Source organism: Phascolarctos cinereus, unplaced genomic scaffold (assembly GCF_003287225.1).
Source record: "Phascolarctos cinereus isolate Bilbo 61053 unplaced genomic scaffold, phaCin_HiC Scaffold_4;HRSCAF=312, whole genome shotgun sequence".
Classification (NCBI taxonomy): Eukaryota; Metazoa; Chordata; class Mammalia; order Diprotodontia; family Phascolarctidae; genus Phascolarctos; species Phascolarctos cinereus.
Window position 1 is genome coordinate 217,739,408 of NW_027555847.1, and position 72,089 is coordinate 217,811,496.

The window sequence follows — 72,089 nt, forward strand, 5'->3', positions numbered from 1 at the left end:
TTATTATTACTATTATTAATTATTATTATTATTATTATTATTATTATTATTGACATTTATAAAGCAATTTAATATTCATAAAGCACTTTCCTCACGGAAGAAATAAAATTTATTTTGTATAAACTTAGTATGAAAAGGCAGCTTAACAGGGTGGCTTGAGTGGAGCTCAGAGCTAATAAGACATGATTCACATCTCACCTCTGAAACATACTAACTGCATGACCCTGATCAAGTCATTTGATGTCTCAATGCTCACTCTCTGACTATAAGTTGCAGAAAAGGAACAATCTTAATTGGTGGGAGTTTTCTCATCTGAAAGTCCCCATACAAATAAAATAATAAAGTGCTGGACTTGGAGTCAGGAAGACCTGAGTTCAAAGCCTACATCAGACACTTAATTAGCTGTGTGATCCTGGGTAAATCACTTTACCTTTGTCTATCTCAGTTTCTTCATCTGTAAAATGGGGATAATCTAGCATCTACCTCCATGGGTTGTCGTGAGGAATAAATGAGATAAAGCATTTTGCAAACCTTAAGGCTCTCTATACATTGCTCAGTCGTTTTAGTCAGGTCTGACTCTTTGTGTTTTTGTGTTTTTTTGTTTTTTGCTTTTTGGTGAGGGCAATTGGGGTTAAGTGACTTGCCCAGGGTCACACAGCTAGTAAGGGTTAAGGGTCTGAGGCTGGATTTGAACTCAGGTCCTCCTGACTCCAAGGCCAGAGCGCTATTCACTGTGCCAAGTAGCTGCCCCAGGTCTGACTCTTTGTGACCTCATTTGGGGTTTTCTTGGCAAAGATACTAGAGTGGTTTGCCATTTCCTTTTTACACGTGAGGAACTGAGGCAAACAGTGTAAAGTGACTTGCCCAGCTAGTAAGTGACTGAGGTAAGATTTGAACTCAGGAAGATGAGGCTTTCTGACTCCAGGCCTGGTCTTCTATCCACTGGGCCACCTAGCAGCCCTGTAAAGCACTATATAAATGCTAGCTGTTATTGTTATTGTTATTATCTCTATTTTGCATAAGAGGCAGTACAAAAAAAGGAGATAGCGAATTGGGAATTCAGATTCAGGGAAGACCTGAATTCAAGTCCCATTTCTGACACATGCTGGCTGTGTGACCTTGGGCAATTCACTTTTCCTCTCTGTGCCTGAGCAACTCTCTAATTCTATGAAGTTCAGAGAAGACAATGATTGCATTATCAGAGGCCTAGAAAAAAAAAAAAGGAAATGTTGTGTGTATACTTACATAACAGTCCTCATTTATCAAGCACTTCGAAGTTTGTAAAGCATTATACATGTTATCTTATTTGATCTTCACAATAACCCAGTGAGATCAGCAGTGCTATTATTAACCCCATTTTACAAATGAGAAAAATTAGTCTGGGGGCAGCTAGGTGGCACGGTGGATAGAGCACTGGCCCTGGAGTCAGGAGGACCCGAGTTCAAATGCAGCCTCAGACACTTGACACTTACTATCTGTGTGACCCTGGGCAAGTCACTTAACCCCATTGCCTAGCCAAAAAAAAAAAAAAAAAAAGAAAAGAAAAGAAAAGAAAAGAAAAGAAAAGAAAAGAAAAGAAAAGAAAAGAAAAGAAAAGAAAAGAAAATTAGTCTGGGAGAGGTTAAATGACTTGCCCAGTATCAAACAGCTAGTAATGTCTAAGGCAGGATCTGAACTCAGGTCTTCCTCCCTTTGAGTCTAGCACCCCACCCACAATATCATTTTCTATGTATGCATACTGTCTCTCTCTATAGAATGTAAGCCCCTGGAGGGCTGGGACCACTTCATTTTTGTCCTGATATTCCCATTGTCTAGTACAGTGACTGACACATAGTAAGTACTTAATAAATGCTGTAAAAGGAGTGATTGATTGACCTAGGAAAACTGGAAGGCAACACAATACATGTCCTATTAAGAATTTAGAGAATGGGGAAGGAAATAAGCATTTATGCAACACCTACTATGTGTTGGGCACTGTGCTAATTGCTTTATAAATATCACCTCATTTCATCTTCACAACAATCTTTGAGGTAGGTGTTGTTATTATCTCTATCTTACAGTTGAAGAAACTGAGACAGACAAAGATTAAGTGACTTGCACAGGGACATGAAGCTAGTAAGTGTCTGAGACTGGATTTGAACTCAGCTCTTGCTGACTCTATTACTTAGCAGGCATAGTGGTTTGAACTCACAATAAGCTTATGAAAAGAATAGTTACTGAGCTCTCCTTTCTATTTTGGTGGGCAAGTAGGCAGTTAGTGTTTAGTCCATGAACTTAGGGGTCCATTCTTTGTGGATGCCCACACTGTCCACTCAGCCCTCTCTCTTGACTAAAGCTCAGTTTCTCAGAGGCTTCATTCACCCACATACCACATTTGTAACTTTAAACCTTTTTACTCCTGGTTATATCTTGCAAACTGCTTATTCCACATTCTCCAAGGTGAGCAAAGAGGGTGGAGTGCTTCTGGCACTCCCAGAGAAGGCATATAAGTAAGCCACGCACTCTGGGACAGACCGTGGTGGGACAGGCATCCTAGGGGCACCTCCCCTGCCTGCTCAACAGGCTCTGACTATCATGTTGTTCTTTACTTTTCTCCTGGCAGACCCCATTGGGATTGCTCTTCTGGGGGCTCTGCTCTTCTGGGGGCTGTTCTGCTTCACCCGACCCAAAGAGCCAGCTGGGAAGTGGCCCCCTGGGCCAACTCCTCTCCCTTTCATTGGGAACCTTCACTTGCTGGATCTCAGGAGACAGGACAAGTCATTGATGAAGGTAGGACTGACTGCTGTCCCCTTGCAAGGACCAGCTTCTCTCTCAGTAAGACGCTTAGCTCTGGGGTTGGCGGGACTGGCCAAAGTGGTCTTGGGACCTCGTTGTCTGCAGCTTCCTCCAGCCTGATGTGGGTGAGTGTGCTACTGAGAGGGTTTTGTGGGGGAAACAGGCAATAATTTCCCACTATCCTCTTCAACAAGTGTTTATCAAGGGTGTAGGGAACAACACTGGTATAAGACCCTGAGTGCAGAAGAGTGAGAGAATATTGTTGGTTGGAGTAGCTGGGGGGAATCTTCAGAATGGAAGGCAACTTTACTTGAGCCCTGAAGGATATGGTTATCCAAAGAAAAAAGGAAGTGGGGTGCTGGTGTAGGGCTCCCCATCTTTTGTTGTTGGGTCTGATTCTTCATGACCCCATTTGGGGTTTTCGTGGCAAGGATACTGGAGTGGTTTGCCATTTCCTTCTCCAGCTCATTTTATAGATGAGGAAACAGGCAAACAGGGTTAGTGACTTGCCCAGGGTCACATAGGTAGGAAGTGTCTGAGGCCAGATTTGAACTCAGGTCTTCCTAACTGCAGGGCTAGCATTCTATCCACTGCACCACCTAGCTGCCCACCCATTACCTCTAGGATCAAATACAAAATCCTCTGTCTGGCATTTAAAGCCTTTCACAAGCTAGCCCCTTCCTAACTCTGGGTTTTCTTACACTATATTCCCCTCTACACACTCTACAATACAGCAACACTGGCCTTCTTGTTGTTGCTCTATCTCCTGTCTCTGTGCCTTTGTATCCTCAGCCCTTAGCACACTGCATGGCACATAGTAAATATTAAATAAATAGTTGTTGACTGACATCACAGTTCAGGAGGGATGTAGTACAGGATGCTGTGGAAAGCATGTGAGATCTGCAGTCAGAAGACCTGGGTCCAAATCCTGCCTGGGACACTTCATACCTTTGTGACCTTGGCCAAGTCACTGGACTTCTCAGGATATCAGTTTCTTCACCTGTAAAATGGGAAGCTCAGACTGGATTGCTTCTAAGGTCCTTTCCAGCTCTGTCTATGAGCTTATTATGAGCAAGGCTTCTAAGGCAAAAATGAGCATGATGCCCACCTGGACCAGTGTGGGGAATGAGCTTTTAGGGGAGGCAGGGAAATAAGCATTTATTAACTACCTGCTATGTTTCAGATATAGTGCTAAGTAGTTTTCCAAATTTTGCCTCATTTGATCTGTTGAGTAGTGTTGGATAAGTGATCTTATTTCTAAAATTTTGACTTAGGTCTCTTAAGCTGCTTGGTGAGTTGCCTCTGAAACCATACCAATGGAGCCATCATTGGTAGAGCATGTCCTTCAAACTGGTTTCTGATGGAGTTGCATTGAACTCTCCCCATCCTTTCACCTGTTTCCTTTGGTGATCTGTGGCAATGAGGAACTAGATGCCCATTTAACAGGTCACAACCTCTCTGTGCCCCAGTTTCCCCATCTATAAAAGGAGGGGGCTGTACTCAATGACTTCTATGGTCCCTTCTGGCTCTAAATCTATAATCCTCTGATCCTATAATCCCTGGCCATGCATGAGACCAGCCCATTTGGCATACACTCAAACTGGTGACTCATGATATGCTTAGACAAAACCATTAAAATCTCTTGTGACTTCTTTCCTTTCTTTGTTTAATAACGTACATTTACAAAGCACTTTTCTCACAACAACCTTGTGAAAGAAATGTCACATGTATTGTTATCTCCATTTGACAGATGAGGAAACTGAGGCATCAGTCAAAGTGTCTTGCTTAAGGTCACAAAGCTAGTTAGGGTTAGATCTGTGTCTCAAAATCAGGTGTTCAATTTCCAAGACTGGTACTCCTCCCACAACACTACACCAATGATTAAGCATTTGGTGCAGTAAGGCTCCCAGGAATTAGAACCCTCAGGCAATGAACCTTTTGGTTAACTTATATTTCTTGTCAGTTGAGCGTTTAATAGATAATTACTTCAACCTTTGCTGAAAGTGAAGATACTTTAGCCTACTTTCCTGCCTTAGCGAATATAGTGGAGTGGATAGGGCTGAATCTTGCTGTGTTGAGTGGAGGGTCTGAGCAAGCAGTTCAGGATTATTCATTCTCATTGATTATGGACTAACTGTAGCTGTAGAAAGTAGGAAATAGATACTACATGGTAAATGTTGCAAAAATTGTTCAGTCATTTCAGTTGTGACCAATTCTTTGTGACCCCATTTGGAATTTTCTTGGCAAAGATTCCAGATCATTTTACAGATGAGGAAACTGAGGCAAATAGGGTTAAGTGACTTGCCCAGGGTCACACAGCTAGTAAGTGTCTGAGGCCAGATTTGAACTCAGGAAGATGTCTTCCTTGACTCCAGCTCCAGAACTCTATTCACTGTACCACCTAGCTGCCCCTTTGAAAAAATTATCTAAGTCTTTAATTTAATGATCTTACTGTTGGGAATATGCTGTGGAAGTGTGTCATAAACAAATAAATGAAGAGAGCTATCTGTTCAAAGATATTCATAGCAGTATTATAAATGATTGAAAAAACAAACTATCATGGAAACAAGTTCAGTGTCAGGTAGAGGAATAGTTAAATAGTTTTTGGCACATTCATGTAATGGGATACTATAAAGCAATCAGTTAAGCAATGCACACTTATTAGCCTCTAATAATTAGCACTTAGTATGTCAGCTTTGTAGTATGTGATGTCGTGGAAAGTGTGTGAGATTTGGAATCAGAGGACCTAGGTTCAAGACCTACCTTTGTGACCTTGGGCAAGTCATTGGACTTCTCAGGATATCAGTTTCTTCACCTGGAAAGCCCAGAATAAAACTGGTATCTCAGTATACCAATGAAAAAGAAAGATCAACAAGTATGTAAAATAAAATGAAATCCTGAAAAGCTTTTATGAAAGAATTTGAAGTAGGGAAGAAAACAGAACCAGAAGAGAGGACCACATACTAAGTCCACCTAAGTACATACTAAGTACTAAGAGGAAAACTGAATGAGAATAAGTGGACCAAAAAATCCTAATGCAGGCTTAGAGGAAGAAGTTGTTATGAAATTGTTATGTTACTTTACCCACTGAAAAGAATTCAAATGTAAATAGTTACACAGCAAATTTAGTTGGCTTCATTGACGTTTGACATTAAGCTTTTAATAAGGCATTAAAAAAACAAAAACAAAAACGATAGGATCTGTGAGTGTACATAGAAGGAAATGGTATTCACCAAAACAGATCAGCAACTGTTCTGGGCAAGTTATAATCTTAGACTTGTCCAAGGTCCTGCAGTCAGCATGTATCAAAGGTGGGATTCGAACCCAGGTTTTCCTGACTCAGAGCTTGACATTCCATCCATAAAGCCACATTACCTTTTAAAGAAACACCTAAACTTTTAAAAAAGGGATGGGAAGCTTCAGGTACTTGACGGAGTAGATACTGAGTGCAGGGGAGCCCTGTAATGAATCGTTTAGACTAAATCTTTTCTACGAGTCTATTTTCTTCTCATCTATTTCTCCTTCAAAGCATGGCTCCATACTTATCAATCATTTTAGCCTCTAGAGGTGGAAGAAAATAAAAACATACTAGTCTTTACTCTCCTTGTAACTCCTTATTCCAGTTACCTGGGGTCCAGTCTTTCAAATTTCTACTGGTTTTTTTTTTTAAATAGAAGATAGTGTACAAATTAGAGGCAGCAAGAGAGGCATGGTGGCTTCCAGGTCTAGAAGAGCTGGGTTCAAGACCTGCCTCTGACTCATACTGCTTGTGTGACTCTGACACCCCCTAGTAACTCTCTGAAAACAACAATTGCCAGTTTGCATTATTATATAACAGCAATTGCCAGCTAATAGTGGTGCAGTGGATGTAGTGCCTGGACTGGAGTCAGGAAGACCTGAGTTCAAATGTAGCCTCACAACACTTACTAGCTGTGTGAACCTGGGCAAGTCACTTAATCCTATTTGCCTCAATTTCCTCATCTATAAAATGAGCTGGAGAAGGAAATAGCAAATCACTCCAACATCTTTGCCAAGAAAATCCCAAATAGGGTCATGAAGAGAGTAAGACAAGGGTCGTGACTGAACAACAAAAACAAAAACTTAACAATTTGCATTGGCTGGAGGGATTTCTACCTGAAGTTCCCTAAGTCAATGCAATTGCAGATCTGACCATAATTAATAAATCAATAATGAAAAGAGGTTTGTCATTGGGTCACATCATCTGAGTTCATATCCTGTCCCAAACATATAGTTGCTAGGTGACCATAGGCAAACTACTTGATTACTTGGTCCCCTTAGGCAACCCACACCTCAGTTCTCCACACAGATGAACTCACAGGTCCAGTCCCTTCCCCCTGTCTACCCCTCTTCCCCACAAATTATATGTGGCAATAGAAGAGGTACTCACATATGTAGTGAAGGGGTCTATATATTGCAAGGGGGGGCTTGTTTCCCCCCCACTTAGCAATATTTTATTATTTCCAATTACATGTAAAAATAGTTTTTAACATCCACTTTTATAAGATATTGAGTTCCAAACTTTTTTGTTCTTTTTTCCCTGCTCTCCTCCCCACCTCCCACAAGATAGCAAGCCATCTGTTATAGGCTACACATGTACAATCATATTAAACATATTTCCACATAAGTTATATTGTGAAAGAAGAATCAGAACAAAAGGGAAAAACCATGAGAAAGAAAAAAATTTTAAATAAGAGAGAAAATAATATGTTTCGATCCACATTCAGACTCCATAGTTCTTTCTCTGGATGTGGATAGTATTTTCCATCATGAGTCTTTTGGAATTGTCTTAGAACATTGTATTGCTGAGAAGATGCTGTTACTGTGTACAATGTTCTCCTGGTTCTGCTTACTTCACTCACTTAACTCAGCATCAGTTCATGTAAGTCTTTCCATGTTTTTCCTGAAATCTGCCTGCTCATCAATTCTTATAGCACAATAGTATTCCATTACATTCACACACCACAACTTATTCAGCCATTCCCCAACTGATGGGCATCCCCTCAATTTCTAATTCTTTGCCACCACAAAAAGAGCTGCTATAAATAGTTTTGTACATGTGGGTCCTTTTCCCTTTTTTATGATCTCTTTGGGATATAGGCCTAATAGTGGTGTTGCTGGATCAAAAGGTAAGCACAGTTTTATAGCCCTTTGGGCATAGTTCCAAATTGCTCTCCAGAATTATTGGATCATTTCTCAGCTCTACCAACAATGTATTGGTGTTCCAGTTTTCCCGCATCTTCTCCAACATTTATCATTTTTCCTTTTTTGACATATTAGGCCATCTGATAGGTATGAGGTGGTACCTCAGAGTTGTTTTAATTTGCATCTCTAATCAATAGTGATTTAGAGCATTTTTTCACATGACTATAGACAGCTTTAATTTCTTCATCTGAAAACTGCCTGTTTATATCCTTTGACCATTTATTTGGGGAATCATTTGTATTCTTTTAAATTTGACTCATTTCTCTCTTTATTTTAGAAATAAGGCCTTTATCAGACATACTGACTACAGAAATTGTTTCCCAGCTTTCTGATTTCCTTCTAATCTTGGTTGCACTGGTTTCATTTGTGCAAAACCTTTTTAATTTAATGTAATCAAAATTATCCATTTTGCATTTCATAATATTCTCTATCTCTTGTTTGGTCATAAATTCTTCCCATCTCCATAGATCTGACAGGTAAATCATTCCTTGCTCTCCTAATTTGCTTATGGTATTACCCTTTATGTCTAAATCATGTATCTGTTTTGACTTAATCTTGGTGTGCAGTGTAAGATGTTGGTCTATGCCTAGTTTCTGCCATATTATTTTCCAATTTTCCCAGCAGTTTTTATCAAATAGTGTGTTCTTATCCCAGAAGCTGGGGTCTTTGGGTTTATCAAACAGTAGATTACTATAGTCATTGACTAATGTGTCTTGTGTACCTAACTTATTCCACTGATCTACCACTCTATTTCTTAGCCAGGACCAAGTAGTTTTGATGATTGCTGCTTTATAATATGGTTTTAGATCTGGTACAGCTAGGGCAAGTGGGGGCTTGTTGTGTATGGCTCAGAGGGAGGCAGAATAAATATTTCTAGTCTCTTCTCCCCTGACCCTTCTCCAAGAGAGACTTTCATTTCTGCCAGGAGGGGAAACAGGAAGTTGGTGCTGGTGGCCACCACTTTACTCTGCTCAGAGAAAGGGGGTACTGGGTTAGAAGTATATCTATCTGTTCCCTTAATAGTTGTTCATTTAAGGGATATGATTGAATTCAAGTTAACTTCTGATCACTTTGTCGCTTCCTGGGGAAGGAAGGCTCTATATTCAAGCCTTGATCCCTTTCCCAACTACTACCAGTTCCACAATGAACACAGATAGCAAATGTCAAAGAAAACTATCCAAATCAAAGCAAAATAGAAATCAGAGAAGATGTACCAGATGATACAGAGTGAAGGAGCTTTCTCATAGGGATTGAGATAGCTCAGCTCATCCAAAAAAGCCTGTCTTTGATCTCACTCAAGGGGGAAACTCCCCCAAATCTCTAGAGTTGCAACCTGGGGCTAGAGGCATGATGGAGACTTCCCATTCCTCTCAAGACTTCCCAGAGTCTTTTCCTTCAGCACCTGGCCTCTTTGTCTTCTCTGGAAGCTGGAAGCCCATGTGATGCTAAGTTTCAAGACTCTCACTTGGAGAGACCCCAAAACTGTGATTGGTTGAGAATCGAAGCTCTCGCCTTTTTCCAATTCTGCCTGCCCCTCATGCAGGTTAGGGCCTTCATTTCTGCCAATAAGGAAAGAGTCCCATACCAGTGGGTCTTGGGATAGAGTTTACATACATAAATAGTAATTATTTTGTGTTCTATACATTAGGCCATTTCACATACTCCACAATCCAGTGACAATGACCTCTTTGCTGTTTCATGCACAAGACAGCCCACCCCCCAACTTCTGGCATTTTCACTGGCTGTCCCTCATGCCTAGAATTCTGTCTCTCCTTATGTTCTAACTCCTGGCTTCTCTGGCTTCCTTGTCTTCCTTTAATTGTCAGCTAAGGTCCTACCTTCCATAAGTATCCTTTGCTGGTCCTCTTTAATCTTAGTGCCTTCCCTCTGAGATTCTCTCCAATTTACTTTGTATATATCTCGTTTGAATAAGGTTGTTTGTGGGATGTCTCCCCCATTGGACTGTGAACTCCTTGAAAGTGGAACCCCCACCTTCTTTGTATCCCAGTCCTTAGCACAATGCCTGGTACATAGTAGGTGCTTAATAAATGCTTCTTGAGGGGAAGCTAGGTGGTGCAATGGATAGAGCACTGGCCGTAAAATCAGGAGGACCTGAGTTCAAATCTGGACTCAGACCAAACACTTGATACTTACTAGCTATGTGACCCTGGACAAGTCACTTAACCACAATCGCCTAAAAAAAAATCAAATGTGGAATAAATGCTTGTTGACTTGAGAGTGGGAGCTCTTGGACAACAGTAGCAACAACATAGTATGATGCCCTGTTTAATAACATATGCTTTTCTTTTTTTAAACAATAGTCATCCATAAGACAATTCAGTCATTCACACCACTGGAGGGTAAGAAGTGGCATTCATAAGTCAAATAATTGCAACTTGGCTTTGAATGAATTTTATGGTCTAGATATTTTTTGGGGGGGCCAACAGATTTACCCTTCTAATCATGTGTTAAAATCCAGTTAGCCAATATAAAAAGGAGTCTTCTTCACTGAGCTCATGTACACTGATGATGGAGACAGTGACCCAGAAATCTGCTGGGTGGCAACAGGGTCTAATGACCTAATTGCTGTTACTCTAGATGAGATCAGTATTTCTCAGGAGTTGACCCCAACATAGCAGATATCTCAGAAATCCTCTTTCCCCACTGATGATGGTAGAATAGTGAAAAGTAGTAGTAATATCTTCTGCCAAGCCTTCTGCCTCTATCCCTGGGAGGATGACCCCAAAGGAGATGACAAGAGATTTGGGAAGACATACTTGTTACTTCTCTCTCATTTCCTATGACGATCCTCTTGGGACTAAGATTGAAAGGAGGAATGGAAGAGGGAGAATTAGAAAAAGTACCAGATGGACAAGATTGACTCCCACTTTAATCTTTTTCAGTCTTATCAGTCTCATCATTCCTCAATATGTCTCTCGTCACACCCACACTCACACCTATATCCCCCCCACACACACATATCCCTGTTGCCAGAGTAATCTTTCATCAACTTTCTTCTTGTTGCAAGAGAGAGATAGGCACTAGACCTGTGACTTAATTGGCATAAGAAACACCCAGGTGAGAATACTTCCTCTAACAAGGCAGGTCAATACCTTCTCTGTGACTTAATCTTAGAGAGTTGCTAGTGTGCTAAGAAAGTAAGTGACTTAGATGAAAAAATGCTCCAAATAACTATTGATTAGAGAAATGTAAATTAAAGCAACTCTGAGGTACTACCCCACACTTATCAGATTGGCAGAAATGGAAAAATGAGGAATGTTAGAAGGGATGTCAAGTCTTCCTGGCTTTAACCCCAGCTTTCTATTTACCATGAACCACTCTAATTTCAACCACCTCTTCATCCCTGAACATGTAATTCATTCATAGCTGATTTGTAAACAGACGTTCTGAAATTGATCCCATTTAAAATGGAACAAGAAGATCACTTGTGATGTGGTGGAAAGAGCAATGTTGTGGGGGCTGGGGAACCAGATTTTTAGATGTGACTCTGACATTGATAAGCAGGCCACTAAGTGTAGCCCAAGCTTCAGTATTCTCATCTGTGAAATGGGAATAGATAAACTAGAAACTAAGGTCTCATCTAGCTACAGCGTTCTATAAAGCAGGTGATGTGTCACCCTGTAGGAACAGCTGCTTTACATGAGCACCAAGAGGAGAGAGGTGGCTGGCATAGTGGAAAGAATATTAGGTTTGAAGCTAGATGGCCTAAGTTCAAGTCACAGCTCTGCCATTTAACACTTGTGTGACCTCAGGAAAGTCTCTTAACCTCTCTGTGCCTCAGTCTCCTCATCTGTAAAAATAAGTGGATTTCAGAGGTGTCAAACTTGCTATCAGAGGACCCTAAACTTCTGCAAAACTCTGGAGTGTCACTGGAGCTAGAATAAAATGTAATTGGGAAATGCTTGACAAAATAGAGTGGCTAGCTGATGCAGTGCAAAGAGCACTGGGCTTGGAATCAGGAAGACTCATCTTCATGAGTTCAAATCTGGCCCCCAGACATTTACTAGCTGTGTGACCCTGGGCAAGTCACTTAATCCTATTTGTCTCAGTTTCCTCATCTGTAAAACAAACTGGGGAAGGAAGTGTCAAACTATTTCAGTATCCCTGCCAAGAAAACCCCCCAAAAAAGGGGTCATGAAGAGTTGGACATGACTGAAACGACTAAACAACAACTTAACAAAATAAATAAAAATACAATACAACATAGATAATGTTAATTTGTGGTTTTCTAAGTCAATGTACCCCTGGATTATACGACTTTTTAGTTCCCTTCTAGCTCTCAATCTGTGATCCAGTATATGGAGCTCTGATAGTAGCTGTAGCAGGTTCTTGTCCTGAGTTCTCCTTTCAGTCCCTTTGTCCATGCATAAGTGGGACCTTCCTGGGTCTCTCATGTCCTAGATTTTCCTGTTAGGACCCAAGCCTAAGTATGAATAGGCATAGAGACCAGACCTGTGATTTCATTCACATAGGAAATTTACATGTGAGGAAATTAACAACAGTAATAACAATAATTAATCATTATAATAGCTAGCATTTCTATAGATCTTTAAGGTTTGCAAAGCACTTTACAAATATTATCTCATTTGATCCTCACAACAAATCTAGGAGGCATGTGCTCTTTTTATTCCCATTTTTACAGATAAGGAAACTGAGGTTAAGTGACTTACCCAGAGTCATACAGCTAGTAAGTGTCTAAGGCAGGAATTGAAATTAGATCCTCTTGACTCCAAATCTGAAGCTCTCTCCAATTGCCTCACCTCTACCAATATGGCAATACCTTTCCTAAAACTTATAGTCTTAAAAAGTTTCCTAAAACATTGAAAGGTTGAGTGACTTTCCTAGTGCCACACAGCCCATATGTGTCAGAGTCAAGACCTGAACCCAAGTTTTCCTGGCTATGAGGCTGGCTTTCTAGACACTAAGCTGAAGTACTTCTCTATGAGTTACCTAATGATAATAATTCACAGTTTATTTGGTCCATGTTCACTGTCGTCCTATGAAGATCCTAATCTCAATTTCTTATGTCTATAATGTATTGTTCACTTCATATAAAGACTAGAAGACATTTGACTAAAGCTGAATCACAACCATTTTTTCAAATCTGCTCCTCACTGTTCGTAGTAAGAATTGGAAACAAAGTAGATGCCCATCAATTGGGAAATAGATGTAGCAATCGTGGTACATGAATGTAATAGAATATTTCTATGCAGTAAGTAAGAAATGATGTTTGTGAAGACTACAAAGAGTCATGGAGAGACTTATATGGAGTGAAGTAAATAGAACCAGGAAAAATATCCACAATGACTACCAAAATGTCAACCAAAAAAAAAAAAACGTAAAGAACAAAACAAAACAGAACACCATGTGATTAGAATCACCAAGTATGGCCCTGAAGGAGAGCTGAGGAAATGCCCCTCCTTTCCTTCTTCGTGGAAGTAGGGGCTCTGGGTATGAAATATATTGTTACATTGTCAGATTGTGTTAAAGCTTTGGTCAGTCTTGTTGAACTGTTTGTTTTTTCCTTTTCTTTTTAATTCTTTGCTATAAGGGATGACTTCTGGTGAATGATAGAGGACAGATATACTTGGAAATGAAGGTGTTATTAAAAAAAAACAACAACCCCACCAAGCCTCCAAATCAATAAAAATGAGAAAAAAGAGAAATTCATTCCTTGCTCTCAAGGAGAGCAGGAAAGTTGGATCCTTTACTGTAGTGAAAGTGAAATGAACAATGTTAGTTTTAAAATTTTAAACTAAAAAATTTTTAAATCTTATGCTGAAGCACTCACTCCTGGGAAGGTCTGAAATCTCGGCTTCCCAGCTCCTAATCTCAACCTGCTGGTCCTGTTTCCCCTCACCTTCTTTCTGTATCAAACCTCATTCTCAGAAATGGGGGACAGACACCCATCTCCTTGGGGATGCAAAAACTGGAGGAGAATATTGACCCAGATCTGGCCAAAAAAAAAAAAGCAGGGATTCAACAAAAGTAATTGAATGGTTAGAGGTCTCCTAGAAAGTCTGCAGGGTGGAGGGACAACTGATGGACTTGAATATTTGGCTGAAAATTTTAAATTGTCACAAATTCTCCAAATAATTGAAGCATATGTAATCATAATATGTATCATAAGATAACAGATCTAGAAGAAATCTCAGAGGCCATCTAGTCCGAATTCTTCATTTTATAGATGAGGAAACTGAGGCCCGGGAGTTTAAATCATTTGCCTCACCTCATGTCAGAAGTACGTAGCAGAGTCAAGATTTGAACTGTGGCCTTTTGATTACAAAGTGAGCATTCTTTCTACTATACCATCCTGGTGTGGAGACTCTTTCCCCCAGTACCAATACAACCTGTATGTGACTTGGTAGATAAATCCTAGATGTTGCCTGAGGCACATACAGGTTAAGTGACTTCCCCTGGGGTCAGGGGCACCCTTGTTCCCCCTGCCCAGATTTCAGAGAGACATGGCGCCATCTTCATCATTCACTTTGGTCTCCAGAAGATGGTGGTGCTAATTGGCTATGAGGCTGTGAAAGAAGCATTGGTCAACTCTGGCAGGATTTGAATCCAAGCCTTTCTTGACCACAGGTTCAGCCTTTTCTGGCCATACTGCTGTCTTATTGCACCCCCAGGGCATTGTTTGGACATTTTTCCACTGGTCGTACATTTGTTAAGTGGTTTGTAAGAGGCAATACCATGTTATGGAAGGGATTCTGGCCTGAGAATCCAGAGATGCAAGTTTACTTAACACGAGGGAGTTGGACAGTTGGTAATTTCCAATTCTAATCTTTTGTGATGTTCTTCTCAATTTGCAATTTAGTCCATAAGAATCCTACAGTTTAATCAGAGAAGGCATTTATAAACCCATGTATTATATGACAACCATCTTTTTCTTTCCACTGATGACCACTGATGGTATGACCCTTGTGCCCCCTCCCCAGATTTCAGAAGAGTATGGCCCCATCTTCACCATTCACTTTGGTCTCCAGAAAATGGTGGTGCTGACTGGCTACGAGGCTGTAAGAGAGGCGCTGGTCAACTCTGCCGAGGAGTTTGCTGACCGACCACCCATTCCCATATTCCAGCACATCCAGGAAGGCCAGGGTATGTGGTTAAGACAATATTGACCCTCACTGGGCATGATGGGGGTGGGAGGAAGAGGAGAACCTCCCAGATGTGTCTCCCCTCCCCCCCAAGTGCCCAAGTAAGCCAAGGCAACTGTCTCTCAGAGCAGCCATTTGCTCCTATTTTGCTTTCATAATTTTGCTAGTATGGCCATGCAATTGAGCATGTGCCCCCAGGCCTAGGGATACATACACACATACACACATGTATATATATACACACACGTATGTGTATATTGTATATATGTGTGTATATGTATGTGCGTATACATACATATACATATAAACATACATACATACGTGTGTGTGTGTGTATGTGTGTGTGTTGAGTCTCAAATTAATGAAGGACTGGGTTGAAAATAAATGGAAGGAGGCAGCTAGGTGGTGCAGTGGATAGAGCACTGACCCTGGAGTCAGGAGGACCTGCGTTCAAATCTGGCCTCAGACAACATAACACTCACTAGCTGTGTGACTCTGGGTAAGTCACTTAACTCCAATTGCCTCACCAAAAAATAAAATAAAATAAATAAGTGGAAGAAAGTGATTTCATGTTTTTTCACAATACTATTTTGTGTTGCAACAGAGCTTTATCCCTTTCAAAGAGCTTTGGACATGTGTCATCTCATGCAATCTTTATCAAACCCTGTGAAGCAGCCAGTGCAATAGTAATAATAGCAACAATAATAATAACAACAATGCACTTTAAAATTTGTAAGTGAAGCAGGAACAGGAAAAAATATACTGACTACAACAGTCTAAGTGGAAAGAATAATCCAAAACCCTTCAAACTTAACCCTGTAATTACGATGACCAAATAATAATGACCTAAAGAAAAGATACGAGAAAGTGCCTTGTAGTAGGAGCAATACTGTAAACCTAAACTACCAGCAGACTGGCCAGAGTCAGGGCCTGCCTATAATATAGCCGCTTTCCTTTTCGGTAGAGCAGACCTGGACAACTTGGCAGTAGGCAGGGGCCAAAATTAAAATAGGCTAAACTTCTTCAGGCCATAAGTAGATTTTTAGTGATTCGCTTTCCAAGTAAAGGTATAATTAGTGATTAAACTATTTTGCTAATAAACCATATTAAAAGAGGGAAATTTCAATTATTATCACTTATTACACTTATTAAGATTTTTATTTATCACGCAATCACATTAATATTAAAAAATTACTTTCCTAACTGGTACAATTTTTAATACATTTTTCAGATTTTCTCACTGTTTACCTTTAGTTAATGGAACGCATTACACTTTTTGTCAGCAATCAGTTTATCATACTCCGGAATCATGTTTGAAATTAATTTCTTTAGAAATCTGAAAAACTAACCTTAGTAGCTGCCTCATTTTCTGAATTTACTTTTGTGAAAAACGGTTGTTCTCCTCTGAGATTTTTCAACAATTTGGACGCTTTCAATTTGTTTTTCATTGGTGTCCAATTTGCTTAAGTCAGGATGTTTTGACTTGAAATGGTGACAAAGATTGTGTTCCTTCAAAATGACTATTACTTCTCGGCAAACAAGGCACAATATTTTGTCTCTCATGTAAGAAAACAAGGATCTATTTGTCCACTCCTCTATGTTCTGATTCAGTCTGCCATTTCTTTTTGTCATCCATTTTACAAAGTCACCCCAAAAACTTTAATGATAGAACTGAAAAATCTCCACGGCAACTGCTCATATACAAAGAAATACTGAACTGAGTGTCTGACCCTGGAGAGCGCTCCAGACACTCACGTAACTTGGAGGGCGGCTGCGCAGCGAAGGAGGAGAAGAAACTCTCACCTTGTTGCTGCTCATTGAATAGTGGATGTCAGCTGTGTTGGCATGCAGCACTCAGTCCCTTCAATGCCAGTAATGACCAAAAACACAACAAAAAGATACAACTCTTGCTCCTCTCAGACTAGAGACAGACTGATGGTGGTTGGTTGCCATGGCTCACGTGACAAACAGGAGCGAGTATGCCGTGGCAACCCACCCTCCACGGCGGGTTAAGCAGGGCACAGACAAAGCACTCACTACAACTTCACTTTCTTTTACAACCTCTACATTTTTCGTGGGCTGCCCAAAATCCTTTGGTGGGTCACAAGCAGCCTGTGAGCTGTAGAGGAAGGGGATCATGGATGCAGAGCATCAAATGAACTGCCAGACTAGGGTGATGTGTCAGTTTTCCAGAACTTCTCTCCTTTACACTTTGCTAAAGGGGATGGATTTCTGGGCAGGGGAGAGGGGTATGTTCAGAAATAAAGGTAATGTGAAAACCAAAGATATCAATCAAAATTTTTTGTTAAGGTCTGTGAAGTGATTTATTGAAATCATGAAGCTTCAAAGGAATTTACACTCCCTCTGTTGTCCTTCATTCTTGAAGAAGACTAAAATGACATCATTTTATTGGAGTCAAGATACGTACAGCATGTCTGACTGTGGCTGATCAAACCAATACAAGCTTGGAAGGCTCTATCACAGGTCAGGCAGAAATAGTTCATGTGAACATCTGGAGTGTATACACTCCCTAGAGGCAGCTAGGTGGTGGTGTGGGTGGATAGAGTGCTGGACCTGGAGTCAGGAAGACCCGAGTTCAAATCTTGGATCTGATACTTATTAACTGTGTGACCCAGGATAAGTCACTTAATCTCTTTCCACTTGTTTCCTCATCTGTAAATTGAGGATTTATCTCAAAGTAAGGATCAAATGAGAGATAACATATCTAGATTGGTTTGCAATTCTTCAAGTGCCATATAATGCTAATAACATTATTTATAGATGAAGAAATAGACACTCAGAAGTGATTGGCACAGTGTCATATAGTAAGTCATAGCATCATAGAATGAAAGTTGGAAGGGGCTTTAGCAGTCAGCTAGTCTCCTAGCTGATGAGGAACTCAGACCCAGAGAGGTAAACAGACTTGCTTAAATAGGTGGTAAGCATCCAAGGTTACATTCAAACTCAATCTTCCTGGATCCAATTTTAGCACTCTGTCTACTATGCCATACTGCTTAGTATTATGATGATGATGAAGATGAAGAAACTGAGGCTAGTTGAAATTAAGTGACTTTTTATTTCTTCCAAACTCTTACAGTAACTTGCATACAATTGGCACTTAATAAATGTTTGCTGATGTTGACAGCAGCGATAAAGATGATTTGTACTGGGTCATACAACCCATTAGTAAAACACAGGACATTTGAACACAGCTCTCTTGTGGGAAGGAGTTACTCAGTGGCAGGTGCTGTCTGTGGTTCTCTAAGGCTACAGAAAACAGAGGAGGAAGAACAGGCGGGGAGGCTGTTTGGCTGGGAGTAGAAAACAGCAGATGAAAGCCAACCTGGGTCAGATAAAATGGGAGAGTAATGGGGCTGAGGGTGCAGAAGAAGTGATGGGGAGCCAAAGTCGGAGTCAGAGAACCATAGATAAGGGTCGACAGAATTCAAAGCCTTTCAAGTCAGATAGCAGAGTAGCAATAAGGTAGTGCTATGCTAGGGTTGGTTGTCATAGATTAGCTCTTTAAGAGTGAATGAATGGAAGTTACTGTAGACATTATAAAATATTTAGGAATCTACCTACCAAAACAAACCCAAGAACTATATGAACACAATTACAAATCACTTTTCACACAAATAAAGTCAGATCTAAATAACATTAGTTGCTCATGGGTAGGCCGAGCTAATATGATAAAAGTGACAGTTCTACCTAAGCTAATTTACTTATTCAGTGCTATACCAATCAAACTACCAAAAAACTATTTTATAGAGTTAGAAAAAATAATAACAAGATTGATTTGGAATAACAAAAGGTCCAGAATATCAAGGGAACTAATGAAAAGACTAAATGAATGGATAGATGAATGGATGGATGGATGGATGAGAGGATGGTTGTTCCAATAACATCTGCTGAGACTGCATTGATATTTAATAAGATAAGAGAGTATAGGGCTTTTATGAGCTGCTGCTCCCTAGTTATAAATTTCTCCTAAAGAGCCTCTAGCTACTAGGAGAGTATCAACATTAGGCCTCTTCCCAAATCATCTTCTGGGTCAGGAGATGGATGGAAGTCTTCAAAGAAGTGTGTCTCCAGGCCATGGAACTTTGTCTTTGAAACCCTATTTCAGCAATGATAGCTTCCTGACTCCTGCTTCAATATGCATGTGTGTGTGTGTGTGGTGTGTGTGTGTGTGTGTGTGTGTGTGTGTGTGTGTGTGTTGTATTTGGCTGTCTTGGGGACTTTGGCAGGGGATGAATGAAAGGGAATGAGGTGGTGGGACATTTCTAGTAAAGGAATAACTTGCAATGCATTCACCCCACAGGTATATTTTTCTCATCTGGGGAACTATGGAAAACCACTCGCAAATTTACCATGTCTAGCATGCACAACCTTGGGATGGGGAAAAAGCTGATGGTGAAGAAGATTCTGGAAGAATTTAGCTTTCTGGCAGGATTGATAGATTCTTTCAAAGGTGAAATCTTTGATGCCAATCTTTTTTTTTTTTTTTGGCTATAGACAAGTTTGTTTGGGAACATGAATTTGGTATCTCCTAATGTATTGGGGTTGTTGGTTTGGGTTATTTTTGGTTTTTTGTTTTTTTGCCCTTGCAGGTAAACCTTTCAAGTTGAAATTATTCAACATGGCACCAACCAATGTCACTTTTCTTCTGCTCTTTGGAGACCGGTTTGATTACCAAGACCCAACATTTGTTACTTTATTGAGATTAATAGATGAAGTTATGGTTCTTCTGGGCTCTCCCTTCCTCCATGTGAGTAGCTTTCTACCTCTTTGGCACTAATGGTAAACACCGCTAACAAAGCTTTAACTAGCAGTTAATGTACATGGGGCAAGATAGGGGTAAGGGATAGCTTCATCTGGGAGTTAGTGCCTGAGATATCACCATAGGTTAGGAGAAGAAGTATCTTTGGTTATTGCTTTCTCAGGGGGTGGGCAGGAAGAGAATAAAGCACTGAAAGGGTGAGCCATCCATCTCCTGCCTCCCACTATGTTTGTAGGGTCAACAATTAGGACAGTGTTGTCAGTACCCTTTAATATTTCTACCCTGTGTCAAAGCCCCAGTCACTCACCCTGGTTACCACTCTAATTTGATTTAGTCTGTCATCAGGCACTAAGTGTTGGACAACTCAATTGACTTTTCATTTGAGTCTCAAGGTTAAGACCGGCAAAATTGAAAAGTCATGAGAGACTATGTTCAATGTCCCTCCTCTTCCAGAATATTTGTCTGCTTCCTTTCCCCTTGTGAGTCTGATCTTCCTTCTCTTCTGCTTCTGTGCATCCTTCTGCAGTCTTTTCTTCCTCTTCGAAAAAGTTACCCTTAGAAACATATTTGATATCCTAAGAGCATCAGTTTAGAACTGAAAGGGTATTTGGAATCATAAAATCAGAGTGGGAAGGGACCTGATATGGCTTCTCGTCCAGTTCACATCTGAACAACAAAGTCTTCTTCAACAACCCTGGAGAGTCAGTATTCAACCTTTGCTTAAAGACCCTAAACAAGGAGGAACCTACTACCTCCTGAGTCTGGGCAACCCACTCCACTTTGAAGTAATTCTAATTGTCAGGAACATTTCTCTAAGAACAAACCTAAACATGCTTCTTTGCCACTACCGTCCTTGGCTCTTACTCCTCACATTAGAGGCCAAGCAGAATGAGTCTAATCTCTCTTTCATGTGACAGTCCTTGCATGCTTCAATCAATCAACTGACAAGCATTTATTGAGCACCTGCTCTGTGCCAAGCAATGTGTTACCCATTGGGGATACAATGACAAAAACAAAACAATCTTTGCCTCCAAGGAACTCACATTATATCAGAAGAAACATGTCCTGCCATCATGTTCCCCTTAAGGCTTCAGATTAAATATTCCCATTTCTTCCAACTGTTTGGCTCTATTCAAGGTCTAATATAGGGGTCAGCAAATTATTTTGAACTCAAAGACCAGATATAGGACATCCTTGCTTATTACCAAGTTTGAACACTATTTTGTGTGTATGTGTGTGTATGTGTGTGCATATGGCCGGGGTGGGGAGTTATGTATGTAGGGATAGGGATTAGGAAGTCCTAATAGAGAAAGCCAATGGTGTCTAGTCCACCTTGTACTGTGAATCATAGTTAGATAGTACACCACAAGGGCAGGTGTGGAGCAGGTGAACCTACTCCCCTTAACTACTCCCCCCAGTACAGGGTGGGTATATTCACTGGTTATTCACTCAGTCACTGGCTTTTCCCTCACTCCTTTTTTCCTTTCAATTTCAGAAAAAGAAAAAAGGAAACATTTGGATTTTATATCAGCTTCTTTCCTAATATTCCCTCCTCTCTCCCTCACTCAGAGAGCCAACCCTAATAACAAATAAAAAAGAAAGAAAAAAACCCCAGCCAACCCTAATAACAAACAAAAAAGAAAGAAAAAAACCCAGCCAACCCTAATAACAAATAAAAAAGAAAGAAAAAACACAATTCCACAAAATTAATCAACACAAGTCCAACATGTCAATGCAGTGTATGTAATGTTCCTCAGTTATACTCCCCCATCTCTGCAAACTAGATCCACCTCCTTTCTCATTCAAGCAATACTTTTTAAAATATAATTTATTTTAAACTTAAATACTTAAACTTGAATGCACAATAAGAAAAGCAAAAGAAGCATTGCCATGTGCACAGAAGAACATGAGAGGATTCAAAATATACAGCAATAAATTTCCATTTCAAGAAAGCCTATATAGTAAATACTACACATTATGTTCCGATCTGTCCATCCTTTCTTTGCTTCCTTATAAGTTTTCATTTGTTCTCTGCTGTGCATTTTTTACTTTGTTCTTTTTACCCCCATCTTCTTCCTTCCACAAGAAGGCTGCAATTGAGCACTGATATAATTATATTTATATATGTGTGTGGATGTGTGTATATATATATATATATATATATATATATATATATATATATATGTATATATACACACCCACACACATATACCCACAAATGTATATTACATACATAGACACATACATACCTGCACTTACATATATGTACGTATACTTAGATATCTATAATCATACTAATATATAGATATGTACATTCATATGTACTATACTTGTCCTTTGTTTCTCTGAAGGTGGATAACACCTTCCTTCATAGGTCCAAGTCTTTCCATTTTTTTCTAAGTTCACCAACTTATAGCTTCCTGTACCACAGTGATATTCCAACCTTATACTGTGTAGTTATTTTAAATAGTCTAAAACAATACTGAGTAATATGACTGACAAATGACTTTTCTCTTTTGATTAAATCTATTTTAGCTTTGATTTTGTCGGAGATCATGATTACTCCCCTAATAAAATTCTACTCCTGATCTTTATTTTATGTTTTTGTGTATCTCTTATTTCCTATCTTTCCTGACTTGATTTCTACCTGCTACCTTGCCCTCCTTTTACTTAACCTATCCCCCCACCAAAAATCCCTCCCTTATCTTCTCCCCCTCCTTATCCCCTTAGCCTTTTATTTCTTTCTGAATTTAGAAGATTTCTGTGTCCTTCTAGATATATATGTATTGTTCCGTCTTTCACCTATTCTCATTGAGTTCCAGAACTACCAGCCCTCCTTCCCCATCGAATTCCTCTGTGTCAGTACTTCCTCTCACACTTCATTTGTGTAAGATAATTGCTCTTTTTACCTTTTCCTAGATGGTTTACTTATTAGTTTTGCATCACACTTAGCTCTACCTGAATCTTTCTTTTAAACTACCTAATTACTAATAACAATCTTTGACATACAATTTATATTTCCTTGTATAAAAAGTAAACAGTCTGTCCTTATTTAGCACCTTATAATTTAGTCTTTGATGTTTACCTTACATTTTTCTTGGATCTTGTTATGTCAAATTTTCTGTTGATTACAGGTCTTTTTGCAACAAAATCCTAAAAGTCTGACAATTCATTGAATATCCACTTTTTTTTTTCATTCAGGATTATGCTTAACATTGCTGGGTATGATATTTTTGGCCACAACTCCAGTTCTTTTGCTCTTTGACATATAGTGTTTCAAGACCTGAAGTCTTTTAGTATAGCCACTGCTAGGTCTTATGTGATTCTAATTGTGGCTCTGCCATATTTAAATTGTTTTTTTTTTCCCCTTGAGCTGGGGGTTTCAGAATCCAGCTATGATATTCCTTGTAGGTTTTCCTCTTAGGATCTCTTTAAGGTGGTGATTGGTGGGTTTTTCTATTTCTACTTTGCCCTCTTGTTCTAACACTTCAGGACAATTTTCTTTAATTATTTCTTGCATTATCATAACAAGATTCTTTTTTTGATTGTAGCTTTCAGGTAGTCCAATTATTCTAATGTTTTCTCTTCTTGATCTGTTCTCCAGATCAATTATTTTTCATGAGATGTTTCACTTTCTCTTCTACTTTTTCATTCTTTATATTTTGTTTTGTTACCTTGCCCAATTCTAATTTTCAAGGAGTCATTTTCTTCCTTAAGATTCTGGATGTTCTTTTCTAGTTGGTTGACTTTCTTTCATAATCTTGTGTTTCATGGATTATTCTCGTTTGTTTTTTTAATTTTCCTCAATCTCTCTCATTTGATTTATTTATCTAAAGTCTTTTAAAACTTCTTCTATGAATTCTTTCGGGGCAGGTGAGCATTTGACATTACTCTTTGGGGTAGGAGATGCTTTTTTTTTTATTATTTTTTGCTTCAATATCCTCCTCTGAAGATGAACACTGGTCTTCTCTAGTCCCATAGCAACTTTCTATGGTTGGGTTCTTTCTCCTTTGCTTGCTCACTTAAAAAATAAAATTATAGCAGCTTGTTATTGTAATCCCTTCTAGTACTGGGGTATGAGGGATGGTGTTTCTGGCCTCAGATGCTCCTTCAGTTCTCCCCTCTGGCCTAAAACTGAAACCAAGAACTCCACCCTCCTGAAAGTGCCCACAGCCAGCAGCATCCCTGTCCCACTGCATCTGTACTCACTGGGTATATGTTGGTTCCTTCTCACTCAGGGCCACTTCCCAGCAGCGCAGCTGGGCCTGGCATCCCTTATCAGCAGAGGTTCCCTCAGTCCCCTGCCCACACTGTCCAGGAGGTAAAAATTCCTGTGGCTGGAGCTGAGGCTACCCCTTAACTTAGGTTTGTTCTTTCAGTGGAAATAGCCCAGAGGTGTTTACACTTCACAGGGACCAAACCTCAGGATCTTCTCTGGTTGTCCTGGGACTGTTCTGCCCCAACTCTTCTTTATTTTTACCACTCTATGTTCACCCCGAGCTGCTATTTTGTCTTATTTGTGGAGGAAATCTGGAGAGTTTGGAATTTTCTGTCCTACTCCACCATCTTCCCAGGATCCTCTCTCCAAGCAATACTTTTTTTTTTTTTGCTTTTTGGCGAGGCAATCATGATTAAGTGACTTGCCTGGGGTCACACAGCTAGTAAGTGTCAATTGTCTGAGGTCAGATTTGAACTCAGGTCCTCCTGACTCCAAGGCCAGAGCTCTATCCACTGCACCACCTAGCTGCCCTTCAAGTAATACTTTCTGAGCAGTTCTATGGAAGGTATTATAGTTACTCAGTTTATATTAATATTAAGTATTTATTGTGTTCTAGGCACTGTGTTAAGTGCTAGGGATACAAAGAGAGGCAAAAATAATCACTGCCCTTAAGTAGGTCACAACTAATGGGGGAGGTAACATATAAATAACTAGGTACATAGATGATACAGTATAAATGGAAGGGAATCTCAGACAAGAAGATATTAGCAGGTGCGGTGACTGGGAAATTCAGGGTCACTGTCTGCCTCCTCCATTGCCCCCAAAGGCACCTTGCCACCCAAATGCCTATGGGTGCCATCTTGTAAATTGGCTACTCTCTCTTTAAGCTCCATATTTTTCTTTGTTCTTTCATTTCTTCTGTTTACACCAAAGTACATGTTAATTAGATGCTAATGATCTTTAGGCATTAACCAGAGAGCTCAGGTCCCTCCCTAGACAGCCTCATTTGTAAAAGCCACCCAGAGATTTGGAGTAGAGAGGTAGAAGGAGAGGGTTAGAGTAGCACTAAGGAAAAGGAGGTAGCTACTGCTCCAGCCCCTGAATCCCAGCATAAACAGAATTTCCCATGGATTGTTAGTGGCTTTATGCCTTAGCATCCTGGGCTCCATGTATTGGTTCTTCCTCATGGATTTATTCATGTTTTTCTTCTCCTTTAAAACTAGTTGTTTAACTTCTACCCCTTCCTCGGATGGTTCCTCAAACCCCACAAAACAATCTTAGTAAAAATAGAAGAGGTGAGAGTCATACTAAGGAACTACATGGTGGCCAGTAGACAGCACATCCCAGGAGGATACGTCACAAGCTACATTGATGCACTGATGCAGAAGCAGAGTGAGGTATTCTTAATGCTATTGTGCCCTTCACCAGAGCTGACCTTCAAGATCGCCTAGTCCGACCCTCATTTTACAGGCTAGAAAACCAAAGACCAAGGGGTGAAATGACTTGCTTAGGGTTACATGGTGGCAGAACCAGGAGTTGAACCCAGGTTTCCTTAGTCCATTTTTCCTTCCATTATATTCCCACTGGCTTTTCTAGTAATTTGTACTTTTTTTTTTTTGCTTTTTTTTGTGAGGTAATCGGGGTTAAGTGACTTGCCCAGGGTCACACAGCTAGTAAGTGTCAAGCATCTGAGGCTGGGTTTGAACTCAGGTCCTCCTGACTCCAAGGCCAGAGGTCTATCCATTGCACCACCTAGCCACCCCATAATTTATACTTTTTAAAGGGGTATGATCTCATACTTAACTAATAGGTCTCCCCTAGGATCTTCTCAAGGGTCACATCCAGGTATATGAGACTGTGTGTTTTTATGACATTTACATATAGTTTGCTTTTGTGATCTATTTGCACACAAAATGGCACAGACGGAAAAGTACTAACATTGTAGCGAGAGGACCTCAGTTCAAATCCCATCTTCTCTGATGCTTACTACTTCTGTGACTATAAACAAGTCACAACCTTCCTGGGCCTCAATTTCTTCATTAACACCAACAACAATAAGTACTAGCATTTATGGTATATAATAACTAGCCATTGTAATATACAATAATATAATGTATAATATAATAATTACTAGCATATATAAATAGCACATTACATATATTATCTCAGTTGATCCTTGCAACAACACTGGAAGGTAGATGCTATTGTGATTTGACAGATGAGGAAACTGAGGCAAGCATAAGTTAAGTGACTTGCCCAGCTAGTGTCAAAGGCAGGATTTGAAGTTGATTCTTCTTGATTCTAAGTCTAGTGCTCTATGCACATTTAGCTGCCTGTAAAATGAGAGGGGTTGGACTAGGTAGCTTTGGGGTTATCTTCCAGCTCTATACTATGATCCTATAAAATGTCTAATTATTTTGTTCATACTCCTGTTCTGAAGCTTTGTGATGTTTTCCTTCCTTTCACCTTCTTACCCTCCTGGTACAGATCCAAATCTCCAACACTTGCCAAGTGCAAGGCCATGCTCACTTGTGGGGGCAGTATGGGCAGAAGCTGGGGAAGCTTCAACACTGGGCTGAACACCTGCCACCCCAGGGCAATGGCCTGGAGAAGTAGCTTGTGATGCTAACCAAGGTCACTTGTTTTTGAAGGAACCAAAGGCAGAGACCTATTTCTCGGATGCAAACATTGTTGCCTCCATCCTTGACCTGGTGATGGCTGGTACTGAGACTACATCTACCTCCTTGCAGTGGGCTGTGCTGCTCATGGCTAAATACCCAGAGGTCCAGGGTGAGTCTCTGTTTCAAGTAGCGCTGGCCGTGTCTTCTCTTTCTAGCTAAGCTGGCTGGAGGGAAAGCTTTGCTGTGTGGCCTGTTGGAGGACCTCAGGTTACTGCCAAGTTGCTTGTTAGCCCAAAGCTCAAAGGAACTAATTTATAAGTTAATTTGTGCTACTATAGCTGGGTTTCCCTAGATGCTCCTCTTGGTGTCCCTACTAAGACCTAGTAGTCAACCAAATGGCATTGTTTATTTAGTGAATTATCAGTGTTTACAAAAATCCTGAGAGCCAGGGCCCTTTTTTTGGGGGGGGGGCTGGGCAATGGGGTTAAGTAACTTGCCCAGAGTCACACAGCTAATAAGTGTTATGTGTCTGAGGCCGGATTTGAACTCAGGTCCTCCTGGCTCCAGGGCTAGCACTCTATCCTAGAAAACATTCTTTAGGACCATTTCCCCCACTGTATAACAGTCAATCAACAATCTTTTATTAAGTGCTTATTATGTGCCAGGCATTGTATAAGCCTTGAAGATGAAAATAAAGAGAAAAAACCTTCCCTGCCCTCAAGGATCTCATCATCTAATGGGGAGTATAAGGTGCAAACAACAAACATAAAAACATATATACAGTGTAAATGGGATCTAATCTCAGAAGGAAGGCACTAGCTCTGTGTGTGCATTTGTGTGTGCACGTGTGTGTGTGTGCGCACGTGTGTTTGCATAGAAATGGGAAGAGAAGAAGGAAAGACCACTTGAAGAAGGTGAAATTTGAGCTGAGTCTTGAAGGAAGCCAGGAAAGCCAGGAAGGAGAGGCCAAAGGGAGGGAGAGAATTCCAGGCTTGGGGGATACCCAGTGAAAATGTACAGATTTAGGAGCTGGAGAGTCCTGCACAAGAAGGAGCAAAAAGTCCAATGCACCTGGATTGTATAGGAAGGGGCCAGGTTATGAAGGACTTCAAAAGCTGAACAGAGCTTTGTATATTTGTTGCTGGAGCTAATCAGGACTCTTTGGAGTTTATTGAGTAGGGGAGTGACAATGTCAGTCCTGCACTTCAGAAAGATCACTTTGAAAGCCGAGAGGACAGAGACTAGCTGGAAAGCTATACCAAGATTCCCGGCATGAGAAGATGACTGTCCCATAGCCTGTCCCAAAACGCTAAGGGGGTGAGTAGGGGAAGGGGACATAGACAAAAGGAAAAGATTTGGCAACAGATTGAATATGTGGGGTGAATGTGAGGAGCTGAAGACGACTTGGAGGTTGGGTTTGACTCTGAGTGACTGGGGGGATGGATGGAGCCAATAGGAAAGCTGAGAAGGAAAGGAAAGGGTTGGGGAAAGGATAATGAGCTCTGCACCAAGTGTTGTAACATGAAATTGGCAGACAGCTTTTCCTTCTAGCTAAGCTGAATCCTCAAGATAATAATTATGAACTTATTATTGTGAAGAACTCCCAATGCAGAAACCCTTCACTAATATAGATCAGCAATTCATAGGTGACATAATAATAGCTAGCACTTTAAGGTTTGCAAAGCACCATACCTACCTGAGAGGTAGGTGCCATTACTACCCCCACTTTATCAGAAAAGAAACTGAGGCCAAGAGATATAAAGTGAATTGCCTGCGGTCATAGAGCAGGTGTCCAAGGCCAGAATTCAGATCTTCCAGATTCCAGGCCCTGTATGCTATCAACTGGGTCATCTAGCTCTTAAGTGTTGCCTGGAGTCTTAAGAGATTCCAGGCTGCCTAACAGCTGGCACTGAGATACCTTTGCGGTTTGCAAAGATAAATACATCTTATCTCATTTTTGAGACATTTATGTTATCTCATTTGATCCTCAAAACAAGCCTGTAGAAATGCATTGATGGATGGAGCCCTGGCTTCCTCTAACTGATGCACTGGGTGTAAAACAGCATCTAGTGCTAGGGATTTTCCCCCTAGAAGACTGAATTTCCATTACCCATGGGCAGCGAGAAATCACCTAACCTTGGTGCCCTAAGACTCTAAGTTATCTAGCAATTGCTGATCTACTTAGGTAGAGGGAGTTTCCTTGATGGAGATTCTCCAAACTAATTAAATCACACTTCTGCACCCCAAAACAAAACCAAACAAAACAAAGCCTCCCACGTGACCCAACCCCATGAAGCAGTTACTACAGGCACTATTACTTTCATTTAAAATGCCGAGGTTAAATTTTGTTGTTCAGTCATGTCCCACTCTTTGTGATCCCTTTTGGGGTTTTCTTGGCAAAGATCCTGGAGTAGTTTGCCTTTTCCTTCTGTGGCTTATTTTCCAGATGAGGAAACTGAAGCAAATAGGGTCAAGTGACTTGTCCAGGGTCACACAGATAGTAAGTATCTGAGGTCAAATTTGAACTCAGGTCTTCTTGACTACAGGCCTGGTGCTCTACCTACAATGCCACCTAGCTGCCCAGAAGGTTAAATAATATGCCTGTAATCACATGACTAGCAGCTATTGGAGGTGGGATTTGAACCCAAGTCTTCCTAATTTTAAATCTTGCATTCTTTCCACTATGTCACACTTCAAACACCTAGCATCCTGCCTGATACATCTAGATACCTCATAAATGCCTGTTGTTTGATTGCCTTTCCTATATATTTTAATCCTGTTTCTTCTAATTCTAGTCCCACAGGACATGGGGGAGGGGAAAATTGGTCATTGGTCTCAATATTGGATGAAAGAGTGACTTTAAAAAGATCTGTTTTCTTCTTATCAAGTAATTAATCAATAAACATTTATTAAGTAACTAGAACATAGTAGGCACTTAATAAATGCTGATTGATTGATTGAGCCTAGAGTCAGGAAGACTCATCTTCATGAGTTCAAATCCACCCTCAGACACTAACTGTATGACCCTGGGCAAGTCACTTAACCCTGTTTACCTCAGTTTCCCCATGTGTAAAATGAGCTGGAGAAAGAAATAGCAAGCCATTCCAGTATCTCTATCAAGAAAACTCCAAATGAGGTTGTAAAGAGTTGGACACAACTGAAAACTCAACATGTTCAAGGTCTGGGCTAAGCACATGGGATACAAAAGGAGGCAAAAGACAGTGCCTGGCCTCAAGAAGCTTACAATCTAACGAGGGAAACAACATGCAAGCAAATATATACAAAGCAAACTACATTCAGGATAACTAGGCAATAATTAACAGAGGGAAGGCACTAGAATTAAGAGGGAATATAAACTTCCAATAAAAGATGGACTTTTTGTTGGGACTTAAAAGAATCCAGGGCAGTCAGTAGTCAGAGCAGAGAAGGGAGAGAATTCTAGGGGGAGGGGACAGCTAGGGAAAATTCTCTGAACTGAGAAAGATGGAGCATCTTGGCACTGGCCAGGAAGCCAGCATCACTGGATAGAAGAGTATGTTAGGGAATAAGGCATAAGAACACTGGAAAAGTAGGAGGAGGCTAGGTTATGAAGGGCTTTGAATGCCAAACAGAGCATTTTGCATTTGATTCTGGAGGTGATAGGGTATCGGGGAGTTTATTGAGTAGGGAAGTGACATGATCACTTACCTAAATTTCTGGCTTACGGCAAGTGCTGTGGAGCGCAGACACACTCTCCTAAGGGGAGTTCTCTGCCTCCATCTCCCATGTTTTTATACGGATGGAGATTTGACCAGAAGAGTCACTCTTAGCAGAAGCATAAAATGGACCAGGTCAGACTAAACCCTTTGTATCTTTTCGTTTAGCCAAAGTAAAAGACGAGCTGGACCGAGTACTAGGAGCAAGCAGGCTGCCAGAGTATGAAGACCGAAAGGCATTGCCTTACACCAATGCAGTTATTCATGAAATTCAGAGATTCATTGCTCTTCTTCCCCACGTCCCTCATTCCACATCGGTGGACACCCATTTCAGAGGGTACTTTCTCCCCAAGGTAAACTTTTCCTGAAAACATGACTTTAATCTGTGTTTTGATCAAAGAATTTACATCTTGTAAATTACCATTATTAGATTATCTATTAGATTAGATTATTGTAAATTAACATCATTGAATACTGGCTCTGGAGTCAGGAAGACCTGAGTTCAAATCCAGCCTCAGACACTCATTAGCTGTGTGACCCCTAGGCAAGTCACTTCACCCCATTTGCCTCAGTTTCTTCATCTGTAAAATGAGCTGGAGAAGGAAATGGCAAACCACTCCAGTAATTTTGCCAAGGAAACTCCAAATGGGGTCACAGAAAATAGGACATGACTGAAGCAACTCAATAGCAACAATATGAGGAAGATAATAGCTCTTACCTCCCAGAGTTGTGAGGATAAAATGAGATGAGAATTGTAAAGAGCATTTTCAGTTTCAAAGGGCTACATAAATGCTAACCGTCTTATCTTGCCAGTCAGTCAGTCAGTCAACAACAGTTAAATGCTTACAGTGGGTCAGACACCATACTAAGCAATGGGGATCCAAAAAAGACCAGAATACTCCCTCTGCCCAAGAAGCTCATATTTTAATGGGGGACACAACATGTAAATAACCAGATACATACCAGATAAGGAAGTGGCTGGAAGGCAGTCTCAAAGGAGAAATCACTATGAGCTGGGGAACATTGAAAAAAGACCTGAGTTCAAATTCAGCCTCAGACCTTTAGTAGCTGTGTAACTCTGGTCAAGTCACTTAACTGTTATTTACCTCAGTTTCCTTATCTGTAAAATGGGGATGACAATAGCCCCCCCTCCCGTGGTTGTTGTGAGGATCAAATGAGATAATGCTTGTAAAGTGCTTAGCACTTTACATATAAATATATATAATATATATAACATATATATGTATATATATATATGTGTATATATGTATATAAAGTGCTTATACACAGTAAGCATGTATAAATATTGGCTACTATTGCAATGGTCCAGAGGAGAGGTGATGAGTGCCTGTTCCAGCGTGGTAGCTCTGTGAGTAGAGAGAGGAGAGATGCTAGGAGGGGAGAAATTACAAGATTTGCAGTGGATTGGCTAGGTGAGATGAGTGAGAACGAGTCAAGAATCATGCCAGGCTAAGTGAGCCTGATCACTTTGGGGGATGCTTGTGTTCTCAAGAGGGATAGGGAAGTTTGGAAGAGTGGATAATTTGGGGACAAAAGACAATGAGTTCTGTCTGGGACATGTTGGATTTGAGATGTCCCAGAAGCAGTCGGTTATGGGGGACTGGAGCTCAGAAGTAGGGCTGGGTATAGTTATGGGAACTGAGAAGAAGGCAGTGCGTAAAGTATGAGGAGAGGTCCTTAGTAGAAGGGGGAAGTCAGGGGTTATGGGAGATTTGAGGGGAGAAGAAAAGGTGTGTAACAGCTCTGTCCCTTCACATAGGTGAGTTCCCCAACAGACTTTATCTATTACTTCCCATTTTTTTTCCCTGCATGGTACAGCCTGCCCCCAGAATACTGCTCACTGTTACAGCATCTCCTTCTATTTCTTATACCAGAGTATCAGGGGCAGCTAGGTGGTGCAGTGGATAGAGTCAGGAGGACCTGAGTTCAAATGTGGCCTCAGACACTTGACACTTACTAGCTGTGTGACCCTGGTCAAGTCACTTAACCCTGACTGCCTCACTAAAACAACAACATCATCATCAAGAACAACAATAACAACACACACACATAGTAGACTAGTATTGGATACAAGGTATCAGTTCAATTCCCCATGCTAAAAGAAACACATTGTAGGATTTAGGAGTAGGGTGTGGTCAGGAGCAGGGTATAAATTAGGATCAGACAGAGTGTTGCTTTGCCTGGTCTCATCCTCTTTATCAAGTTCATCCCAATCAACCTCCAGACATACAGAGCAGAGTCCAGATAAGAAAACCTCATGAGCTGGAACAAATACCCACAGTTAAATTTTGTGTGTGTGTCCCTACATCCTTCTAGAATTAGGCTGAGATTGATCATAGAACCATAGCTCTGGAGCTGGAAGGGATCCAGAGGCCATCTGGCCCAATTAACGGTCTCATCTTGCAAATGAGGAAATTGAGACCCAGAGAAATTAAATGAGTTGACCAATGTCATCTAATTCCAGAGCCCTTCTTTCTACTGTATCTCACTGCCTCAAATGACCTGGGTTTTTGTGAAATTCCGAGACATTCTGAAAGAGTTTTTGAAATTATTCAAATATTTGCAGATCATAGGCTTAGACTATTTGGTAAGGACTTTATCTGCTTCATGAGACAGGAAGACCCTGACTCGTTGCAAGTGCCTAATACATGCTTGTGACTCACTGACAGACTGAATGATTGACTAGATGATTGGCTGACATTGGGCCCCAGATTAGCTCTATGTAGATTAGCTTTTAAACATTTTAACTACCAAGATGCTAGGAAGCAGACTTGAAGAATTCCTTTCTACCCTTTTCTGAACTTTCCAGCCGTGTATGTGGGTTTAGAGAGAATGTGAATGAATTTTAATGTCAGCAAAATAATTTTGATGTTGGTCTGACCAGAATTTGGAAAGTCAATCAACTAGGGGATAAAAAAACAAACACCAGCTGGTGTATTATAGCATTTAACAGAGCTGGTTTCAAGGGGGCCCCCAAAACACGTGTTGATTACTATATTGATTCCAAAGTCCACCAGGAAATTAATTTTGCATCGTCTGTCTCTATTTAATGTTTATTAGTATGAATACATCAACAAGGAATCATTATTAGGCATTTACTATGTGCTTGGGGCAGGTAGGTGGCATCATAGATACAGCACAAGCCTTGGAGTCAGGAGGATCTGAGTTCAAATTTGACTTCAGACATTTACTAGCTGTTTGACCCTGGGCAAGTCACTTTACCCTCAGTTCTTCATCTGTAAAATGAGCTGGAGAATGAAATGGCAAACCACTCCAGCATTTTTGCCAAGAAAACCCCAAATGAGGTCACAAAGAGTCCGACATGACTGAAAAACAACAGCATGTGTCAGGCACTGGGCTAGGTGCTAGGGTAAATAAGTATCTAAAGTATTATCTAATTCACTAATTATCAAGTGAAGAACATTATGATTCACATCCAACCTATAACCTAGAAATCTCAAGCCAGATATTAGTCTAGGGAACTAAGACACAAGGGGTCACGGGGGAGCTTGCAAGGATGTGGGTCAGGAGAAGAAAGTGGAGAGGGGAGTATCCCATGGTGACTCAGGGATCATTCACTAAAGAAGAGCTCCCAAAAGGAGGAGGAAGGTGAAGATGGAGAAGGGGAGGTAGAGCAGAGGCTAGGTGCTGCACTGAATAATGACATGTTGCCATCTGGGGACATTTAATCCCATTTGTGTATGACATTTCTGACGTACTATGAGACTGAAATGCCTTTGAGTGATTTTCCTGATAGTGAGGCTGGATCTGAGTTGAACCATCCGCATATTTTTGGTAGCCAAGGGTATATACACTTAGGAAATGGTTGCTCAAGATAGTCCATGACTATGGACCACAAGAAAGCTGTTTTGTACTTCCTCTGTATCCCTACCGGAGCTTAGCACCTGACAACACATAATGGGCAGCTAGGTGGCACAGTGGATAGAGCGCTAGGCCTGGAGTCAGGAAGACTCATCTTCCCGAGTTCAAATCTGGCCTCAGACACTTACTAGCTGGGTGACCCTGGGCAAGTCACTTAACCCTGTTTGCCTCAGTTTCCTCTTCTGTAAAATGAACCGGAGAAGGAAATGGCAAACCCCTCCAGTATCTTTGCCAAGAAAACCTTAAATGTGTCATGAAGAGTTGAATGTGACTGAAACAACTTAACAACAACAGCAACAGACATGCTATAGATGCTCACTACTTGTTCAGGGATGGATGGTTGAACTGTATCACACACACAGGAGTGCAGAAAGGATGGCTCCTCTGGGCCCATGTTTTCTGTCTCATTCATTTCAAACTCATCCTTCATCCCTCGCATAGCCAGACATCTGTGAGCTTGTTGCCTGATGAATGGCTTGTTTGTTACAAATGAACATTTGCAAATATTCATAGCTACAATGGACACAGAAGACCCTCCTTATTTTTGTTAGATTCCAGAGAGCCTCCAAAAGAACCCAGACTCAAAATCGTTTGTTCTTGGTATGGAATGTAAGAATCTTGAGGGCAGGCACTTAAATGCTTGTTGATTAAGGTAAGATGCTTCAGACAGCTTCCCAGTTTCTTCCCAAAGCACTCATTTTCTTTCAATGCCCTTTCCATTTTTCTGATACTATCAGAGGGGAAAAAAACCCCACAGTTAGTTTCCAATGGTCTTTAAAACCTCCTAATTTCCCTTTTGAGAAATAGGTAGTGAATTCAGGACTGGATTTATAGTCAGCCTGAGCAGAGTTCAAGTTCCTGTTTTTGACACATGCTAGCTGCATGCCTGTAGGCAAGTCATTTCATCACTAGGCATTCCAGGAAACTCTCCAAGACAATAAATTATAAATGAATTGATCATTTACATGGATAGAGGGAGCTACTCAACACAAATTAAATTACAAGCTTGGACAAAACCAAAAACTGCCTCCTCCTTTTGACTTTATATCCTCAAACTTTTATTCAATCACAAATAGTAACCATTTTAACTGCCTTTCGGATGGTGCCATGGAACATTATCCATAAAATAGTGAGAGAGCTACATTTTTTTTTCTTTTTGGTGAGGTGATTGGGATTAAGTAACTTGCCCAGCATCACACAGCTAGTAAAATAGCTACATTTTAAATAACTATTTATTTTAAATTTTTTAAATTAATGTGTTTCTTCAAAATTAATCTTTACTTCCCAATATCCCTTCTCCTACCTACATTGAATAAATAAAAACAACCCTGAAAAATAAAACCCTTAATACATAATTTGGTAATCTAGCAAAACAAATTTCCACATTAGCCAAGTCAAAAATGTCTTCCTCCTTCAGCATTTCAAGTTCATCACCTCTCTGGCAGGAGGTGAGTGGCATGTTTCATCTTCATACTTTTGGATTCATAGTTTATCACTACACTGATCAGAGTTCTAAAATCTTTCTGCTAGGGGGCGCTGTGGATAGAGTGCTGGGCCTAGAATCAGAAGGACCTCAGTTCAAAATAGGCTGTGTGACCCTGGGCAAGTCACTTAACCGCATTGCCTAGTCCTCCCTCCCCCCCCAAAAAAATAGGGCTCAGACACTTACTAGCTATGTAACTCTGGGCAAGTCACTTAACCCCGATTGTCACCCCCCAAAATAAATAAAGTCTTTCCAAGGTGTTTTTCTGTAGAATGTTGTCATTGTATACATCATTCTCCTAGATCTGCTCACTTCTCTCTGCATCAGTTCATAGAAGTCTTTCCGGTTTTCTCTGAAACGATTTATTTCATCATTTCTTACGTTACAGTAGTATCCCATTACATTCATACGCCATAATTTGTTTAGCCACTTCTCAATGGGAGAAGAACCCCTTACTTTCCAATTCTAGATCACCATGAGAAGAGCTACTATAGAGGCAGTTAGGTGGTGCAGCAGATAAAGTCAGGAGGACCTGAGTTCACATCTGGCCTTTGACACTTACTAGCTGTGTGACCCTGGGCAAGTCACTTAACCCCGATTGCCTCACCAAAAAAAAAAAACAACACAGAGTAAAAAAAAAGAAGAGCTGCTGTAATTATTATTTTGCATCTAGATTCTTTTCTTTGATTTATTTGGAACTATTTGGAGGTTTGAGTTATTGGAAACTATTTTGAGATTTGATTCTCAGGGTCAGCTAGGTGACGTAGTAGACAGAGCTCAGGCCTTGGAGTCAGGAGGAATTGAGTTCAAATCTGGCCTCAGAAACTTGAAGCTTACTTCCTGTGTGACCCTGGACAAGTCACTTAACCCTGATTGCCTCACCAAAGAAAAGAAGGAAAAAAAAAGAATGTGAGATTGATTCTCTTTGAAAGCATCTGTTTTGGGTTCTATGGAGGACCATTAGAGGTATGGCTGGGTCAAAAGGTATGCATAGTTTGCCTACTTCGCTCAGAGCCTTCCTCAGGTAGGAGCAGCCAGCAACCAACCCCAGGGAAAAGCAGCCTATTCTGCCCCAAGGAACAAGAGGCATTGAATATTTGAATATTTGAGATTTCAGGTTCTGAATCCAAACACAAAGAAGAGTTCCTCTCTCCAAGAGGCTTCTTCTTGTCTCTAGTAAGGTGAACTATTTGTCATGGTCCATCGTGGAAAACCAATCCAGAGGTCAAGGGAGTCTGGTATGGGAAAAGTAGGAAACAGGACCTCTGTTAAAATTCCAATTCTGACACTTACTATCAGGTGACTTTGGGAAAATCATTTTCTTTCTCTAGGTTTCCGTATCCTCTGAAATGATGGGGTTGGACTGGATGGCCCTTCTGACCTTAAATCTATGATCCTATGCCCTTTAAGCATTTATATCACATAGAAGTCAAGAGCCAGCATTTTTGAGGCTGTGAGGACCAATAAGAGGACAGGCAGGCTTTGGGTAATAATAATAACAGGCATTTATGCAGCGCTTTAAGAGTTGCAAAACATTTTATGAATATTATTATTGCGGGGGGCTAAGCAATGGGGTTAAGTGACTTGCCCAGGGTCACACAGCTAGTAAGTGCTATGTGTCTGAGTTCACATTTGAACTCAGATCCTCCTGAATCCAGGGCCGGTGCTCTATCCATTGCGCCACCTAGCTGCCCCCGTGAATATTATCTTTACAACAACTCTGGGATGTTGGTGCTACCACTATTTTATAGATGAGGAAACTGAAGCAACCTGAGGTTAAGTGACTTGCACAAGGTGACTCCAGGTCTTATCCCCTATCCATTGCAACCCGTCTAGCTGCCATTAAGGAGAGTGGAAAAGAGTCAATTTAATTGAACAAATATTTATTAAGTATCTTTTTATGTGTGGGTCACTGTGGTAGGTGCTGGGGACACAAAGACAAAATGAAAAATTGCCCTTGTCCTCCAGGAGATTATATTCTGTTAGAAAATACAAAGTAAAAAAAAAATACATCATTTGGGGAATGGCTGAACAAGTTGTGGTATATGACTGTGATGGAAATGACGAACAGAATGATTTCAGAAAAACCTGGAAAGACTTACACAAACTGATGCAAAGTGAAGTAAGCAGAACCAGGAGACCATCGTACACAGTAACAGCAATATTGTATGATAAAGGGGCAGCTAGGTGGTGCAGTAGATAAAGCTCCAGCCTTGGAGTAAGGAGGACCTGAGTTCAAATCTGGCCTCAGACACTTGACACATACTAGCTGTGTGACCTTGGGCAAGTCACTTAGCCCCAATTACCTCACCAAAAAAAAATTTTATTTATATATATGTAATATATATGTATATATTACATATACATATATATTACGATAAAGAACTGTGAATAACTTAGCTATTCTCAGCAATACAATGATCCCAAAGGACACGTGACGAAAAATTCTATCCACCTCCAGAGAAAGAACTGATGTTGTCTGCATACAAACTGAAGTATTTTTTCTTCCTTCCTTCCTTCCTTCCTTCCTTTCTTTCTTTCTTTCCTTCCTTCTTTCTTTCTTTCTTTCTTTCTTTCTTTCTTTCTTATACAAAATGACTAATATGAAAATGTTTTACATGATTGCCAAAAAAAAATTAAGCTGGCTTTGTTGGGGGCCAAGGATTTTTATTGGTGTGAGGAGTTACTATGGAGAACTTTCTCTACCCATGAAGATTAGTACCTTCTCTGCAACTTCCAGTCTGACACTATTTTTACTATTTGAGGCAATTAGATGACCTTGTGGATAGAGCACTGGAGTGAGGAAGAATTATGTTCAAATCCAGTTTTAAATGCTTACTAGCTGTGCCAGTGTGAGACAAGTCATTTAAAGTCTGCCTGCCTCAGTTTCTTTATCTATAACAGGATAGTAGTAGCACCTTTCTCCCAGGGTTGTCATGACGATCATATGAGACAATATTTGTAGTAGTAATTATTGTTGTTTAGTCTTTTTCAGGTGTGCCCAACTCTTTGTGACCCCATTTGGGGTCTTCTTGGCAAAGATACTGGAGTGGTTTGCCATTTTCTTCTCCAGTATATTTTATAGATGAGGAGACAGAGGCAAACAGGGTGGAGTGACTTGCCCAGGGTCACACAGCTAGCAAATGTCTGAGGTTAGATTTGAACTCAGGAAGATGAGTCTTCCTGACTCCAGGCCCTGTACCCTATAGAGCACTTTGCAAACCTTAAAGTGATATATAAATACTGGCTATTATTAATATTAATGAATTAATATTATTAATTGATGTGAAAATAGATCATTAAATCCAAAGTGTTTCCATTCATCCATGCTCCCCATCCCCACTTCTCTTCTAGGGCACTCCTGTAATTCCTCTGCTCACTTCTGTGCTTCTTGATAAGACTCAGTGGGAGACCCCAAATGAGTTCAACCCCCGTCACTTCTTGGATGCAGATGGGAACTTTGTGAAAAAGCCAGCTTTCCTTCCCTTCTCCATTGGTAAGGATCACAATTCACATTTTTCCAGGCCACCTATGCTTTTCAACACACTTCTGTATACTTAGAAATTCTGGTTTTGAAATTAAAAAACTGGTTTGAATCTCAGTTCGACTGCTTGCTAATTCTAAGGACAAATTACTTTTCTTCTCTGGGCCTCAGTTTCCTCACCTGTAAAATGAAGGGTTTGGACTAGATGAACTTGAGGATACCCTCTCAGCCCTCCTCACACTATCCTTGTGATGTAAGTGGCCATTATCCCCATTTTATGGATGAAGAAACTGAGGCATAGAGAAATGAAGGAAGTCTAAGTATGCACAGAGAGCTAGCAGTAGAGTCAGGAGTAGAACCCAGGTCTTCAGACTTCTGGGCCAGTGTTTTTTCCACTAAAATAAATACTTCCATTCAATACTATTTACAAAGCATGGGGCTAGAAGATGCTAGAGATACAAGCAGCCCAAAAGACATTTACATTCTGGGAGGCTGGAGGAAGATACAATGTGCAGAGGAATAAGCATGGCACAGCACAAGTTAAAACTGGGGTATCAAGGAGACTCCCTGGAAGAAGTGGCACTGGAGTTGAGCAGAATCTTAAGTTGGCAGAATTGTAAAATAATAGGTCAAGTTTATTTTGAATTCTTTCTTCTTCCTCCCCTTTTAAGGACCTCCTCCCTGTTTGAGACCCATCTCATCCATTCCCCGACCCCCAAGCCTCCCGCATGCTTACATCCCTAAGCCTACATACTGTGCCAACCACACCAGGCTCTGACCTTCACCTGCCTTCCAACTGACCTGACCCGGTCCCATTCCCTCAGCTCTCTCATATTCGAATGAAATGGCTAATCTGATCAATTAATTTGTGCCAAAGTGCCAGTGCACAATCAATTATATGCCCCCCACCCTGAGAAATCAAAAAGTTAGCAGGGGTCATAGAGATCATCTAGTCCAGTCTAATTTCACAAATTGGAGTAGGGGGAAGGGGAAGTGAATAAACATTATAGCACCTATTATGTGCCACTGTTATTCACTTTAAAAAAAACCCTCCAAGTATTATCTCATTTGATCTTCACAACAACCACATAGAGTGCCGTTCCTTGTACTCTTATGGGATCCCAGGAAAGGAACCGTGGTATAGTGGGAAGAATGCTGGACTTGGAATCTGAAAAGACTTGAAGCTAAATCCTCCTTCTGACTTATTAGCCTTAGGACCAGAAAAGTCGCTTAACCTCTCTGTTTGCTGATATGTGAATTGAGAATAATGCCTGCAATGGCAGCTAGATGGCACAGTGGATAGAGTGCCAAGCCTGGAGTCAGGACTCCTCTTCATGAATTCAAATCTGACCTCAGACACTTACTTAATAGCCGTATGACCCTGGGCAAGTTACTTACCTTGTTTGCCTCAGTTTCCTCACTTTATATCCCTATTTTGTTGTTATTCAATTGTTTTCAACTCTTTGTGATCCCATTTGGGGTTTTCTTGACAAAGATACTGGAGTGGTTTGCCATTGCCTTCTCCAGCTCATTTTATGGATGAGGAAACTGAGGCAGACAGGTGAAGTGACTTGCTCAGGGTCCCACAGCTAGTAAGCGTCTGAGGCCAGATTTGAACTTGGGTGTTGCTGACCTGACCCTAAGACCAGTTCCCTGTCCAATGTACCACCAGCTGCCTCATGATGGGGTTATGACTCAGGAGGTGAAATTTTTTAGCACCCAGTTCTCCAGAATTTGATTCAGGTGATCGTTCCTCTATATTCTATGCTTCCTTTCTCTCTACTAGTGTGTTTATTTTTTTTTAAGGCAATTGGAGTTAAGTGACTTGCCCAGGGTCAAGCATTTGGTCTGAACCCACATTTGAACTCAGGTCCTCCTGACTTCAGCGCTGGTGCTCTATCCACCGGTGTGTTTATTTTGAAAAGCATCCTCAGTCCAGTGGTAGGGATTTCAGATAGAATAATAACAAATTCTTATATCCAGTGAGAATGTAGGGGTGAGGGTGGAGAGGAAAGGGAGCAAGTGGACAGCACAGAAGATAGTATGTCTCCCTGGGGCAGTAATTCCAGAAGCGAAGGAGGAGGCCCATCCCTCAGACAGTATAGACCACGCCTCCAGGGCCCAGACAATAGACCCCTGGAAGAAGGGATACAGAAGTAGGGGAAGGTGGGTTCTGGAAGAGAGATTCCAGCAAGGGGACCCTAGGGTTGAGGAAAGGAGAAGGAGCTGTCATCTGGGTGTGAGACTGGTGGGCTGGAGGCCCTGGATGTTGGTACCCCGGGGCAAAGCCATGGTCCCCCCACCGCACTTAAAGCTCTGATCTCATCCACTGGAGAACACTAGGGGCTGCAAGAATTGGAGGTGTGATGGGTGGGAAGGGGTAAGGGAAACTTTCCACAGCTATGAAATCATACCCTCCCACCCCCAAGATAGCTATTTACTCAGCCTCAGTGCAGCAGGACCCTCAGGCCTGGGTTTTATTTTTTTATTGTTGTCGTCGTTTTGCTTTGTAGGTTGCCGTGTTTGTCTAGGGGAGAGTCTAGCCAAGATGGAGATGTTTCTATTCTTTGTGAACTTACTTCAGAGATTCACTTTCCACCCGCCTCGAGGCATCAAAGAGTCTGACCTGGACATCACCCCGGAGGCAACCTTCACAATGAGGCCTCAGCCCCAGTCTGTGTGTGCAGTGCCAAGGTCCTAAGGGGCGGTAGCAAAGAACAATTCCAGGCTACTGTGGGAGCGGTTACAAGCCAACAGGATGCTCCCTTGGTGGCAAACTGTGAGAAGGGCCAAATGTGCCTTTGGCACCCTCAAACCTCTCTCTTCCGGGGCCTCCGCTCCCTGTGGCAGTAACATTCTTTTCCACCACCCTGACCTACATCTAGCTACCCCAATGTCCTTATGATTTCTACCTTTATTCCCATCAAAACCACCTAAAGAGCTGAAACTAACTTACGTTAAGCCCCAACAGTTTAAAATGTAACATCCTTCCTCCCTCCTTCCCTTACAGGGGAATTTGGATTTTAAAACAAGGTCTTAGATTAAACTAGTGAAGCGCTGATGGTGACATTTAAGGCATTAACCAATTTGAGGTGAAGTGGGGTAGGGCGCATTATTGCTATTGCTAAGATTTCTAAAATTATATCAAACAATAGACGCAAGAGTGGCAATCTATTTTTTTAAATGGAAATACTTTTCATATTTCCCTTATTATATAAGATATTAGCTTGTAGTTTTAAAAATATTTTTTATATTGTGTTAAGGAAAGAGCCTATTATTCCAGTTTTTAAATGAAAATGAATGTTACATTTTATGAGAAAAATCTGCATCTGATATGATCATGAATTCTATTTTTCTGTTGTCTATATTTATTATATTAGCCAGAGAAGTAAAGGAGAGGGAGGCCTTATGGTCATGCCTGAAGTCCTATCAAATAAAAATGGGTGTCTGCTCTGTTGATATAAAAGCTGATCCAGGAAACCATTTATCCTGGCTTCAAAGTTCTCAACTAAATTTTTTAAAATTTAAAATAAAAAAAATTAAACTCCTACTATATACAGTGCTCTATACTGGGTCCTGGGGATAAATAGAGGATAGATCAATAAAAAGATGCATAGATACATAGATAAATAGATGATAGTCATGTAGATAGATAGATAGATGGTTAGGTGGATGATAGAGCATTCATTATTAGCCCAGGCATTGTGCTAAATTCTGGGGATCCAAATAGAATTAAACAAGACAATCCCTACCTTCAAGTTGATATTCTAATGGGGTAAGGCAATACATATGGGGCAGGATGTGGAAATGGCTGGGAAGTGGGTGTGAAGGCCTAGTTCCATGAAAGACAAAGAGAGAACACACCTATCAGAGGCCATCACCCTAGGAGCTGAGTCTAAGGTTCCAATGGGAAAGAGGTGAGGATGACAGTCAGAGTAGAGGCAGAATGGTGTGGAGATGGCCAGTAAGATGAAAAATGGCATTAGCTTTACTTCAACTAAACTAATCACCTTAAAAAGTATCACAATGAGATGAAGAAGGTGATGATGATGGTGATGATAAAGGTAAAGGAACAATTCAGACAGTGCTAAGAAATATGCTGCAGGAAAGATCAAAGACTAGTCTTTAAAATTTTTATATCACTGAAACTTAAAATCAACAACAAAGACAAATAATCAAACATATAAAATCAGGAATAAAATCCGAAACAAAGTCCTTAGGATTTAACAAATCAGAAATTAGTGAGTTAGCAAACAACACAGAAAACATGGGTCAGGCATTCCTTCTCAAGACTTCTGAAATGCCCCATGTTGTTGTTGTTGAGTCATTACAGTTGTATTCGATTCTTCAGGACCCCATATGAGTTTTCTTGGCAAAGATAATGGGGTGGTTTGCCATTTCCTTCTCTAGCAAATTTTACAGATGAGGAAACTGAGACAAATGGGGCTAAATGACTTGCCCAGGGTCACACAGCTAGGAAATGTCTGAGGCCAGATTTGAACTCTGAAAGATGAGTCTTCCTGACTTCAGGCCCAACACTCGCCACAGCACTACCTAGCTTTCTGAAGTTCCAATACTTCTGGCTTAATTTTTTTGTAACACAAACATAGTCATTGTGCCCATAGCTCTGATTTGGTGGATTTTGATTTGCCTTACTTTTGTAAAGTCTTTCCAAATTTCCTGATTGTCAGACAGTCAATAATTATTTGTTAAGCCCCTATGTGCCAGACATTGGGCTAAGCTCTAGAGACACAAAGAGAGAAAAAGGCAATCCATGCTCTCAAAGAGCTCACTGTCTAATGGGAGGAGACAACATCCAAACAACTATGTACAAATAAGCAATATACAGGATAAACTGGAGATAGTCTCAGAGGGAAGGCACTAGAATTAAGGGTTCCTGTAGAAGGTGGGGTTTTAGTTGAGACTTGCAGGAAGCCAGGAGGAAGAGATGAGGTCAGAGAATATTCTTGGCACAGGAGACAGCCAGTAAAATACACTTCAGTGCCTAGAGTCCAGAGATGGAGTGTCTTGTTTGAGGAATGCAAGGAATTAACTTTTTTTTTAATGGCACCATAATATTCCATTGCACTTATGTAACACAACTTATTTAGCCATTCCTCAAGTCATTGGACATACAGTTCATTTCCTGTTTTTGTCATTATAAATAAAGTAGCTCTCACTATTTGGGGTACAAATAGGTTTTTTTCTCCCCCTTGAATAGCTTGACAAATTAATCCCTAAATATAACATGCATTTTGCTCTGCTTTTAAACAGTACTTCTGTATCTGTTTTCTTAGATTCTCGATGGTACAGAGGGTGTACGTGAGCTTATCTCATATCCTGCCACTTTACTAAAGCAATTTATTACATGCACTAATGACTTTGTTGATTATCTTAGGTTTTCTAAGCATATCACCACTTCATCTGCAAATAGAAGTATTTTAATTTCTTCATTTCCAATACTTACTGCAATTTCTTTTTTCATGCATACCTTAACGCTTTTGCTAAGATTTCCAAACAGTGTCAATAACAGTGCTGTTATTACAGCAAGAATGGACACCCCTGTTTTTTATAGGGAATGCTTCTCATAAGTCTTCATTGCATACAAGATTAACTGGGAGACACTGGCAAAGTACCTCCCAGCATGGTATGCCTGCATCAAAGAAGGTGCTGTGCTCAATGAGTGAAGCAGAATTGCAGTAGTCCAAAGAAACCCGAGACGGGAAAATGTAGAGACATCTCCACTCCCAACGTTCATGTGGATGATTTCTGTCAGAACCGAGGCAGGGCCTTCTGAGTTTGTATGGGTTTGATCAGCCCCATCAGACACCCTGTACAAAGGGCAACAACCAAACAACCAGCTCATAGTGTCAAATATATACTTTAAAAAGGCATGTTAAGTAAAGATCTTGTTCTCATATTTTAACATAAATTAATGCTTATTTTATCAAAGGCTATACTTTATCAGAAAAATCTGCATCTAATATGATCATGGGTCCCATTTTTTCTCTTGTTTATGTGATTTATTATATATCTTACTGATAATAAATCATCTTTACATTCCAGTTCTCTACCTGCTTGGTTGTGATGGCTACTTTTTTGAATGACTTATTGTTCCATTTGTGAGCATTGTATCTAATATTTTTGTATTGGTATTCATTATTGATACTGTTCTATCTGTTCCCCCCACCCAAGTTTCGGCTTTGTTCAATTTAGGGATTTTTGCCTCATAGAAAGAACTGGAGTAGCCTGCCATCTTTATGTTCTGAAACATATTTGGCAGTAGCTGCTTGCGAATAAATCTGGGTTTACTGTCTCCATTTTACTTTACTTATTAAGACAAGTTGGTTAGGTTTGTAATTATCTTTTATTGATGCATGGTGGTTTTTTTTTAATACTACTGTCATTTCCTGGTTAAACCTTCTCCCATCATTGACCCCTCCCTTGTAACAAAGTAAAAAAACTAAGCCAAATGGACAAAGCCTTTAGCAGATATATGTATCCTTTCATATCCTTGGGCCTCCTCCCACCATAGTGGGCACCTATTTTGTTTCTCTGTTTTTGCTACACAAAATATGCTGCTACTAATATTTTGCAGCATACGGCACCTTTTTGACCTTGACTTTTTTAGGGAATATGTGCCTTGTAGTGGCTGATGGTCTTTTTAGAGAGAATCTCTTCATTGGCCAAGGTTCTTAATATAAAAGAATAATTAAGGAAACAAGCATCTATTAAGTGCCTACTATGGCACCAGGTACTGTACTAAGTGCTTTACAAATATCTCATCTGATCCTTGCAACATACTGGGAATTAGGTGCTATTATTATGATCCTCATTTTATAGATGAAGAAAGTGAGGCAGACAGAGGTTAAGTGACTTGCCCAAGGTCACTCAGCTGGTAAGTATCGGAGGCTAAATCTGAACTCAGGTCTTCCTGGCTCTAAGCCTAGTGCTCTATCTATTGCACTACCTGGTGCTGTTATTAAAGATTCAATAGCTATTAGAAAGCTCAGTGTCCATTTTATTCTGAAGTATATCAAATCACTTACCTTCACATCACCTTTAATGGGAATTAATTAACTCCTTGTGGCCACTGTGTTCCATACTCTACAGGTCATCACCTCGTAAGGTGATTGGTCTAAGCTTTGTATGGATTTGCAATTTGATTTTTAATATTTGCACCCTGTCTTAAGAATTAAACTGGGGGGAGGGGGACGATCACATGATATTGCTGTTAATATTACTTAAATGGAATGATGTAGGAATTTGGGTTTTGAAAAGTAGCGTCACCACTTTTCTCCTCCAGACAGAGAGGAGAACTACAGGTGTGGAATGCTGCCTGCAACGTTAGACGTGGTGACTGCAAAAGCTTATTTTGCATAACTAATTTTCTTTGTCACAAGGGAGGTCTCTGTGTGGGAGGAGAGTTATTGGGAAGTTAAAGGGGCAGAAAAAGCAAAAATCACCAATACATTAAAAAAAAAAAGAAAACTTGGGGATGCATTATGATGACCACCTTTGTAAGAAAGGTTCTGTATAACAAAGCTATCTCTAGGTACCAGAAGGGCCCATAATAACCAGGATGTACAGACTGGCATACAGTGAATTCCTATTATCTAATATTCAACTTTTATCTTACCCATACAGTCCCCATATCCCTGATGCTGTGGTAAGGATAGTTCCAGCGTCCTTCTGTGGAACTCTAATAAGAATAATAATAACAGCTAACATTTATACAATGCCAATATGTGCCAGATATTGTGCTAAGTACTTTATAATTATTATCTCATTTGATCCCCACAACAACATTAGGAAAGCTGCTGCTATTATTACACCCATTTCACAGGTGAGGAAACTGAGGCAAACAGTGATTAAGTGATTTTTTTTTTCAGGTTCACACAGCTAATAAGTGTCTGAGGCCAGATTTGAACTCAGGAAGATGAGTCTTCCTGACTCCAGGCCCAGCACTCTATCATTACCTAGCCTCCTAGCTTACGTAGTGCTTTCAGAATTACAAAGTACAGTTACCCCTTCCACATCTCAACTTTCCCCATTGGGGTTTCAATATGTTGCAAGTTGGCATAAGAAATTAAGTAGGAACTTTTGGGGAGTTTTGTGGAAGCCTAAGACAACACATGAAAGCTAGCAGATGGCCCAGAGTCTATAACCAAATATTTCACCCATATTTTACAATAAGGTACCATAAACACCCCATAAAAGAAAAAGAAAAAATTCAGACTTCTCCAGTACAAAGGGAGGGCAAAAAAATTTTACACAGATTTTCCAGAATGGGAGGGGTGGGGGGCATGCAACAACCCTGTGACGGAAATAGTTAGGTATTATTATTGTTGTATTATTTTACAGATGAGGAAACTGAGTCTCAGAGGTGATGTGACCTGTTCTGGGTCATGTAGCCAGTTAGCGCCGGAGCCTAACCCAGCAGGAATCCAGAAGAGCTACCATTTAGGAAGCTTTGGATTCCCACTGTGTTATTGCTCAGGCTTGTCGTCTGACTCCTTGTAGGTCCTGGGCACAGGTCACTTTATGTCCCTGAGAAGCACACATAAGCCCCCTGCACTGAAACTCAAAACTTGTTTCCTTTGATTTCCTCAAGTCTCTACAGGAAATTCAGAATTTTCAGCATTTGATTATTTGTGCTAATGGAGCGAAAACAGTAGGTACAAAGAGGCTCCAAATAATTCACATTTAGCTTTGAAATGTGTTTTTAAAAATGAGTTTTACGGCTGCCTTTTGTTTTTAAACATAATCATTTCTAGATATGTCCTCTACCCTTTCCCGAAATGACCCATCCAGTGATGAGATGATGTTTTTGAAATTACATTTAAATATTGGTGAGCTTAATATTTGGGGAATTCATTTTAACTGAAGTAACAGAATTTCACTGTAGAATCTGGTTAGCAATCCTATTTCTTTATAATCTCTCTCTCAGCTGAATTTCTCCCCTGCTTTTCATTCCATATTGAGAATAGACAGCATTGCCTATCAGACTGAAATCTTAAAGACTCTGCCTGGTGGAATGGGTGGATGAGAACAATTTGCTCCAATGGCCGTGAAGCAGTCACGGTGGAGACTAGAGAGCTTGGTCAGAGGCCAAAGACCCCAAGGTCATCCACTGCATCCCAGGCCATCCCCAGCTGTCTTGACCTTTGTCTTGCCACTGGACTTCAATGACTCTGGAAGAGAGAGTAAGGCTGACAACTTTGCGCAACTCTGCCTCACTTCAATTCATGCACAAGTTATCACCCATTATGTCATTGGTCCTCTTCAAAAATGAAGGACAAACAACATTAACCTAAATAGAATCCCTCTTAGTTTGTGGCCTTTCTGATGAATACTTTCACTTTAGGGAAGTAATTAGGTCTTTTAGTTTCTAAGACTTCCTCCACTAACCTTTGACCCGGCAGAATATATAAATCAAATTAGTATCAGCTGAGACCTGAATTAAGCTAAGGAAGTAACACTTTCAGTAGGAACTCTCAAATATTAACTGCTGTGATTAGTTGTTCATTGACAAATGGAGTGATGTATGTCTTTATTGCTAGAGAAAGAAAAGAGACAAAGAAAGGAAAGAAAGAATGAGAGAGACAGAAGGATAGGGCAGGAGGGAGACAGAGATGGAGGGAAAGAAAAAGAGAGACTGAAAGAGAGAGATGAAAGGGAAAGAGAAAAGGAGAGAGAGAGAGAGAGAAGCAGTCATTCACTGTGGTTTCCCTGTCATACATGGATCTAGGTATAAAATGTTATTGTTGTTTGTCCTTTGTTTTCGAAGAGGACCATGACATCAGGGAGGTGACGCCATGACATGCAAGTGAATTGGATTTAAGTGAGGGAGGGCTATGCACAGTCACCAGCCTCACTCTTTCATCCAGAGACATCTGGCCAGACATGGATCAGGATGACTGGAGATGGCCCAGGATGCAGTAGGGGACCTTGGCCTTTTTGAGTTAAGGTCTTTAACAGGTCTCAGTTTGACTGAGGCAATACTTAATTTGGAGATTAAGGCTAGGTAAGAAATGAGGCAAAGAATGGCCTCTTTCACCTCACTAAAAAAAAAAATCAATCTGGGAGGGGAAGACCCTCAGAGTTTCTGGCCAAAACAGAAACAATTACTATTTACTATTTGTATTTACTCTGAGTCAATCGGGGCCCACACAAGGGCTTGGCCTGGGACCTATTGCTGACCAATAGAAGAGAGCCAGAGTGATTTGGTTTTAAGGCTTGGTCCTTAAGAGAAAAAAAAAAGTCTATTTTGGGGTTTATGGGCTAGGTGTAAAATAGGTCAGAGATGACTGCAGTGAAAAGGACAGTAGAAATCTGTCCCACCATACAAGATGCCACATATTGGACAGAAAATATGCGGTTTTGTGTGTGTGTGTGTGTGTGTGTGTGTGTGTGTGTGTGTGTGTGTGTTTTCCCATGAAAGACATAGTTGTCAACCAGATCCAACTGTCTGGTTGCTGCAGCTATAGAAGAATAAGGAATGTAAGGGAGGCAGGGTCCTTGTCCAGCCCACTGAGGTAACTGGACAGCATCATGCATCACTCAAGCTAAGGTAGCTTTGGTGCCTGCAAAGCTGCCAGGGCAGAGAAAGAGATAGCACAAGGCCTCGTTTTAAGTGGTGGACCCAGGGAAAACCACCCCGGAGGAGACTTAGTATCAGAACCATTAAGGGTCGAATTTATAGAAAAATGAGTGTCTCAGGCTCAGGAACCAGAAAGGTCATTTGATGGTACTAAACTCCAAACTTATTGTGGAAATGAGGTTTGAGAAACACTTGGTTTAAGAAAAAAACAGTGGTCATCTCTTGTCCAATTAGTGAAATCTCAGGCAGACATCACTGCCCTTACAAGAAGGGGACTCTTGGGCCATCTTCTATTTAGCAAGTCAACATTCTTTCATTGCTAGAGGAGATGTTTCTGCCTTTGCCCCTCCTGGTATCCTGTGCAACTGTTCTCATATCTATAAATTTGGGGCAGTAACATCACCAAACTCAGTCCCAAATGTTTAATCCCAAGGGGCTATAATACAGCTAGGTCAGTGAAGTTTGGATTCAGTTGAAGGGCCTAACTGGAGGGCCTAGAGCGCCCCAGGTTCCCCACCCCTGGGCTAGATAATCGTAGAAAGTTTGAAGAGGAAGAAGTCTATTCTGTCTGAGCCCAAGCTGTCTTCCATGACAGAAGGCAGATTTCTTGCTAGCAGGGAATTTATTGTGTTTGTATCCCAAGCAGGCGTTTGGCACATAGTAGGTACTCAATAAATACTTGTTGATTGATTGATTGATTACCTGGAAATTGGTTTTCCTCATTTAATAAATGAGGAAAAGGAGGCTCAGACAAGCTGTAACTCATCTAAGGGCAAGTAAGTAAGCTAAAAGAAGAGCCAGGCCTAGCTTCCCTCTTACCTCCGGGGTTCCCTGCCCCCTTTCATCATGATGTCTGTCTGGAACAGGGAAGAACAATGATCAAACTTGTTAACACCTGATGTCTTAAACTGTTTTTTTGGCTTTTTGCCTTCCTTAAAGTCATTAGTGTCTGTACATATATGATAATGTTCTTCAATTTCCCCACAAGAATATTTGAATTTCAAATGTCTTGTAGGAACCTGTGAACATCTTATACTTAACATGTCCAAAATTGAACTCATTAACTTTCCTTTCCCAAACCTCCCCACCCCTTCCCAAACTTCCCTGTACTGTTAAGGGCACCACCTTCCAGGCATCCAGGTGTCATCCTCAGCTTTCACAATCTCTCATCCTCCTTATCTGTTCTGTTGCCAAATCTTGTGTAACTTCTCTCCTCTGACACCAACACCACCCTTGTGCAGGCCTGCATTACCTCACCCCTAGACTATTTCTAAAGCCTGCTGGTGCATCTGCCAGCCTCAAGCCTCTTCCTAGTCCATCCTCCAGTACCAAGGTGCTGGAGGGACAAAGAAAGAAATGAAAACAGTTTCTGCCTTCAAGGAACTTACATTCTATTTGGAAATAAAGTATGTATGTGTTGCTTGTAGCCCAGTGGCACCTCTTTCCTGCAAAGGGACTCCCTGTTCAAGAGCCAGACAGATCTAATTCATCCTCGGGGAGCCTGGCCTTAAAGAGAAGTGATCAGGCTTTCTCCCTAGCTCATTATGCCCCCACTTAGAATTATTCTAGGAAAATCTCCTTAAACTTATATATGGCCCCTGTCTAAGGTCTCCCTAAAAGGGATTAAAAGGGAAAAGTTACACAATGTAGAAAGAAGTCGATATTAGGTATAGGACAGCTATTTATTTCTTCTACTGTAACAGAAATACTTAAACCACAAAAGTCTCTAGCACCTTTGCCAAGAAAAGTCCAAAATGGGGTTGTGAAAAGTCAGACGTGACTGAAATGACTGAACAATAACAAAAGTAAGAACAAACATACAAGCACTATCCCTCCCCCGCCCCAACACCTGGGGAACAAAATCCTTCTCTTATACCACATCAGTCTCAGGGGAGTGAAGAGGGATTAGATTAGATTCACATTGACAAATACTTGCAACATGAAATAGTAACTCATAACTGCTACATACTCTCTCAGGAGGAAAGTCTCCTGAGAGACTCAGAGGACTGCTGAATATGTATATTCCACTTTCCTTCCAGATCTCCACTATTGATTGTGTCACTTAAGGTCTATAACTTCTGGTCAGTTCGGTGGGCGTGGCTCATTTTAGAGTTGGTGTTAGTCTTCTCTGAGAATGGGCACCATTTCAGGAAGCATCTCTTGCTGCCAACACCTGTACCTCTGAATGACCCTACACCTCTCAGGCGACCCAAACTGGGAACATTCCTCTGTGGATCGCTGTGCCAAGGAAACAAAATGTGAAACAGAAGAAGCTGCTAGGGATTTGAGAACCAGTCTGGGGCAAACACATGTGCTCATGGCTTTGTGCATATGGCTACTTTAGTCATCTCTGGAGAGAGGAGGGAGAGAGAGATACCCTCTCTCCTCTCCTGGAAGTGCAAAGTTGCTTAAGTTCCAAGAAACCCTCTCCAAAGAGAGAAAAAAAGAGCAAGAGGAGAAGTTGTTTCTCTTTCTAAACCTGCTGCTGATGCAGCACTTCCTGCTTAGTCAACAATAATCTCTGACACAGCTCAAAGTAATGGGGACCCTGGACACCAGCCAGGAGTCTCTGGTTGCCCACATATGTTAGCAAGGAGCCACGCAGAAGAAGTCAGGGTGAGGCCCTATCTGAAGCATACTCCAAAGGATGGTATCTACAGGACCATCAGATTAGATGAGCTTTCCCAATTATTCTCATTACCTATGTATATACCAGATGTATACTACATAAAGACAAGGTAGCTTGGAGAGGGGGGAGAGGAAGGGATCAGCGGTTCGGGGAGGGATTAGGGAAGGCTTCATGTAGAAGGCGGCACTCGAACTGAGCTTTGGAGAAAACTAGGGATTCGAAGAAGTAGAGATTAGAAGGGAGCACATTCTAGGCATAGGGGATGTCTAATGCAAAGGCAGAGAGATGAGAGATGGTTTTGTGAGTGAAAAACAGCAGGAAGGGCAGCTTGGCTCGACTGTAGAGTATGAGAGAGGGAGCAATGTCCAAATAAAGTTGGAAAGGAAAACTAGAATCAGGTTGTGAAATGCCAAACAGAGGAGTTTCTATTTGATCCTAGAGGTAATAGGGAGTCACTGCAGTTTACTGAGCAGGAAACTGAAAGGGTCTGATCTGTGCTTTAGGAAAATCACTTTGGCACCTATGTGGAGGATAGAGTAGAGATAGGAGAGATTTGAAGCAAGGAGACCAATTTTAACTGCCATTTTAATCCTCTTAATTCAGTCTTGAGGTAGGGGTTGGACTGATCCACTATTATACGCTAGTCTGCAATATCAATAGAGTACTCTATTATTGGTGTGCTGGCAAATGTTTAACAATCAGCTTCTAAAAAAAAGTATTCACAACACACTTCACACTTTTAAGTTTAATCGGTATTTCCTCTATGATTTTAAATCCAATCAACAAAACAATAAACCAAGCCCTGAACTGTAGCAACTGCCAATTTCTGAGTTATAACCACTCACATTGAAGATTTAACAATCATGTTCCTTAACCTGTATGAAGCTGGCTCCAAGATACAACCCTGAACATCCCCTAGTAGGGCTCCAGATAGAAAAGGTTTGCGGCCACTAGAGGGCACCAGTCATCAGTTTTCTGTCTACCAAAGCTGGAGCCTAAAACAACCGGGCTGTTCTCCAGGTCCCCCCCAACCCACACCCCAACCCCCATTTCCTCTTACCTCCCCCCCACATCATTTTTTACCCAGGTGATGTCAGCTTCAGATGACTATCCAGGGAAACCTTGAAAAGGAAAGGAAGTTTAGAAAGCTTGTATTCCCAAAGGGTCATGACCATTTCTATGACTTCTCAAAGACCTTCCACCTCATAGAACACAGGTAGGGGGTGGACACAGTAGGAATGCAGTGATTCCATGTTGATTTTATTTGAAAAATGAAACTCTGGCTCAGGACCTGGGGAGAGAAGGTGGAATTCATTCCCCAAACTTCAGAGGTCACACTCAATAGGCAATTTCTCCCCAGACAGAATGTTTTACATCAGACCAAAGGAAGCTTCTAATTTAAAAAATAAAATAAAATAAAATACATTTTTATTGATGCATTTTGTTTTTATATCACAGTCAGGTTTAGATAGATCCTCATCACCTCACTGGCATCTAACCTTCCTTTGTGACAAGGAAAACCAGTTCATTAGAACAATGGATGCAATGCCCAAGTCCAACAGCATATAGGATATTTTTGTCATCTATCTGCCATAAGGATCTGCTTTAGATCTGAAAGGGATGTCAGCACCCATCTAGTCCACTCCCAAATTTTACAGATGAGGAAAACTGAGACCCAAGTGACTTATCCATTACACAGGTAGTATAAGTGATAGCAACAGAACTTGAATCCAGGACCTCTGACTCCAAATCCAGGGTTCTTTTCCATTCTTTTAACGTTGCTAAGAAGGGAGGGATTTTTTCATTACTCTGGTGACAAAATTGGTTGTTGTAATTGCTCAGAATTTTGCTTGCTTTTATTATTTTTATTTACATTAGAGTGGCCACTATCTATATTATTCTCTTGGTTCTTCTTCTTCTTCTTCTTCTTCTTCTTTTTGCCTTGCATCAGTTCACACAAGATTTTCCATGATTTTTGGAATCCCTTATGCTCTCATGTTAAAACAGTATAATTATTTTTTAAAATCATTTTTAAAATTCTGAACTTGACAAGAACCAAAAAAATGAGCATTTCCATATGTGTATATCTACACATATATACATATATAATACTATACATATACATATACATATACATATACATATACATATACATATACATATACATATACATATACATATACATATACATATACATATACATATACATATACATACACATATGGGTAGCTAGGTGGCACAAGTGCTAGGATACCAGGCCTGGAGTCAAGAAGACTTATCTTCCTGAGTTCAAATCTGGCCTTAGACACTTACTAGCTGTGTGAACTTAGGCAAGTCACTTAACCCTGTTTGCCTCAGTTTCCTCATCTATAAAATGAGCTAAGAAGGAAATGGCAAATCACTCCAGTACCTTTGCCAAGAAAACCCTAAATGGGGTCATGAAGAGTTGGACATGACTGAAAACGACCCAACAATGACATATACATGTCCATATATACATATGTATATATATGTGTGTGTGTGTGTGTGTGTGTATATATATATATATATATATGTATGTATATGTACATATATGAAAAAGAGAACTGTACTTAAAGCAGCAAATCACTCAGGCCCAGTTTGCTTTTATTTTAAAATATATAATAAAATCAATGTGTCCTGCTTTGTCCAATAATATTTATTACATTCAATACTACTTGGTTCGGTCATGCCCCAATAGATGAACATTTACGCTGTTTCCCTGTCTTTGCAAACACAACGTGTTCTTAAGAATATTTTGGTATATATGGATACACCTTTATTTTTGGTAGTACCTGAGGCAACATGCTACGGGGGAAACAGGGCTGGATTGGGTACTGAAATTTTTACTCTCCCATCCTCTACTTCTGGGACTTCGGCCACATCACAATGTCTCTGGGCCTCATTTTCCTCACCTGCAAAGTGGGCCTCTGAGACTTCTAATTCTATGATCCTATGATCCTTGTTCATATGTACCCAGGAGTGAGATCACTGATTAAATAGAAGAGCCTCTCATTAAGTAAATGCTACTCCTTAGAACTGAGACAGTTCTAATGGTTTGAAGTCTGTGAACTAAGCCAGCTCTGGATCTGCGATCCTCTGGGACACATAGTGGGCACTTCCTGGCCATCTCCACGTGATGGAGCCTCAACTATGGCCATCATCCCCATCACCACCCTTCCCCCTCTCCCAACCTTGGACTCCATCTCTACCCCTGGGACTCTGATGGGTAAGCCTTTATCTTTTCTGTTCCCTCCATGTCACTCACCCCTTCCAGGTTCCCTTTATATCATGCCCTCCTTCATTAGGCTGTAAGCTCCTTGTGGGCAGGAATGGTCTTAACTTGCTTTTATTTCTATTCCCAGCACTTAGCTGGGAAGTAAGCACTTAATTTCTCATTTAAGTGCTTGATAAATTCCTTATGTTTCTTTTCTTTTCTTTCTTTTTCTTCCACTTTCTTTTTTCTTCCTTCCTTCCTTCCTTCCTTCCTTCCTTCCTTCCTTCCTTCCTTCCTTCCTTCCTTCCTTCCTTCCTTCCTTCCTTCCTTCCTTCCTTCCTTCCTTTCTTCCTTCCTTCCTTCCTTCCTTCCCCTTTCCTCTCCTTTCCTCCTCCAACTCCTCTTCCTTCTCTCTTTCCCTGTCTCTATCTCTTTCTTCCTTCCAGGTGGGATTAAGGAAGGGTTTCTTAGAGGAAGTGACATTTGATTTGCACCATGCTGGATGGGAAGAATTACCTGGCAGAGCGGTGGGGAGGACATTCCAGGGAGATGCCACATCATGAACAAAGACTTGGTCAGGACAAAGACATATGTAGGAAGCAGTGTAAAAAAACAAAACAAAAGAAAACGCAAGGATAGAGCACTGGCCCTGGAGTCAGGAGGACCTGAGTTCAAATCTGGCCTCAGACCAGACACTTGACACTTACTAGCAAGTCACTTAACCCCAATTGCCTTTAAAAAAAAAAAAGCCTTTCTTGGCTCCTTACTGCCCAGGGGTGCAAGATGGTGAGTACTGGGAGATGAGATTAGAAAGCTTTTGGGGGGTCAGATCATGCAGAAATCAAAGTGATTATCCAAATTTATCATAACCTGAAGGCAATTCTGAATTTCCCAAAGCAGTGTTGAGTGTGTGTCTGGATTCTATTATCCACTAGCCCCACCGCACACCCCATGTCTTTCTCTTTCCTTAGCTCTAGACTGCTACTTGACACCAACAGATGATAAAACAATTCATAATAACTAACATTTATACAACACTTCAAGGCTGGCAAAGTATTTCCTTTACACACATTCTTTCAGCTGACCTCCACAACAACCCTTAGAAGAAGGTACTAGAAGTATTATCATTTCACATTATTACCATTTCACAGATGAGGTAATTGAGGTCCAGAGAGGTACAGCTCCTTACCTAATGTCACACAGCAAGAGTCAGAGGCAAAATTCAAACAGATGTCTTCCTGAACAGGCCCAGCCCCTCTTGCCACTAAACCTTGTCATCTCTCAGAAAATTACAAGCAACATTTATAGAGTTCTTTAGGATTTTTAAGCACTTCACATACATGTCCTCCTTTCATCCTCACAACAAGCCTTTGAGGTGAATGTGATAAGTTTTCTTGCCCCTGATCTTACAAGTGAGGAAACTAAGGCTCATAGAGTCAAAATAACTTGGCATGGGTTACACAAACAGTGCCAGAGGCAGGGTTTGAACCCAGGCTTCTTCTGAGCCCAGGGGCAATGCACTTCGCATTACACCATACCACTTCTCTGATGAAGCCCTAGACAAGTGCACCCAATCCCTCCGGCATCCCTTGCCACCCTCTCTTGCCACCTGGACACACAAAAGATAACTTGTGTCAACTTGGTGTTGGTGCCAACAACTTCATCAATGCCTTCTGTTTTTAAGAGAAGGAAACTAGAGCTTGAAGAAAGGCAGGTACTCTGCCCAAAGACACACAAAGAGTAAATGTGGAGCACATTTGAATCCAGATCCTCTGAGCCCAAATTAAGTATTCTTTCCCATTTTACCACAACTCTTCATAGGACCCTGGGCTCACAAACTTAGAGCTTGAAGGGATCTTAGAGGCCACTGAGTCCTGTCCCCTCATTTTTCAGATTAGGAAAGTGAAGCACAGAAGAGCTAAGGACTTGCCCAAGGTCACACAGATGGTAATGTCTGAGGCAGGATTTGAACTCAGATCTTCCTTACTCCACATCCAGTGACCTATCAAACAATAAAACAAGGTAGTAAAAGAAAAGGTCAGAGAAGAGAATGAGAGGTGAAATGAGGAAGAAGAGAGAGAGGGAAAGAAAGAATAGAAAGAGAAGATAGGACAGTTGATGGTAAAAAAAAAAAAGTTGGCCAACTAATGCTGCTCCCCAGGGAGTACCGGATGCAGAAGAGGGAAAGAACTCACCATGAATAATCTGCTTTGCAGGTTGCAGGGCAGAATCTAGGCTGGGTAATACCTTTCTGTTTAGAACAGCAGGGATTGTACTACGCTTCTATCAGATGTGCGGGGTCGAAGCCACTAACATCATTTACCACTAGGTGGCGCTCAGTCCACAAAAATGAATGAGGGTGGTCCTTCCAAGGACAGCTGCCATCTTCAGTGAGAAATCTGTTGATTGCCCAAGGCTGAGGGCTTGGTTATTCTCCAGTCCTACCATAAACTCTCACAAGACCTGGTTGTTGTCCAGAATAAACACACTGAACCCCTTTGGCAAAAGTCACAATTATATCCCCATCAGGTACCTTAAATCCAAGGCTATTTATTATGTGTTAATATTGTAGAGTAATACCTTAAATTCATGAAGAGCTATGATTTCCAAAGAACCTTTCTTATTTAATTTAATTTTTTTCTCAAATACATATAAACAAAAATTTTAACGTTTGTCTTTTTTTTTAATTTTGAGTTCCAAATTATCTCCCTCCTTCCCTCCTTTCCCCCCTCCTTGACAAGGCAAACATTTTAATATATACTATACATGTGCAGTCATGTAAAACATTGCCATATTAGCCATGTTGCAAAAGAAAGCACAGACCAAAAAAACCCTCCAAGAATAATAAAGTTAAAAAAAAAGTAGGCTTCAATCTGCATTCAGATTCCATCAGTTCTTTCAGAAAACCTTTCTGTATCAGCTCGGTGGAACAAGACCATTAGCTCTGGAGGAAGAGAACTTAGCTCAGAATTTTAGGTCTACCAGTGTGATCTTGGAAAAGTTACTTAACTTCTATGGGCCTCAGTTTTCTCTCTAGAAAATGAGGGGTTTGGACTAGAATATCTCTGAAGGTCTTTCAAGATTAGGACATAGGTGGCATTTTTATCTTCAATGACAGATCAGAAAGCTGAAGATTATGTCCAATGGCCAAATGTCCCTTGTTTTAACCCTTAGAAAGGGCAAATTGGAAAATGGCAGAGAGATAGCAAGACAGCCTAGAACCTTGATATTTCTCTCTAAAGGAGGTATAGAAATGTTCACTCCCCACCAAAATCAAGGTTACAGAAAACAAAACAAAACAAAACTCAAATGGAAAGTGTTTCATGTAAAAAGAAAAGAACCAATCAAAGATATGAGCTAACAAAAACTTAAAAGATCTACCATAATAGTGGCACAGTAGATAGAGTGCCAGGCCTGGAGTTAGGAAGATTCATCTTCCTGAGTTCAAATCTGGCCTCAGACACTTACTAGCTGTGTGACCCTGGGCAAGTCACTTAACCCTATTTGCCTCAGTTGACTCATCTGTGAAATGTGCTGGAGAAGGAAATTGCAAACCACTCCAGTATCTTTGCCAAGAAAATCCCAAAAGGGGTCACAAAGAGTTGGCCATGACGGAAATGACATAACAACAACAAAAGAGGTAATGGAAAGCCTTATACCAACACTCCACTTCCGTTTGTCTCTGAAAAATGACTGAACATCATAATTCATATTTTGTATTAAAAGAAATATAAAATATTAACAACCACACGACAAACTATTCCAAATCATTAGTAAGAGAAATGCAGTTTGTTTTTTTTTTAGGCAATTGGGGTTAAGTGACTTGGCTAGGGTCACCCAGCTAGTAAGTGTCAAGTGTTTGGTCTGAGGCTGGATTTGAACTCGGGTCCTCCTGACTTCAGGGCCGGTGCTCTATCCACTGTGCCACCTAGCTGCCCCCGAGAAATGCAATTTAAACAACTTTTCATATTACTGAATGTCTACCCAAACGGCAAAGCTGGTAAAAAACAGAAATATCCAATATTGAAGTGGTTGTGGGAAATAGGTTTCTTGTTGTTGTTGTTGTTGTTGTTGTCACTCACCTTTCATTTTCCAAGAGGGCCAATGACATCACAGGGTGATATCAGTATTGACTTTCTTGTGAATTGGAGCTGAGTGAGGCAGAATTGCCCAAAGTCATTGGCCTCACTCTCTCTTCCAGAATCATTGAAGTCCAGTGGCAGGACAAAAGCCAAGACAACTGGGGATGGTTTGGGATGCACTGGCTGACCCTGGCGTCTTCAATATCTGACCAAGCTCTAAGAGCACCAAATCACCTGCTTCAGCTGCCTTCATGGCTATGGGAACAAACTGTTCTCCTCTGTCCATTCTGCTGGGGGAAGTCTTCACGTGCTTGGGGTAGACACTCTCCTAACTCATCAACAGGTTTGAGACCTGTCGGTTACCCTCAACCTGGTTTATTAATACTCTTACTAATATTCTACTGTTGGAGTCAGTAGAGGTTGGTTCAACTGTTCCCCAAAACAATTTAGAATTATTCCAGAAAGATCACTAAACTACACTTTGACTGTATTATCCCACTTCTAGGCATACACCAAAGGAAAATCAAGATCTCATATATATCAACATAATCATAATAGCACTTTTTGTGGTAGTAAAAAGAAAACTGATGGGAAGACACCAAAAGAAAAACCAAATCTATGCCCACCATGCCCCAGAAACCAAGCAGAAATAACCTCATAACGCATCAACTTGGATAAGAAATGCAATGAGAAAGATGAGGAAAGGTGATAAAGCAATGATGTATGCCCAAGACTGCACAGATAATTACTGAAATAGAAGAGATGAGACCTCAGGTCTCTTGATCCCTCATTAAGGTCTCTTTCCACTACCCTGGATTGTCATGGAAAGTTCCTAGGAGGATCCAAGTATCCCTGTCTCGTGTGTCTAGGACAAGTTCTTACCTAGTGTCACCTCATTGCTTAACTCTTGAAGGATACTCTGAAATTCCATCTGCAGTATGATAACCATATAGCCTTACAGAGACAGGCATAATTGGGAATCATTGCATCTGGAGCAAATTTAGTTGGAGGAAGAGCAATCAACAATCTGAACTTGAGTGAATTCATGCTGAGAGATGGGCTGGCTGCTCCCCCACAGAGTCTAACACTTATTCCCATACGGGTTAGCAGAGGGGGAAAGCTGGGCTCTAAAAGGGAGAGTCAAACCAGCCTAGCAGCAGTTATACCACACAGGAGAGGCATGGGGACCATGGAGGCTGTGGAGAGAAAGTATACCCTCTCCCCTTCCTTCCACCATGGCAGCACCCTGGAACAAAGCCCTATTCACACCATTCTAGATACAGCTATGACTGACTGGACCCAACTTAGAGACCTCAGAACAATGAAAAAAGTATCTCATTTGTCCCATGAGGTCCTGGGGGACTACAATCTGCTCTCTGGGTGGTTTGGCTTACACGAGCCTGGCCACACATGTTGTAATTGGTTGGTAACTAACTTTTTCACTATCCAAGTTTCATTTTCACAAAAGGGAGTTGGCTATTTTAGTGGGGGAGGAATGGGGCATCTTGAGAGATGTCTCAATGACTTTCAGCAGTGACTTTCTATCTTCTGGCTATTTTGTCCCTTATGAGTATTCACCTTGAGATGTTAGGGAACCGGACTGCTTTCCTTGAGACCCGATCCTGGTGCCTGAGTTCAGGCTGCTTTCCTAGGGGTTAGAGGTGGAGCAGTTTAACTTGGCATACTAGGAGCTGGGGACAGGGCAATTGGAAGGGGAAGGGGAACTTGAGGCCATTGGGAGTCAAAATGCCAAGCCGATGCCGGCTTCTGGGCTTGGGAACAAATGAGGAGCCTGTGGCCGAATGAAGAGGATGGGTTCTTATGCTGGTTTGTCCCTGTCAGCGCAAGTGGCTACTGAGAAACCACCCTGGGGAGAGTTTAAGGAGGGCTTGGTCGTCTCTATGGAATGTTTGGGTCCTTGTGGCTTCTCTCTCTGCCACATGAGAGGGGGCTTTGTGGCCCTCCCAGCCTCCCATAAGGGCCAAGTGTTTCCTAATTGCTATCTGCAGATGCTAGAAGAATAGACTCCCTGCCATTTGGAACCAAATATCCCTGAATTTCAACTGACATGTTTTTTTTTCTCTTCTTGGCCTCCCTTTGATGATGGGGAATATTGTGTTTCTTATTTCTTAAGGCTGGTTTTGGCTTTTCCCCCCATGTTCCTTCCCTCCTTCTCTTTGTTATTTGACTGTGGGTCTATTTGGGGCTTTGAAAAATTATTTCCAAACTGGAACCAAGCCTATGGCAACTTTATGGTGGAGAGCAGAGGGTTAGAGAGAAGGATGGATGGATGGCGAGGCTGCCCTTCCTCTAGGTGACTTGATCACTGGAATTCTGAAACTGAACAGGGAATGGGATGGTGGGGCTGCTTCCAACCTCCTTCTGGGTGAAAAGGCGCTCCTGCCAGGGAAGGCTGGGACAGCTAAAAGCTGTCACATGGAAAATGGTGTCTGCCAACAAAATGAGTGCTCACGCCTCGGTGGCGAAGAGCAGGCACAGCCCCATAGTAGGCCTCCCCACCTAGTCCTGTGCCGGTTGTGTAAGATTCTCTTACCATTCTATCAAGTCTGAATTGTGTCAGTGGGTTCCTGTCCACAGGTCAAAAGGCCTCTCAGACAGCACCACCCACCCCCAGTCCCCCGAGCTCCCCCAAGTCTACAGTCCTCAGGGCAGCTAGCAGACCAGGAATGTTTCCAAATGTCCCCTCAGAGACATCTCAGGTTTAGACTTGCTTCAATCTGGTTGTAAAACCCACTCAGGACAACCTCCTTTTCAGATCCACTCTTAAACATGGGCCAATTACTGTAAATTATAACGTCTGGGACAAGAGGTCTTGTAAAGCTTGACTCTGTGGTCGTCCTTGGGCTCCGTGGCTTCCCTCCTCACAGTAATTCCTCAGGCTCCTGGACAGTCTGTGCTGCTCAAAGAGACGTGTGGTCTCTCTCCCCGCGCTGCCAGTTAGGGAGAGGTCCTCCGGCACCTTGAGGTCACTGGGGGTTCCTTGGGCTCTGTACCCTGAATTCTAGTCGGTCCTTTGCCTGCAGAGTTTGTGTCCCAGATTGGGGCCAGTCTGACCTTTGGGAGAAAGAGCACACTCCCCAGAGAGGGGGAAACCACAGACCCCTGGGAGGGATTACAATTCAAAACACATTCATCAAGCACCCACTCTGTGTAAGACACTAGTGATAGATAAAATAACCAAAAAGTCCCTCCCCTCAGTGGAGCTTCCTTTTTACTGGGAAGACGTGACATGTACACAAATGAATTATAATACAAGCAGAGATATGGGGGAAATTAAAGCTGTGTTAAAACAAAAAAATCAACAAAATGTATTTTTAAAGAAAATATAATACAAGGGAAGTAGTAACCTAGGGAAAGGAAAAAGCCAGACATATTGCTCTAGGAACATTTTGAGGAAGGAGAGAAAGTGTTTCATTGAGAAGTATCAAGGAAGATTTCACTAAAAAAAGTGGTGTCTGAAATGGGCATTGAAGGAAGTAACTAAGAGATGAGGAGGGGTGCATTTATTATTTTTACAATAATGTTTTTATTTTTAACCAGAAGAATTCACAGTTTTAGAAGTGCTTTTTCTATCACCATTTAAAACATGATTTCAGTCTTGTTCTATACCCCTAATTAATATGTTGGAGAAGAGGTCAGTCAATAAGCATTTATTAAGTACCTACTGTATACTAGTGCACTGTAAGCACTGGGTTAAGCACCAAGGATACAAAGAAGAGCAAAAAGATAGTCAGTACCTGCTCTTAAGGAGCTCACTTTCTTTTTTAAAAATAGTGTTTTTTTTTTCCAATTATATGTAAAGACAATTTTTAACACTCATTTAAAAAAAAATTGAGTTCCAAAATTTTTTCCCTCACTCCCCTCCCCTGCTTCCTGAAATGGTAAGTAATTTAATATAGGTTACCTATGTGCAATCATATGAAATATATTTCCATATTAATCATGTTGTGAAAGAAGAAACAGACCAAAAAGGAAAAAAAAGAGAGAGAAAATAGTGTACTTTGATCTGCATTCAGACTGAATAGTTCTTTGCCTGTGTGTGGACAGCATTTTCCATTCTGAGTCCTTTGGAATTGTCTTGGATCACTGTATTTCTGAGAAGGTCTTGTTATTCACAGTTGATGATCGTACAACGTGGCTGTTACTGTGTCCAAGGTTCTTCTGCTTCTGCTCACTTCACTCAGCATCAGTTCATACAAATCTTTCCAGGTTTTCCTGAAGTCTGGATCCTCATCATTTCTTATAGCACAATAGTATTCCATTACATTCATATACCACAACTTGTTCATACATTCCCCAACTGACGGGCATGGAAGGGTGAATTTTAGGATTGGTAGGATGGTCTGGGGGAATGAAAGGAGGTAGAATATAGCTCATCTAATTTGAGAAACTGCCAATAGTCCCAGTTTGGGTGGAATGCTGAATACATGAAAGGTAGGGTGATGGGAAGAATAAGCATTTATTAAGGGTTTTTACTATGTATACAGTGCCTGGTGCATTGCGGGTGTTTTAAAAATTCTTCCTCCCTTCTTCCCTTCCTTCCTTCCTCTCTCCTTCCCCTCCCCCTCCTTTACTACCTTCCTTCCTCCCTTCCTTCCTCCATTTCATCATTCCGTCCCTCCCTCCCTCCTTCCCATCATTCCCTCCCTCCCTCCCTCCTTCCCTCCCTCCCTCCTTCCCTCCCTCCCTCCTTCCCTCCCTCCTTCCCTCCCTCCTTCCTTCCCTCCCTCCTTCCCTCCCTCCTTCCCTCCCTCCCTCCTTCCTTCCTTCCTTCTTTCCTTCCTTCCTTCCTTCCTTCCTTCCTTCCTTCCTTCCTTCCTTCCTTCCTTCCTTCCTTCCTTCCTTCCTTCCTTCCTTCCTTCCTTCCTTTCCTCCTTCCCTCCTTCCTTCCTTTCATATTGAAGTGGAGATGCACAGTAGGCATAAACACATGGGAGTGGATTAAGTGGCCAAGGAAGAGAGACTAAAAAGAGAAGAGCTACATCACTGGGAGTTATCCGTGCCTAGGGAGTGGGAGGAGAATGATGAACCAGCAAAGGAAACTAGGAAGAAGTTGTCAGAAATCCCAGAACCTTAGTGGCCATCTCTAGTCCCTAAACAAGAATTCCCTCCCCAGAATAGTTAGTCAACAAGGGATCATCCACTTACGAAAACGAAAAATAAATAAATAAAAACAAAAACAAGGGATCATCCAGTCTTTTCCTGAAGACACCAGTCAGAGGAAGTCATTACCTCTTAAGGTTGCCCCTCCCACTTTGGGACAGCTCTAATTAGTAGGAACTTTCCCCTTGTATCAAGCTTAAATCTGCATTTTTGACATTTCCATCCATTATCCCTAGGATCAAGCAGAGAAAAGCAAATCTCACTTCCACATGACGGACCTTCAAATACTTGTAGATAGTTATTATCAATCCCTTCCTAAATCATCTCTTCTCCAGTCTAAAGAACCCTAGTTCCTTTGGCCAATTGTCATATGACATTAATCTGAGTCTTTCATCCTTTAGCTTGCTCTCCTCTGGACCATCTATAGCAGTGGTTCTTAACCCGGGGTCCTTGAATTTATTTTTAAAAAATAAGACCTTTCAACTATTATAGATACCCAAATTAACTCTAAAGGACCTATGAAGAAAGATGTTACCTGCATCCAGAGAAAGAACTAATAAATAGAAGTATGTATGAATAATTTTACACATACACACACACATATATACTTCTTTGTGTCTAATGGTAGCCATCTCTAGCGTGGGGTGGGGAGAAAAGAAAAAAAATGTATATGATAATTTATCATATATTTAAAAGGAATCGCAAGCTGTATATAATAGATTTGCAGTTCTATGTGCAGCCCTCTTTTTTATGATACTATTTTATGGAAATGCTTGTTTTATTCCATAAATTAGGAAGAAAATAAATAAATAACTTGGGGTTCATATACACACACACACACACATATCTATAGGTACACACATATACTTTAGATTAAGCACATACATAATATATATTTATATGCTGTTATATATGTGTGCATATGTATATACACACATATAACAGCATATAAATATACATAATGTATTGCTTAATTTTAAATATTTTACATAACATATATATAGAGAGAGAGAGAGAGAGAGAGTTTACTTTGTAGTCCTATGTGTTTCATTTTATGCATTTAAAGACATTCTCTTGAGAAGCTGTCCATAGACTTCACCAGACTGTCACACACAAAAAAGGTGAACTCCTGCATAACTTATCGCTGTCCTTTTAAAGGTGTGGTGCCCAGGACACCCTAATGCTTCAGCTGTGGTGTGGCCAATGCATCATAAGAGTACAGTATACAGAGTACAGACACTCTTACCTCCCTGTTCTTGGAATCCTGTGTGAGCCATGCCTCTCTGAACAGAACCTAAGATCACATCAACGTTCCGACCCGGTTCTTTCCTTAATAGAATTTAAGCTTCTTGAGGGTCGGGACTAAGTCTTTTGCACATTTGTAGAAGCACTGACTGGCACAGTGCTTGGCTTAACACTTCTGACACACATGGAAACCCAAAGAGGAGAAAACATCCAGGAGGAGAGGCACAAGCAACAGCACTGAAAATTGCAGAAAGGTCAAAGGAGGATGAGGACTGACAAGAAGATGTCCAATGTCATAATTAAGAGATCATTGGTGATAAAAAATGTTATCTACCTCCAGAGAATGAACTGATGAAGTCTGAATACAGATCAAAGCATACCATTTAAATTTTCCTTTTCTTTCTTTTTCTCTCTTTCACCTCCTCCTCATTCTCCTCCTCCTCCTCCTCCTTCTTCTTCCTCTTCTTTCTTCCCTTTTGCAACATGGCTAATCTTGAAATATGTTTTGCACGACTGCAAAGAGAGAGAGAGAGAGAGAGAGAGAGAGAGAGAGAGAGAGAGAGAGAGAGAGAGAGAGAGAGACACGCAGACCGAGAGAGCGAGAGAGAGAGACAGACCGAGACAGAGAGAGAGAGAGAGAGACAGACCGAGACAGAGAGAGAGAGAGAGAGAGAGAGAGAGAGAGAGAGAGAGAGAGAGAGAGAGAGAGAGAAGCAGAGAAACAGAAAGACAAAGAGAGAGATCATTAGTGACCTTTGTGTGAGTAGAGGGAAGCCAGATTGCAAGGTGGTGAGGAATGAATAGATGGAGAGGAAGCAAAGGCAGAATGTAGTTGACCCTTGAAGGAGTTCAGCAGTGAAAGGGAGGGAAGGGAGCTTTCCTGGAAAGAGTGGAAGGTTTCCCCTCCTTATCCCCACCTCCTACTGATCCTTTCAATGTCTCAGTGTCTTTGGAGAAAAGCAGAATCATGTATCATACTCACAAAGTGACCCACATAGCAGTTCTGAGATTTCTAGGGGCTTTTAAGTCCTCCCTGCCTTTCCCCACAAATCAAGCTCATGATTTGGAAGAAGTCACTTTGCTTCATCCCCTAGGAGGGGTCTTCCTGCTGCCAAGAAAGGCTGGAAGGACTGTGGGAAAGGGTTTTTCCATCCCTACCACAAGTACCCCCACAAGCTAAATGCACCCTCCCTTTCATAAGGTGACTATGACAAAGTTTTACTTCATTCTGGTCCTGAATCAATTTCTCCAATTATCTTCTGTGGGTAGGAGGAAATGTTTCTACTCTAGAAGTCTTTTGAGTTGGATCTGAAAGAGACTACTCCTACAAAAGAAAAATATGGATAAACTCAAGGATTTATATGAATTAAAGGAGACGGATAAACTAGGACTCCATTCTTGTCTCCCTGCTGTTCTGATAGGTGAGTCCTTTGCTTTATTTTGGGGAAACCAGGTTTCCATACTACTCCCTACAACCTCCTCACTAAGGCCTCAGTCTCTGATCATCTCCATCCCCCCTTTCTAGTACCTCTTCCCCCATTAAAATATAAGCTTCTTGAAGGCAAGAACTGTCTTCTTTGCTTTTATAGATATCACAGTGTTTAGTGCTTAATAACTTATCTGATAACTATCTATCTGTTATCCCATATAATAGGCTATAGAGTTGGATTTTTAATCAACAAACCTTGCTTGAAAATCTGTTATGCAATAGGCAATGTGGGAGATTGAAATAGAAATAAACAATTGTATACACATACATACATATACATTTATGTATGTGTATATAGATACACATATCCATATATATGTACGTACACACACACATACACACACACACACACACACACACACATTCCCTCTGGAAGTATCTCCATTCTCCAGACTTTTCCCAAGTCTCTAGAAATAGATCCTGTTCTCTACCCCTACCCATACTTTTCCAGATAATAAAAAAAAGTCCCTCTCATGATAAATAAAACCACAATTTAAAGTTGCTTAAAAAATCTATATATACATACACAGCTATATATACATACTATATATATATACACATAATCTATATATGCATACTATATGCACATAATCTACATATACACACATACATTGTATATACATATATGTATGTGTATATACACAGAATATATATACATTTATACATATATATATGTGTATATATATATACACACATAGGCACACATACACATTTGCTATATATCTTGGTCCTAGCTTGCAGGCTACTTAATACCTAGTTGGAGGAAGGTTAAGTCAAATACCCAGAGGGAATGTCCCTGGCCTTCTAGGCTCTCTTATAAGCCTTCCCTTGGTGTGACTTTCAGAAACAGAACACCAGAGCTGATGGCCTATGAGGCTAACCGGAGCTGGTCTTAAGGGAACATCACACATTCCTAAAAGGCAGGGGTCTTGTTTTATTTCTATTAGTACCTTCCCTAGAATTCCTTTACTGAATTGAACAGAGGAAACATGGGAATGAATGGATAGACTAAATGGTTTACCACATAGCACAGGGTCAAATGCCTTCAAATGCCAAGCCAAAGAATAATTTTGGCACCCAGAGAAAGCTTTGCAAAATACTTCATCAAATCAACTTTTCAAGACAAATTCATTTAATGGAGGAGGTATCTAGTGACATAGGGCTCTGTGCAGGCAGAGAGTCTGAGATACTGTCTTGTGGAATTGAGACAGAAACCTGCAGGAAATTGGCCTTATGGGCAGAGACCCCAAGACACAGTAAAGTCACAGTCTGAGAAGGGGAGAAGTAGAGTTAAGCTTGTCTGGGGGAGGAAAAAGGCTGCCAGCTAGCTTCTAGTTTTAGCTAATTATTCTTGGTAAATAGTGCTAAGCTCAACTGTTGCTATAATGCTGAAGCAGTTCAACAGCTGTCTTCACTTTCTGAACTTTGGTTCCCTGAAACAAAGCCCTGATTGCCTAGCCCTAGTTACTTCTCTTCCCAAATATATAGGGGATATATGTCCCCTGTTTTCCCCCTTTACCCCCCAAAATTCTAGATTGCCATTGATACCATAAATCAGGTCATTACACATGCTCATTCCATTGGGTCCTCAAGGTCCTCAGACTTCCAAAGATCTCTACTAAAATTCAGATAGCCCGAAGAGACTAGATACCACTAGCCTCCATAGTTATCATTCTACTGGGAGCTCAGTTTATCATGCTGGCTTTTCAGTTTTAACAGCCAGCTAATACCAAGATCCTGAGCAAACGGAACATAGGAAAGGCAGATTTGTTTGGTTTACTTATTGGAAGGATGGGTGTGTGTGTGTGTGTGTGTGTGTGTGTGTGTGTGTGTGTGTGTGTGCGTGCGCACACGGGTGTGTGTGTGAGCATGTGTGTGTATATGTGAGAGAGAGAGAGAGAGAGAGAGAGAGAGAGAGAGAGAGAGAGAGAGAGAGAATAAGAAAAGATAAGGAGCAAGAGTTACCTCACTAAAAAAGCAGATCTTGAGACAAGGACAAAGTTCAACAATGCTCTGCTTCTGCTGAGGGTTCCACCCAATGTAGCTGAGCTTAGGTTATTTCCCAAGAGGTTGGGAAATAGAAAGGAGCAATTCAAATGCTTCCCAAGTGGCAGACCCATTGTCCAGGACTAGTTTTGTGAGCTAATAAAACACAGGATAACTGTCAAGGAAGGGGAAGTAGGAGAGCAGAGCAGGGAACAATTCTTGGCTGAGAAGTAACTGTGTGTTCACAAAGTCCAGTCCTACAGAGGACTCAAGAAGACCTCACTGGCAGGGGCAGCTAGGTGGCGCAGTGGATAGAGCACTGGCCCTGGAGTCAGGAGGACCTGAGTTCAAATGTAGCCTCAAACACTTAAGACTTACCAGCTGTGTGACCTTGGGCAAGTCACTTAACCCCATTGCCTACTGCCCCCCCCCCAAAAGAAGTCCTCACTGGTTGGCCCTATAAGGGCCATGGCCTGGGGCTATGAGATGTTATCGCTGGCTCCACAAATTCTTTTTCGGCAGGATGTGCTTACCCTTATAGATCAAGATGGCTCATAAAAAAAAAAGGTAAAGCTTGCCATTACAGATGGGGAAACTGAGGCAGACAGGGGTTAAGTGACTTGGCAAGGGGTCACACAGATAGTAAATGTCTGAGGCCTGATCTGAAGCAGGCATTCTATGCACTGTACCACCTGGCTGCTAAGTTAGGACCTAGGCAGCTGAGCTGCTTAAGGATGGATCTCGAGATTTTACTAGGTGGAAGTAAGGAGGGAGTGCATTTCAGATATGCAAAGACACAGAGGGGGCGGTAGAATGTTGTATAAGTGGAACCATAATTAGGCCAATGGAACAAAGGGTGCAGAAAGGGGAGTGAATCGGATTTAAGTGAGGCAGAGCTGCACAAAGTTGTCAGCCTCCCTCTCTCTTCCAGAGTCATTGAAGTCCAGTGGCACGACAAAAGTCAGGAGGACTGGCGATGGCCTGGGATGCGGTGGATGACTTTGAAGCTCTAAGCACTCCCCAGCGCCTGCTTCATCAGCTTTCATGGCTGTTGGGACAAATTGTTCTCATCCTTCCGGCCCATTCTTCTGGTGGAAGCTTTCATGTGCTTGTGGCAGACACTCCCCTAACTTACTGTCAGGTTTGAGGCCTGTCAGTTACCTTAACCTGGTTTAGCCCATCTGCAGAGATGGCTTTACCAGGGAGTGGTCACTGGGCATGCTACAGTTTCTTGGAGCCACAGGTGAGAGTTGGGTGAGAGGTAGACGCCAAAGTTAGAGGAGCAGCCCTGAAAAGTGCTTGGTAAACCCTCACACCAGAGTCCTCGGAACACCCCATGAAATCCCATGTAAGTTATCAGCAAAGGATTCCGAGGAGGAGCCACATGATATGCTTAGAAGACACCCTCTTTTTCCCAGGCCTAGGCTGTCTCTTACTATGTCTTGTATGATTCACTTCCAGTTCCTAGTTTCTCTATTTATGTTCTCTTCTGTAAATCAGTGTCTGACTAATTAATACAGGGCTACACCAAGAGGTTTCTGATTTCCAGGGAGGGTGGCCATTATTCTGCCGCCTCCCCCTGCCTTCTGCTAGAATCTGGATGTGTTCTCCTCTTTGTCTAATGTGACCATTTCTCCTCACTCCTATCAGTTAACCACAGTCTGTGGATACATGCAGTCAGAGCGGAGACTTCTTCCTCTCATGAGGACACGTTGGGACAACTGCTTTCTTCCAAGAGTCGTGGGAGAAGCTACTGTCTTGGGTGGAGGATGTGGTGTTGCATGGTCTTACCAAACCTGGTCCAATCAGCCCAGCAAATACACTCCATCACCAGCATCCACTATAATGGTTAAGACCTATGAGGGTCTTTGCGGGGAAGAGCAGAGAAGCATAAACCCAGGGACCCGGCTATGTTTTTGACTCTGGAAAGTCAACAAGGGGGGCAGCTAGGTGGCATAGTGGATAGAGCACCGGCCTTGGAGTCAGGAGGACCTGAGTTCAAATCCTGCCTCAGACATACAACACTCACTAGCTGTGTGACTCTGGGCAAGTCACTTAACCCCAATTGCCTCACCAAAAAAAAAAAAGTCAATGGTTGTCAAGAGAGAGGATGAACTCTGACCTGGCTTCTTCTGCTTCATGTGTCTTTCTCCCAGAAATCTCGGCAACAACATCTCAGAAGCTCCCTGTTCCAGGCTATTTATTTTGATTTCTCATGTACTTATCAAGGAATTGGTTCTAGGCATTGGAGAGAGTGTACATAAATTCATGAGGCATTTATACTACCAGCATAGGACATAGGTCAGTGCCTGGCACATAGCATGTATTTAGTAAATATTCGTCGGTTGATTTTGTTGTTGTTAAGTCATTTCAGTCGTGTCTGACAATT

At 41.2% G+C, this 72,089-nt stretch overlaps 1 protein-coding gene across 1 annotated transcript; it reads left to right on the plus strand.

The window, feature by feature from the left end:
* The first annotated feature begins 2,543 nt into the window (after window positions 1-2,543).
* LOC110202488 (cytochrome P450 2W1-like) lies at window positions 2,544-45,623 on the plus strand. Its single transcript, XM_020978673.2, has 9 exons — window positions 2,544-2,769; window positions 14,961-15,123; window positions 19,444-19,593; window positions 19,733-19,890; window positions 25,345-25,518; window positions 26,773-26,911; window positions 30,606-30,790; window positions 39,178-39,319; window positions 41,821-45,623. The coding sequence occupies exons 1-9, from the start codon at window positions 2,575-2,577 to the stop codon at window positions 42,006-42,008; spliced, it is 1,494 nt and encodes a 497-aa protein (XP_020834332.1). The 5' UTR covers window positions 2,544-2,574; the 3' UTR covers window positions 42,009-45,623.
* Window positions 45,624-72,089: the final 26,466 nt, after the last annotated feature.

Bases quoted from the DNA above. Each gene is read 5' to 3' on its own strand.
- LOC110202488 (XM_020978673.2), top strand. From the start codon at position 2,575: ATGTTGTTCTTTACTTTTCTCCTGGCAGACCCCATTGGGATTGCTCTT. The intron at 19,594-19,732 runs GTGAAATCTTTG...TTGCCCTTGCAG, and splicing joins ATTGATAGATTCTTTCAAAG to GTAAACCTTTCAAGTTGAAA. The intron at 25,519-26,772 runs GTATTCTTAATG...TTGTTTTTGAAG, and splicing joins TGATGCAGAAGCAGAGTGAG to GAACCAAAGGCAGAGACCTA.